Below are 65,145 nucleotides of genomic sequence, written 5' to 3'. Positions count from 1 at the left end.
GTGTAATCGTGTTCGTGCCTGAGTGTCTCCATGTGTCTCTGTGTCTCTGTACCTCTGTGTCTGCGTGTAAGTGTATTCGTCTCCGTGTGTGTCTCCGTGTCCGTGAGTGCGTCTGTGTGTATTCGTGTCTGTCTCTCTATGCCACTGTGTATGTGTGTCTCTGTGTTTGTCCGTGTCTGTGTGTGTGTCTTTGTATGCCTCTGTGTGTGGGGAGCGATTGTGTGGCTGTTAGCGCATTGTGATACGAACCTGGCCACCCGAGTTAGCTTCCCGCTCAGGGCCAAAACCGGTGACGATTATCTGAACCGGTTCGGGACATCCCCTAGGTCGACTCAGCCTCAAATGAGTGCCTGGTGCAGTGTGTAAACATCGCCACTGGGGAGACAAAGGCGGCCGGGCGTGGTGCTGGCCACTCACCCCCTCGTGCGCCGTGCCGGCCTTCATAGTTGCTCACCAACAGCACTTGCCCCAACAGTCTATTAAGACTATAGGGTGGATCTTTTTGTTGTCTCTGTCTGTGCCTATGCACGTCTCTCCGTTTGTTTGCCCAATCGCCGCTTTCCCGACCGAGTAAGTTGTGAGCGCCGGGGGCTGACGGTTAGTGCGGTGTGGAGAGGCTTCAGCTTAGTTTAACACGTAGGCTTTCGCGACCAATATCATTCATAACACAGATTTTTTTTGGGGGGGGGTTAGATCGCGATCTAACGCCAAAAAGACCCTGTATTATGGAGTCTTCAGGTTATTTCCTCTCCGCGATTCCGAAAATATCGCAACGCACCTGGAACTGTTGCGCGACTCACCCCCCGGTTGCGAAAGCACTGGCAACTTTTGACCAGGTAATGCCCACTGAGCCATATTGCTGTTTTTCAGATGCGACCTGGCTACAAATGATAGCCGAACGAAGTGGCGTATTGTGCGGAAATTGACAGCAACCGAATAATCTAACCGCGTGATGTTGATTAAACATGTGGAGGGAAAAAACCGAAGGACCCGGAGAAAAATCCACGCTAACCACGAGGAGAGAGTCACGCAAACTCCAAATACACAGCAGGCGTTAAGGGCTGGGATCGAAACCACGACCTCCTGTACACCAGGCGATGTAGTCAATGTCTAGCGGTGTAATGCTGTGGCCAAGATGGTTAAGAGGACTCCCACTGGCCATGTCAGAGCCTCAGGGCAACACGACTGAGAATCTGAGTTTCAACCGGTGACGCAACCTCAAATGAAACCAAGGCATAGAATGTAGCTACTGTAGCGTAGGACTCCCAGGTAGAAATCTAATGCTGGATGGTAAGGGTTGTTTGACAATACTTCACTACCCTGGTCAGTGTAAGTCGGTGAAGGCGGAGATCACATATGTGTAAGTAAAGTAGAGTACAAACATGGATTTTGTCGCACGGCCATCTGCTACTGACCCCATTCAAGCTCTAACCAGACTCAGCACTGCTTAGCTCTCGAGATTTGACAAGACGGGGTGTATTTCTGCTTATTTGGTCATCAGAAATTAATTAATCAAGTCATGAAGTTAGCTTCCAACTGAACGCCACATTTCTCTGGCTCTGATCGCTTATTTCACAAAATGCATTCAAAATTAAGCCCTTTATTTATCCAGCATTGGGCTAAGCAAACTGATCGACTTCATAGCATGTGTCCAGCCTGAAGGCTTTGATAGAAGGATCAATGAAAGATGAATCCTTAAAAACGGGAATATCATGCATCGAATTTTTCGATTTAAAGCTTTCGTGACTGCAGGGATTTATCTTCTTGGTTCTTTCGGTAAAGTCATCACGTAGAAGGGAAATAATAAAATAATAATAAAACATAATAAAATACAATTCTCACGACGTTTCGGCCACAACGCAAGCAGCCGTCCTCAGGTGAAGAACAGGGCTGTCGGAAAGACAGCGTCATTCAGACAGGTCTGTCGGAAAGACAGCGTCATTCAGACGGTGTCTTTCCAACAGGCTTGTTCTTCACCTGAGGACGGCTGCTTGCGTTGTGGCCGAAACGTCGTGAGAATTGTATTTTATTATGTTTCATTTTTATTATTTTATTATTTCCCTTCTACGTGATGACTTCACCGAAAGAACCAAGAATATCATGCATCGAGTCTAGTACTTGGCACACGCTTGAACGCAGTGGCCATAAAACGAAAGCCAACGACTCTCCATCGTTTTAAATAACCGAGTTTAACAATGCTGCCATCTACAGCTCAGTGTGGCAACAGTCAATGCCCTAACTTGGAACACAACATTAATTTGTTGACGCCGCGTTTGCAAGGTTGGCTACGTACGGTGCGAACGAAGTTCAACATACATAATACATACAGTGATGCGCAAGGATAACTAATAAAACAACTCAGCACCACACTAACACTGCCCTCCTAAAAGGAATAATATATAATAGGCGAGGACGTGAACATTTACCAGTCTGATATCTCGTGTTTTTTTTTCTTTTTTGGCGGACGTGTTATTGATGAATGTGTTCATTTATTTACAGCATTTGCTGTAATACGGCAGTGCACCGAGGAAGACGATAGGAATGAGCTATTTGCGTATAAAATAATTACTGTTCACTGATATTTTGGGGGCTGCGGGATTGCGTGCCCCCCACGCCAACAATAACTCAGCGTGGACTAGGTGTTTGACTGCTTTAGTTAGGTAGACTAAGACTGCCAAAATGAAATCCAGAGTCGTATGTCTTGGCTAAACAAAAATACTCAAATAAAAATGCTGACTGAAATGAACACTGAATACAAGATGTAATGACGACTTGACACACTTCTCTTGAGATGGCATTTTATTGAAGACACGTCCACTTGACATCAGGCGAAGACCCCCACTGCGACAGCCCCGAGTCTCCCGCGCGTCTCCCCCTTTTATACCAACACCAGGCCACGCCCCCCTTCTCGAACCTTCTCACTGACTCTGGACGTTCGCTCCACCGGCAGACTCCACCGTCCCCTTCCGTCGCCTGACCACGCTCCCTTCTCGAACATTCCCGTAGCCACCAGTCCCTTCGCACTCACAGCTGACTCCCCTGACATTACCTCCCGTGGCCACTAGTGCATTTGCACTGCAGGCTGACTCCCGTCATTACCTCCCGTGGCCACTAGTCCACTCACACCGCATGCAGGCTCTATTGCCATTACACAAGGAAGCTCATGTCAAACCCTTCCGCATGCATCGCAAAGTTTTCTTAAGACTGCAGGTTATACCTCGCCACCAGCCACGAGCGTACCACGTTTGACCACTCCGAAAATTTGTCTCCAGTCGAACGTTTCATAAAGTGTCCGTAGGTTTAGCCGCGATGCGAATGAGCAAAGATTGAATTTCTCCTTAACCGGTGGCTCACTTCATACACGACACCCACGTTGCCACTTTTACCATTCCGATCTTAATGCCAACACGCACCATCAATGGTGTATCGTCAAGAGGACTGAGCGTTGTCTTTGGCATCAAAGTCGATCACAAACAACACCAGCAGTGTGTTCAGGCCCGCCCGGAGGGGACGTGTTGTGCAAACCTTCTGCGGTGAACCGAGTGACACAGCGATGATGAGCAGTCAGGCCGTTGTGCAAACCTTTATCAATCTTGCAGTCCACAAGTCGGTGGGCGTGCGTGCGTTGATACAGTTTGGCAACTTAAGGAATTGCACATGCACATTTAAAATTATAACTCTCGATAACACTGCAATCGTGTTTCAATAAAGTGGAGCTTGTATAAAAGCTTACCCCCGACCACTGCAGCGAAACAGATCGAAAGTCTTCTTCTGCATCTGTAACTTGATAATAAAAAAACACCCCTCTGGTCTCGTGTCCTCGTGGGCGTGCCGATTTGTCAACCAGCACCATTTGTTTAGACCAGTCTGGAAGGCCGACAGGCTGATTACCTGCAGTATATTATTTTTGATGTGCACATGGAAATGAAGGTTATTACCCAGAACAATCAACTGCAGTGCGCTGGTGGTTTTACACACGTTATATTATCATGCAGATGGACCTTGGTGTATAGGACAATTAACATCGGATAAACCATCAGTGGGTATTTTGCATGCGGGACTCTGCTGATGAGCCCTAGAGGGAAAAACTGATCCATCGTTTACACAATTAAATAAAAGCTGCTTAACACGTGCGAAAGGCCAAAAGTATTAAGACTAAATCATATTTTTATGTGGCGATACAGGTTGACTTGCAGAGCATATGCTGTATAAAAAGCACTCGCACTAAACACGAGTGATGTGAAGCCAGTTATGACTTCCTCCTAATGTTGAAATCAGTTATTCCATTCAATGCACTTACCGTAAGCATTTAACAATGGGGTTTCCCTGATACTGCATAAAACAACGTCGACATTTCCAGCTGCCTTACTACGTCGGTTGAAGATCTCTGCCAAGGATTTCCTTGCCGTTTCCCATCTCACAACAGTGTTTGTTCTCAGAACGAACTTAATTTAAAACGAGGAAATGTTTGTTTTTATACATTTGTATCAAAAGTACACCGTGTGAAAGGAAAATAATTTGCAACGGATTTTATTGTATTGTAAATCAACCCAACAAAACCTCTTTGTGAAAATAAAACACTCTTCGACAAAGCAAAACAGCAGACCAAGCCCGAATGGCACAATGCAGGGCGAGAGGAAATGCTTTAGTTCCCCACCAACACCCAACACTGGCACACTTTCATATCACAATTCAAGAATTGACACCCTACCCTTCACAAATTAAGTTGTAAATGCCAACATTGGTGGTTTGCCAATAGCGATTCGATCAACTACAGATGAGAACAAGAACGATATCTTTCGGTGCATTATGCAACAAACAACCTCTTTAACGCGCTAAATATAAGTGCCTTTTCAGTTCAGCCAAGTGCTACATTCGTTTACATGAGCATGTTCAGATACTTTATTTCAATGCCCAAGCAGTTTTAGAGTGCGCAAACTATGCACACTATTATATCTTTTATTATGACTCACAATTGATATATTGGGTGATGGCACAACGATCTGGCCAAACCATGTGTCATTAGGGGATCCTCCTTTGTTTGGCTGTGACAGGTGGTGGAGGGTATTAATGACAAATGTGGCCCAACCCAAAAATCAAATACGAGCAACAAATCTGTCAGATAAATAATTCATATGCATGCCACTCTATCTGGCTACGACATGTGTTTGCATGTGGCTCAAGGGATCTAGTCAGAATGAGTAGCAAAGCAAGAATCCCATTATACATCAAAATTCCAAATCACAATGAGCACAACACATAAGGATACATGTGTAATTCATAAGTTCAATGAAATCGGCAGTCAAAACCCATATTTTCTGTACTTAAAGATAACTTTCAGTCAAACAAGCTAAGATGTCCTAAACATGAGCTAATGATATTTGGTTGTAAGCCAAAGAACGGACTGATTAATTATTGAATGCCAAAACTACACCATTTGGAAAGTCCATATCTCAATGTGTGGGCAACACGATTGCACCACAGCTTTTGAGATGAATTCTGGCCTTGCTACCATCCTACTTTGTAGTCGAGGAGTAAGGAAAGGGTGCAGCCACAGTTGTGCTGTGCTCATTTTTTAGCTGCGGCCAGCCTCTCGGCCACATTTGTCCAGTTGACCACGTTCCAGATGGCCTTGAGGTAGTCGGGCCGCACATTCTTATACTGCAGGTAGTAGGCATGCTCCCACACATCAATGCCCAGCAGTGGGATTAAACCTGCACAAGAAAGATGAAACGAGGAATAGTTTTCAAAAAGGTATATGTTTTTGCCCTGATTATATTCTTCGACTGCCCAGTGCAATGTCATGAAACAAAGAAATTGACATTTTGAATCCTTCGAGCAAGCAGTGCACCACCGTATCAAAGGGCTCCCTTGGAAGATATCGTCAGAGAGCTAATATATTGGTCATTTGAGTAGGTCTATTAATCCACACGCGAAATGCGCCTTTTATATTACCTGCATAGAGTGTTCGTCCCATGTGTTCAACCTGAATGTGTTATCCCTGAAGGTAGAATAATCAAAATCTAGTGGAAAAACCAAAATTAATTAAGATATTCATTTTGCTTGAATACCAATTTGCAACTTATGATTAACAGTGCAATGCCAAGACGGAGTGATGAGTTCAGTTCGTGGGCTGGAGCCAGATGATTTATTGGATTGTAAGTCCAAGAGATGGAGACGAAATGGGGAGGCACTAAACACATTCCTGCGGAGGGAGCTGGTAGGAACGTTGGGTTGCTTGGTCAATGGCCAGGGTCAACGGCGGCGTGGTGTATTCCGCAAATATGGCCGACTGTGAGGGCGGGCACAAGCCGGCGTGAGTAGGTTAAACGTTGAGTTGTATAAGGGCACCACGGGGTGACCAGCCCCTCCCCACCCAGCTCCACCCCTCCCACCTCCCACCCAGCCCCTCCCCACCCAGCCCCTCCCCACCCAGCCCCTCCCCACCCTCCCCTCTCCACCCAGCCCGTCCCATTTTTTGGATGCACGACGGACAGACGGACACAATAATCCCCTGTGGGCTGGTGTAACCAGGAGGTTCCTACCAGTATCAATTCATAGTTGACAATGTGCTTCCTGCCAATCTTCAGCGTGAACAAGCACATCAATACCTGTTGTGGCCTGCAGAGGGTCTTGGTTGGCACACGCAGCGATTCGAAGCCTCCCGGTTTCCTTATCGTAGCCCAGCCAGCCCCATCCAGAGCCCTGCGCGAGACGAAGGAAATCAAGCTGCTCCCTAAAAACCTACGTTGAGAGCCACCTACTATGCTCACTTAATGTTATGATGCAAAGATGATTGTGTGTTTTAGTTTATGGTTTTGCGTAGATGCTCGTGCAGCGACTCCCTGGCCCACCTGCACTGCGACAGACGCCGCGCTCATCTTCTCCTGAAGTTTCGTGAATGACCCAAAATCCGCCTCAATTGCCTTCTGCAAATCACCTGAGAAAAAAAGCAGGTTATTACAAGAGTAGGCTCGCAGATGTGAGCGTCTCGTCATAATTTCAAAATTACCCTTTAAATTACCTACCTTAAACACAGCATGGACCATCTGCACATAACTTTACTTTCAAAATGCTTTCTGGAGATCAACAATGCTGCAATATAGCAGACAAGACTACGTGTCTGCTCAATGTATGACTAAAGCACCAGTTAGTTGCGATGTGGATAAAGATTATTCTTTTCAACGAAGATAAAATGAAGTAACTGAAACAAGTACCATACCAGTGGGTGCTCCACCACCATTGGGCGAGAGGTTGGTCCAGAAGATGGAGTGGTTAATGTGGCCACCACCATTGAACTTGATGGCAGGCTGGAGTGCAATCTCTGCAGTGACATCACCTGGAGCCGGAGACCCACAAAATGTCTGTTTTTAGAGCAACTCAACACAACCAACCAATCAAGCTTCCCAATATGCAACAATTAGACAATCGGCAGGTAACATGGGGCGAGGTAAAGTGTGGGAAGTCCTACCACTTCTTAGACATATGGCCAGGGTAGAAGAGTGGGTCAAAATTACCTCTTGAGTGGAGAACCTTCCACCAACAGTGGAGTGAGCAAGCAATTGCAGGACTACACCTTCACCACTGTAGTCAATATTTTAGAGGCAATACGGTTTGCTACAATCGGACGTGCAACAAGCTGCGGATACCTTTTGCCGCGGCCTCTGCTAGCTTCTGTTCGGCCACGTTGAGGTTGTTGACGTACGTGGCGTGATGCTTGCTGTGATGCAGCTGCATTATGTTGGCGTTGATGTGGGGCTCCAGCGCCCCGTAGTCATAGGGGAGGTCCGGCAGCGTGTGCAGGGCAGCTCGGCTCTTGTGGGTGGCCACCGGGGCCAGAAGCGCAGGCCTGAGGGCAACCCTAAGGCCCTCTGACCTGCATTCGCAATGAGTGGCATTTCAGGGAATGCGCCGGTGGTGGTGCAACATCACAGCTCAAAGTATTTTACACCACTGTTATCACTCACTATGGTTTTCATAATACGAGAAAATAACCGATTTATTAAAATTAAATGAATAGCTTTATTCTAATTAAAATGTCTCTCCAATAGGTAACCCTGCTGCTTGGCATGGGCAGGTTGCTGGCAACAACAACGGTGGCTAAAGGCCACCACCACCACCACCCGTGTGCAATTCCACTTCAACTTGCAATACCAATTCCACTTCAACTTGCAATACCAATCCCACTTCAACTTGCAATACCAATCCAAGCACTGCGCCGACTATCCACTCCTCGCCGACCGCACACAAACAAGAGCCGCCATTTCATGAAGAGTTCAGGCGACATCCCCATGGCATTTGCACGAGGCCAGGTGCAGCTTTGAGGCCATGTGAAGTGCCGAAGACCCATGTGGCCTGTCATGAGACAAATCATCATTCCGATTTCTGGCAGCGCAGTGCGGAGAGCCCGCGCAAGCGGCTAGGGCAAGATAATTATATCAATAATAACCAGTGCACCAACAACACATACCCTTCACAGACACATGGCACACACACATGGCACACACACACACAGCACTTGGGCAACTAGCGCCACTGCTCATGTACAATGCCGTCGTCAATCCACATCTTGACTACGTTGGGGCGAGTCGTGGCAGTCAACCGTACTTCACCTCGCTGGTCCAATGAAGGCAATCATTGACGTGGGAGCACAGCACGCACAATACAACAACCGATGTTGATGCACTTGCCTTTCCGCTGTTCAACTATGTACCACCCAATGACAACTACTGTATACTGGCGCAACATCTGCTCAGCATCCGAGCGCTGGTATATCCCACGCGGTTCGATCTATTAACCATCGCCTACATTACAATGTCATTTTGATTTAAAGGTCTAAACGCCATGAAAAGCAATTTAAAAACGCACGCAAACAAGGCACTGTCTTTCCTAACGACGAGAAACTAAAAACCTAATCGCGCTCAATGTACTCTAAAAGTTTGTGTTTGTGCCATTAGTCTCAATAGCGGCCTGTGACTATCACCACCACAGCACGCAGCAAAATAACAACTTTCTCCTGTGACGACGCCAAAACCGAGAGACTTTGCAAGGAAAGGACCAACCTGCACACGGACAGAACCCTCACGAACATGTTCCTCGGGATTTACGACGAAAAACCTGCACAAATGTTTAAGTTTTAAGCGAAAATTAACGCTGCTACGCAAAAAACAAACACGGAGCGTCAAACGCCCTTGAGTTAGACGAGTCCAACGCTGCACGCTGGATGGGGGGGGGGTAATTTATTTATACTCTTGAAGCGATATTATAACGTGTTACATTACAATTGAAAGCGTGCGATTTGTTCTCAAGAACTAATCCCTATTCGTGAAATTTGCCAGCAAGTTGTACTTCGACTAACGTTTGACGATTAAATAAGTTTAAATAATTGGCTCTGGTGGCGTTACGCACGTTTTGGAATGTTCCAAGTGGACGCTCGTCTGGGGGGTGGAGTGGAGATTTGGATCCTTCACATTTGGTTCTGTTCTGGTTCTAGATTTGAAGCTTTTGTGACTGCAAGGATTCATACTCTTAAGTTTTTTCGGTAAAGTCACGTAGGTAAAATAATAATAATAAAATAATAATAAATGAAAATAACTAAATAATATCACAAATACAGTAAATTTGGCTGTGACGGTCCCACCTGAAGACGGAGACTTGTGTTGCCTCCGAAACGTCGTGATTTAATTTAGTTATTTTCATTTATTTTATTATTATTATTATTATTATTTTAACCTACGTGACTTTACCGAAAAAACCTAAGAGCACGTGTTCTGGTTTAAAGACCTCCCCATTTACTACGATAATGAGCAAAGAATGTCTGTGTGTCCCGCGCGTGACGTCACTCCACGTCGGCCAGCCCCCCTCATTAATAATCATGAACAGGCGACGTCCTCCACATGGACCCCCCCCCCCCTCATTAATAATCATGAGCGGGTGACGTCACTCCACATCGAGCAGCCCCCCAGATCAATACTCATGAAGAGGTGACGTCTTCCAAATGGACACGCCGCCCACCATTAATATTAATTAGCGGCTGACGTCACTCCACATGGGGGGGGGAGGCGCCTCCTCCCCCCCTCCTCGGCGTCAACTTACAACCCTCACACGTCACGTGATCTCCGTCACGCTGTTGAGACATCGAAGTAAAAAGGACGGCATGATGAACAAGGGATTATAACCTTAAAATGAAATAGGTCTGTGTCACCGCGGCCTTACAAATTGCACGCGAATTGATGCAATGAATATCTCACGTCGCGGTCTGCTTTTCGCTTGCAAGTTTCAGATTTACTGACACACACCCGTCCTTGGACGGGCAAAAGGCGAGCACTGTGTTTAATTAAGGGCACTGTATGATTGCGTCTCTAGTGGGAAATAAACCAAGGAAACGAGACGACCGTCAACTCAGAACCCCCGTAGAGAAGTGCATCGTGCAGTTCGGGGCCGTCCATAAATGACGTCACGCGATTGTGGACGATTTTTGCCCCATCCCCCTCGTCACACATTGTCACAAATGTCTGACCCCCCCCGCCCCCTAGGTGCGTGAAGTCATTTATGGACGGCCCCTTAGACAAATCTCAACACATCCGTCCATAACTGGTAGGAACCTCCTGGTGACACCAGCCCACAGGGGATTATTGTGTCCGTCGTGCAAGGAGGGGCTGGGTGGGGAGGGTGGGGCTGGGTGGGGAGGGGCTGGGTGGGGAGGGATGGGGCTGGGTGGGGAGGGGCTGGTCACCCCGTGGTGCCCTTATAAAACTCAACGTTTAACCTACTCACGCCGGCTTGTGCCCGCCCTCACAGTCGGCCATATTTGCGGAATACACCACGCCGCCGTTGACCCTGGCCATTGACCGTGCAACCCAACGTTCCTACCAGCTCCCTCCGCAGGAATGTGTAATATACAACTTCAACTTGTAACGCGCGCAGTCTTCTCTCGCTCTCATCGAGAGAGAACGATTCAGGGGCACGAGGAGGAACCAGAGACGAGCGGGAAAAGGCAGCAGCAGCAGCCGCCACGCGTGATGAGCCGGCGCCAACAATTTCCCAAGCTCTGCGATCCTCTACAAATGAAGGCGTTACATCCGTCAATTAATGAACGAGTGTTTACATGTGGGAGGAAACCGTAGCACCCTGAGAAAAAAAAACACGCGTGCGAGAGGGGGGGGATTAACGCTCGTATCCCAGACATACGGAGCAGGTGAAGGCCACATTTGTTGATGTACCGCCTTCTTCTGGCGAGCCAGGGTACGACACCTCAGTTTCAGTTTTCAGTTTAATTTATTAGGTATAGCCCTGTGAGCCATTCGGCTCTTGAATCGGGTGCAACCGCAACAAACAAAAAACTAAAACATGAACAAGAAAACATCTTACAGTGACTATGTGACTATGTGCAAACAGAAAATCCAAGAAAAGACAGCATAATATTTCAGAAAAAGCACCGTACACCAACGCTGTGTGCAAAAATCCCAGTGGGATGCAAGTCAAACAACAACCATTATGTTGACAACTTAGATTAAGGCCATCAGTCGAACTCCGTACTACAACAAACAAACATGGCCAAACTATGTTTGCTTACAGGATGGTTTCACAACACGTGGACGATTCACTGATCCGGTGCGTGGATTACCACCGCCCGCCTAAACATATCTGTTGGATGACGTTTCGAGAAATGGCCCTTCTTTGAAAGCCACATAAAACCCTAATTTCTTAACTGGGTTGGCAACTCAAACGGCCACGCACTGGCTGCCTAGAATCACAGAAGGCAGTGCAGCAAGTTAATTTGTGACATGTGGTGTGTTAATTTCATTATACACAAAGTTTTGGTGATCTGTACCTAACGCCTGACACCATAGGCTGTGTAACGTTGGGTAGGTTACGTGGATTTTACATTTTTTTAGATTTTCATGAAAGGCTTATTCAAATTGACTAATACGTGTTACAAGAATAATACACTTTTGGGAGATGATCGCCAATTTACACCAAATGTGATAGATTTTTTTATTAAATAAATTCAATGCAATTTTAAAATTGTCTTTTTTATTCAATTGTATGAACCCGTCATGATGCAAAATAACACTCGTCATGAATACTAGATTTGAAGCTTTCGTGACTGCAAGGATTCATACTCTTAGGGTTTTTCGGTAAAGTCACGTAGATAAAAATATAATAGAATAATAATAGATAAAAATAACTAGAAGCAACACAAGCCTCCGTCATCAGGTGTAACTGCTCCAGTAAAATTACTGCAGCGTGTGAAGAGAGCTATTCAAGACATGTTTTTTTTATATTAATTAAATTACTGGAGCAGTTACACCTGATGACGGAGGCTTGTGTTGCTTCCGATACGTCGTGATTTAATTTAGTTATTTTCATTTATTATTTTATTATTATTTTTACCTACGTGACTTTACCGAAAGAAACAAAGAGTATCGTCATGAATAGTTTACACGGCCCCTGTAAATCCACTGCTGGATGAAGGCCTCTCTCCACGCCAAGTTGTTTGTCCACACCTCACCAGGCTGCCGAGTGCAGTTTGGTGACAAACGAGGGCCCAGAACACGTCACACTTCACTCGCCACGGACGCGAGCCTTGCCCAGAATCGAACCTCAGGTGGCCAAGTTCTAAGCTGAAGCGTGCAAACCACTGCTGCACCCTACTTGGGACCACACGCACCATTATTACTGGATATATCTGGGGTTTTCTTTGAGCACGCCTGTTTTCACCCACGTAGCAAAATTAGTCACAGATAGTCACAGTAATGGCCACCACACTTTTCATAGCAGGATCCTCCTGAAGTGTTTTTTTCTCACAAATTTTCAGAGCGGTGCCACTTTCGCCGAGAAGACATCAATCATCATTGTGAAGGCCGACACACATTTGATACCATTGGGGTTGACAGCAGCACGATGATGGGGGGAGGGGAGGGTGTCCACATTTATGGATTGTCGGGGGCCCGCACGTCAGGGGCCACACTAAAGGCCACCAGTGGCTACCAGCGGCCCGTGGGGCCTTGCAATGAAGAACACGGATCCTGAAAAAAGTCTTGAGACTCGGAGACTTTCTTGGGTGTTTTGAGACCGAGAACAGCTGCCCACAACGCTGGGTTGGTTCTCAAGTGTACCGAGTTTTCGCCGGGTCGTTCTGGTCAGCGATGATGATTGCATACAAATAATCATACCAATTATTTTTGCAATTTGGTACAATTCCGGCTCTGATAATTATGATTAAACACATTGGTTTGACCGTCACGTGATGGTTGCAAGGTCGGTCGGGAAATCGTGAAGCCTCGTGATAATCACGAGGCCATTTTAAGAAATATCAGAAGTAGTTCTGTGAAGTTGGGGGGAACGGCAAGTAAGTGTATAAATGTACCACAAAGACAAATAATTTCATTTAATTGCATCATTTATTAACACTTACATTAGCATCACATATTTCTAAGTTTCCCTACAAAATACCCTACAAATACAGCATTCATTAATCCTTCAGCATCATTGACATATCACGCTGATGCAATTCAAGTGATTATTCAGTGCCATTTCTTTTATATGTACATATTATGGCACACACACATCAATATCTAATTGAATCAAGAGTGCTTCTAAAACGTGTCTATTTATATTTACCTTTACAGCAATCTGAAGCGAGTTAATTTTAAATAATTTTCAATACTAATATCAATATCGGACGTGCGTTTTCAGAGATATACGTTTGTGAAATAATAAAATTTGGCACTGCTCTGAAGCATCGCTGCCTTGATGCTTAATTGGAAATAATGCTGTCACAACCATACAGTGGGACTTTAATTCTGGACGAGTACTGACATCTGTGGACTCAATGCCAAACGCGATACATGCCACCGGTTTTATACACCGTACACATTTTTTTTTTATTAACGAACGTAACACATCCACCACAATCCCCGGTGATTCAAGCCGTGATGTGGTCGTGACGAAAGAAAAAAACCTTTTTTTAATCTCATTGTTACCATGTCGCACGTATTATTTCCTTGTTTTAATTGTCCAACGTGTACGATTATATTGTATACATTACCATACATGCAATATCGGTATGTAGATTGCATGTATCAAGAGCACAATCATCGAATAAAATCTGCGAATCGGAACATTGTTTGCTTATGGAATACACAAACGCAGCACTTGGGAGCTCCAAAGTTTAAATTACTGGTTGTGTCGCTGTTGACAGTGACATGGGACAGGGATCAATCGCGGGAATATCATATCACCTGCCTCATACTTACTCACGAGACGGCACAACAGAATCTAGTCACATTTAAATGGATTTCAGACCGAAACATCCCAATGGTATCTATCATCCCCTTTCAGCCACCGGCAGTGTGGACCATAACCCAAGAGGGATGCTGCCGTTGTTGCAATGTTTAGTACAATGGTCTTGCAAATCCAGACTCCATCAGTTCGATATCCCAGCACGGCACTGGAAGCTACACGAGTTTATTAAATTCCACCCCTACCGCCTCTATCCATCCAGCAGTCGATCGATGGTTATACCACAGTCGATCGATGGTTATACCACAGTCGATCGATGGTTATACCACAGTCGATCGATGGTTATACCACAGTCGATCGATGGTTATACCACAGTCGATCGGCAAGCTGCACACAGTGAGGTGAAGTGTGGGTAATTCCACCTCTTCAAAGGGCCCCAGTAAACTCGAGTGGAGGGCCCTTATGACAGCAGTGGCGTGATAAACAATTGCAGGGCTGTACCTTTTCCTAAACGACGTTCAAGCGCAGACTCCACTTGCAGGTGTTGTAGCTTACCGTTGTCAGGTGTGGCCAATACGATGAATAATGTAATTGAAAGAATAGGGAAATATACCTCGAGCGTGAATTGCACTGGGTTGCTTCGGCCACACCGGATATGGAATCGCGAGAAAACCCAGCTTAGCCATCGGGGCGCATATTGGGAGTGAACAAAAACAAAAGCAACCGGTGCACGCAACCTTGCATCTGAACCAGGGCTAAATTTAAGTCGGGGCTTGCCCCCACCACCATCACTGCCCTCCCCATGGAAAATATTCCATGAGAATAGAAGCCCTGATCTGGAGTCCAGTGAATGCAAGTCAAACAGGCACCCTTCCAACATACCCTCGCATCGTGGTGAATCGAGACTCCTTAAGCAGGAGCAACACACGGTTACTGGCAGCAAGACGCAATGTGCATTGTGCAAAAACACTGTATTAGAGACATTGCCAGATCATTGAGCTATGACAAAAACAGGACTGTGATTAGCTCACACGCACGGTGCGAAAGAAGTTCAACGTACATACACGACCGCACACCGCTGTACCAAGCTGCACAAGGCTTGGCGCATAAGCGTAACATTTGCGGTGGTGGATTAAGGAACTGTGGTACAATTGATGCAGACCAAGGTGGTACAACGAATGGCAACAATTAATTATCCATACATTTCGATGGCACCCCTCTTAAGGAATACTTCTGTCCGCTTTCAAGAGATGTGCTTATTTCGCCGCCACAGAAAACAGCATCACACTTTTACCCCCTTTATATATTTGTTCTAGAGACACTTGTTCGGAACGCGATTATCTGGATGGCGCAAAAGGGCAACGATGGCTGGAACACACGGCGTCAAAACCACGCCCGTCTATATTTACATCAATCACCGAGGGTAGGGGGTCGGCAATCGACATACCAGGAGCCATTTTATTTTAAGAATTCGGTAAAAAACGAAAATATTTCAAGAGCCTCAAAACGAGTGAATAATGTCACGAAGCAGCAGTCCTTCAAGAGCCACCGCATGTGGCTACGGCGCCGCAAGTTGCCGACCCCTGACCTCGGTAAACATATTTCAAATCACACAACAGTCTCATCTACCTTCCATTCCAGAACAGACGTCCATCCATTTAATCACACCCGTGTGTAACGGGTTGTGCAAAGGTCTGTGAAAAAGAATTACCGCTCGCAGCAAGGAAATGTTGGAGTCACAGTGAAAAGCAAGCGTGTCGATTTAAAAGTTCAAAGCGGACTCCATTTGCGATATAAAGTGTGTGGGCACCATGCCTAAACCGTGGCAATTGCGCAACTTTGGCAGAAAACCGATTCGGACAACTTTGTGGAATGAGAGAAATTACGGATTTTTTCAGCGATGCTGTCATGTCCACAAGCAGTCCTCGCCTCAGATCGACAGTGATGATGGAGGGTCACAACTTCGGTATAAATTAATGGGCTGCCAAAGTAATAGTAGACTTTACAAAACGTTTAAATAACAAGAGCTAAAATAACTTTTTTTTAAGCAAGACAAACCGTGTCGATGAGCTAGTTTTTAAATGACGTGTCAAAAAAGGAAGGCTCGAATACTGAAATTTCTGTGAAAACATTTGACACTTTCACGGCCAATTCCAATTTCGTTCCGAGGCCCACAATGCACGTTTACACATTGTTGTGTTTAGTTTGTTGTCCTTTCCCCGCACCTCCGATTAGCACGGTTGGCTACGTACGGTGAGAAAGACGTTCAACATGCATACGTCTCCCGAGACTGAATTTTCAATTTAAACAATGCAGTTCAGTTCCACATGAGAGGAGTGCATCGGTAGAATTTGACAGTTGGTGAAATGTGATCGATACTGTGACTGCAACACCGCCACCTCAGAAAGTAAGGTGTACAGTACAGTACTTAAAGTAGCATTTTCAAGACTTCAGGATTGCTAACATGATCAATATAATTTGTTATATCCTTATTAATTCAAATTTTCTTGTCGTTACCAGCCATTAGACTTCACAATCTTCTTTCCTCAGTTGCGTAAGCCTGTACAAACACACACAAACACACACACGCACAAACACACACACACAAACACACACACACGCACATGATTCAGCTGTTGCCGTCACGGTGGAGCCATCTTGTGTCATGGCGCTTAGTGTTTTAGGAAGTTACATTTTCTGACAAGGTTCGGAGACATCACCACACGTGTAGGAAATTATTATTTCAACATACAAGTGCGTAGCAATTGCACAAGAGGAACTCGTGTTTCAGAACTGTATTCCGTTCGTAACGGCAGTAAAATGTCCAAGATGTATATGGGTTTAAATATATTACTTAACAAAGTATTGGAACACCGGCACAATCCTACACTATTTACATCACAGGCACAATCGTGGCCAATTACTCAAAATGTAACCCTTAGTGTAGCACCCTCGATTCAAGACGCCAGTGTGCAGCTCATGACGCACGGTGTCGCGAAAACTTTAAGCAACTCAAAAACCCAAGTTCCTCTTTGCCGTGCCCCGGGACAGTCAATGGTTACAAGGAAATGTGTCTGCCTAAAGTGAGTAACAGAGGAGACAACACACAGCAGAGACAGAGGAGCGAAGACGACAGACGTAAGGGGCTGTTGTTGTGTGTAGCGTTGTGTGTAGCGTTGTGTGTGTAAATCATTTCCCCCGTGCGTGACACATACCCATACAAGGCTTTGGAGAGAGGGCGACACTTTGTACCCAGTACAAGGCATGTTACCCAGCAAACGTGCAACGTTGAGTCAACGTTGCACGTTTGCTGGCCAAGCGGACGCAACAGTGGCAAGGGGCGTAGGGGTTAGAGGCAAGAGCGGGATAGAACGCACGCTCGCAGCAAGCGATAGCAGCCGGAGGCCAAGCCAGCGGGCGACCGTTTCCTTATTTGTATTTATACAAACATCGCAGACAGGGTCATCATCCATACATGTATCATCCACAATGAAAGAATTATAATGAGACACCACTCTGGGACGGTTATCATAAGCGACATCTTCAATGAGGAACCGAGCTGGCAATTCACTGCAATTTGCGGCCTGTAGTTGTTTCGGGGACAATCAATGTTGTGCTGCATATACGCCGGTTTTAATCACTTTCGGATTGGTCAATAAAACGAGAACAATACCGCCCTCATAGCTGCTCTGTAGACTGTTGGGACAAGTGCAGTTAGCGAGCGCCTATGGAGACCGGCACGTGGCTCGATTGGGTGGTGCGTGGCCAGCACCACGGCCAGACAGCCTTCGTCATCCCCAGTAGCGATGTTTACCCACTGCCGTCGGCACTGCTCATTTATGGCCGAGCTGACATAGGAGAGACCCAGGCCGGGTTCTGATATCACTCGCCACGCCGCTGGGCTTCTTAGCGCAGCTGCCCACTATTACACTACACACGCTCGGTCGTGTGATGACGTTACCCCCTCTAAACCTCCACGTGCCCTCCAGGGGGTTGGCGACACGCGTCGAGATGTGAGGGTCCTACGTGTCCTCCGACAACTCTGGCAAAATTAATTCAAACGCTTCTGTTTCCGCGCTGTTGAAATTAAACTAAAAAAAATCGCTGAAGATTTTTTGAATTCAGTTTTTTGGCACACCCTACCAATCAAACATGCAGTTCAAACTGCAGCCCAACCGTAAATCTTTAACAGCGGATGATAACCGTACAGATATCCTGTATGTCAATTTGCGCATGTGCATATTGTACGCGTGCGTGCATGTTCGCATACAATGCTCATATCACACAGACATATAGAGGTACGTGCACATATATTGAGCGAAAGGGAAGGAAATGTATTATAGGAAGTGTTTATTGTGCTAAATCCACCGTTGGCCTGCTCTATTTATCACACGGGCTGCTGCCACCTCGCCGCTGCAGTCTGTTCCACCCCGCCATGCCGTCGTGGACAGGGTGCGAGTTGTACTGTGCCCAAAGCACACCCACAATGCACGGCAAGAATTAAAAAGTTAATATCTCCCGCAAATCGTTCCAATTGGGAAAATACGAAGGGGCCGGCGAATCGACCGAACGCAGGACCCTCCCAAGAAAGTGAGGCTTTCTTGGGTAAAGGAATTTACATTTTCAAACAGTTATTAAAATATCTACCACTAGAGCACTATAAAGGACTCCTCACGTCCACGCAGGGACCTGCCACTATCTCACTGCAGAATAATGTAGATTATTTTTTACTACTAATACGCTAGAAATCTAATAACCGTATTCTCTAGATTATAACACTTTTCCCACTGTACAGGCGTCAAGTCTTAGTTTGGTCGTATTTATTTATTAGGTGGGCCCCGTGCATCTTCACACTCCCAGGTGGGGTCAATGCACACATCCTTCCTTCTGGGTGCAAGAGAATGCAGACCTCGGCATCATCGCGCAACACAAGACGCGCAAGGTTAGGGGTGGCTCATGCAAAGGGGATTGGGTTAATGAAGACACCCCCCCCTCCCTCCGTTCGAAGCAGCACGCTGCGGCAAGCCCGGGAGAAAACTAACCTGAGATGTAGCGTGCTCCAATAAGCATTATCATACTGCCCAGAATATAAGACCCCAGGGGGATGCTCGTAAACATGTTAAGCTCTTCTGTGTGGCCGAGCCGGCGTATTGGGAGCAGGGGTTGGTACGACAGAGAGAGGGAGGGGGAGGAGGGGGGGAAAATTGCGCGGATCAACGTCAGGAAATCGACGTGTTAGCAAAATCAAGCTCATCGACGGCACGCTAGCGCCGTCCCGTCGTGCACCGCACGGGAGGTGTCCCCTTCGCACGCGCGCGTGGGATTCGGTGAAATCCGCCAGATTGAGATTTGAGGTTCCCACCCCGCCCCCCCCGGCCGTATTTGCAGGGTCAGCGCGACGGCAACGTTTACGGCCGTAGCTCTCCAACGTGCTCTCGGGTCACGCCCGGATGTCGGTGGGCGCGATGTGCCCGCTCGTCGCTTTTATTCAAGTAGCCTCCCGGCTTCCCTGCACGTGCAGCGAAACGCGCCGTGCCGAACTACACGCGCGGTTAGAACCGGGCAACGCATCGGAGAAAGCCGCCGCAAGCACGGCCGCCAACGCCGGCGAAGGTCGCCAACCTTGACAAGGCCTCGGGGGAGGGGACTCGGCTGGCCATGGTGCTTCAGCCAATCGCGTTCAATCAGAGCGGGAAAGCACATGCGGAGTAGTTGGCCATCGCCTGCCACCCACAGGCGCAATACGCCTTTACGCGAGGTTAGTAGCGATTCCGATGCTCATTGGTTAACATCACTAAACCGCCTGCTTAACCCGATTCTGATTCTGTTCCGATGACGCACGTGTACGTACCGAGCCTCCCCCGGAGGGCGTGTGGCACAGTCTGGCACCAGCCTATCAGAATGCGGTCGTGTCGCTACGGTTCTCTGCGGCGAGTACAATGTCGACGGTGCTACGCCACTCTCTCAATAAAATTAGCGTCGTCTCCAATTTCACTCCGCATTGTGGTAATGGCGCCATGTGATGAGACCAGATGTGCTCACAGAAAAACGGTGCATCGCCTGGGAAGGTGATAATGTAGAACTAGTTCTGAGAGCACTTCTAAGTGTGGCCTCTTATACAAACACAACAAATATTTTTTTTCTATTTTCCCTTGTGGATAGATGTCCATTACATGGCAGCCAAAATGAAAAAAAAATTGTTCAAAGCTCAGAGCTGTAATTTTTGCAAATGTAAGTGAACCACCAAGTCTGTTGTTTTGTTTAGGCAAAAGTGCCCATCACCTGGATTCGAATCCAGGGCCTTAGTGGCAGCAGCTCAGCACTGCGACTTTAAATGACCCGGTCACCTCCAATTTTAGGCAATCAGTTTAACCCAAGACTCTGATATCGCATTCGGGCACACGCCTATACACTGCACATATATCTGCATTCACAAACGCATAAACTTGTAGAGTCAACTCTCTGCTATCGTGGGCAGATTAACCGTACGTGTGAATATTAAGGAATAAAAAACGTGGTGTTGTTTCACGATCATCGGCGCCCTGTGTGCGGCGTGCCGGTCTTGGCCAAGCCGCTCCTCACTCGCGATCGATAACTTTAACCAACGATGAAACGGACGACGCATTCTACACGTTCACATGCCCTTTCTACGTCGCTAAATCAATAAATACATTTTTTGTTCCTATCCCATGTGTTGTGCTGTATCCATGCCACCCCTCCACACACCGCGCCCCCCCCTACAGAAACACTCGAGTGCTCAGTGCGTAGGCGTTACACACACATACGGACGGAGAGACACGCGTCGCGGCTCGAGAAGGGCAGGGATGTCAGCCTCACCGTTGCTGTTCATCGGAGGATCCCCGATCTCCCAGCCCATGGAGCACTGCACCGCTTTCTTCCAGCGCATGTATCGCACTTGGCTCTCTGCGAGAGGTGCAAAAGCTCATGACTACGTATCGCAAACAGATTCACGCCAGCGGATCCATGTTGTGAAGACAGCGTCCTTGGCCTTTAACATCCGGCAGTTCGGCAAAGCATTAATTCAAGCGAAACCTGACTCCGCTGATGAGACAATTAATGTAGAAACCGGTCCTGAGTCCAGAATTTTCCTGTACTGAAACCCTGAGGCCCAGAAGGCCGCGGGGCCAATGGGTTTTGTAAAGAATATTTCTCTTTTATGGGAACACACTTTGACTTGGCACCCTTGCAAAAGAAACCTGGCATCTCAATGTGCCCTCACCTACTTCTAAATAACAGACATGAATCAACAAAGTGACATGGGGTTTCTTTGTCTCCCCAGTGCTGATGTTTGCACACCACACCAGGTACTCATTTAAGGCCGAGTCAAACTAGGGGAGATCCAGGACCAGTTCAGTTATTATCACCGACGTTGGCCATTAACAGGAATGAAACTCGGGTTGCCGAATTAGTAGCGCAGGCCACCAACCACTACCGCTCCGCCCGCACAGAGAGGCAAAGATCTCCAATATAGCCTTTAACAGACTGTTGGGGCAAGTACTGTTTGCAAGAGCGTTTGTCTCCCCAGTGGTGATGTTTACACACCGCACCAGGTGCTCATTTCAGGCCGAGTCGACCTAGGGGAGGGATCAGGACCACTTCAGATATTCGATGTTGGCCACGAGCGGGGATCGCACTCGGGTCGCCGGCTTCGTAGCGCAGCGTGCTAACTCGCTACACCACCGCTCCCTCCTAGACACGCTCGCTCACACGCTCGCTCACCCTCGGTGTTGATCTGCGGCTCGAAGCGCTCCACAGTGACGGCCGTGAGGTCATCTGCCTCCAGGCTCCACACCCCCACGCCCTCCGCTGAGCCGGCCGCCATCGCCGCGCCCAGCGCCGTCGTCTCCGGCATCGTCGGGCGAACTGCACCGGTGATGATAATAGTAGGAAGCCACTGGAGCTATGCACTTTTAAATCCAGAATGAAAACGAATTTCTTTAGAACTGTTCATCGTGTTTAGTTTGTTGTCCTTCCCCCGCATGTCCGATTATCGTAGTTGGCTAAAGTGCGAAAGAAGTTCAATGTACATATATACATGACGATAATGATGGGAAAAATAACAATAACAGAAAATCACGTGCACGTCTGCGTTCTGGAAAGCGCCCTCCAACAGGCATTTCTCCTCGGAAGTCCTAAATTAGCGACGACACCGGCGGCACTTGCGCCGGCCGTGCAGCGAGCGGGATGTCCGCACGCCGCCGTGAGACAATGGGGCTCGGGAAAGTGGCTCTCTATGCATGTTGAGTCGAGGGGTTGTGGGATTGTGGGGAGGGGGTGGAGTTGCGTAACCGCACCGACAGGGATGCTCAGGATGTCGGCCTGCAGCTGCATGAGCACGCGGTTCACCGTCATCCCACCGTCCACCTGCAGCGCTGTCAGAACGTAGCCGCTGTCCTGGTTCATGGCGTCTATGAGCTGCGGGGGGGGGGGGGGGCAAGCGGGCGGGGGGTGGTGAGACGGCGTCGAGACCGTACGGCGCGAGCGGCCGTGTTGGCTGTACGTACGTACGTTGAACATTTTCTTACATCTCGATTGAAAACTCATTTCTTTAGGAGCTCGCTGCTGTTTGGGATTAGTTTGTTGTCCTTCTCCCACACCTCAGATTATGAGCACGGTTGGCTATGTACGGTGCAAAACAAGTTCAACATACACACACAACTACATACGCATTTTCCTCGTTTGTGAACCGCACAGGCCTCGCTGGAGAAACGATCCGTGGGCAGGACTATTCCTCACGACATTTATTTACACTCTACTATGTTTCATCGACTGTCGCTCTCTCCAATCGAGGAGACGCTGCGCTCTCTCACCTCTCGCGTCTGGAAGCAGATGGCCTCGAGGGCGGCGAAGGCGATGTGGGACTTGTTCGTGAACTGCGTGAGGCCGCAGATGATTCTGCGAAGATAACGGCAGCAAGGGATCCACGACGGGGTCACGCGGCGACCAGCATCGCGGAAGCATGGTCAACAAAACCCCGTGATCTACGTGGCATAGGGAGGCCTTCATCTGGCAGTGGATTGACAAAGGACTGTAAATTATGACACGTGGCCAAAGTAAGACAAATGTTGCACATAGAAGAACACAAGACGACGATGATGATGATGCAGGCAGTGATGAGAAAGAAACTGGCACTATTTGGACACATGTGAAGTAGGATGGACAATAACAGAAACATTTTAAGTGTGTTGTTGTTGTTCGGGGAAAAAAGGAAGGAACCGGAAAGAGAGGAAGACCTAAAAGAGAATGGCTTGCTGACGACATTGTAAGAGATTGGTGCCAGAGCGATGTGGCCACTACTTGAGCCATATTGGCACAACAGAGGAAAGTGGAAACAAATGACGAAATGTGCAGTAGACACCTACTAGGGGCTATCTGCCCGTGGAGCGTGACGACTCTCCTGTCGCTACTCCTATCTGTTAGAGGTACCGAGCCAGAGGTGGGTGTATAACTATGGTTAATGGATGCAAATGACACATTACTAATGTTGAATTTTACATGGCCAACGGAGCGACCAAAATGGGACCAACGAAACCCAAGAAAAAAACAGAGTACCAACACCCTAGTTAAAAACAATCATACAAAAAGCTACATCTTGAATAAATTAGCGCGCTAAATCTTGGTACGTTCATCGAATCGGTGGGGCGTGGTGGACTGGGGTGGCGAGGGGGGTGAGGCTGGGGAGGGGGGTGCAGAGTGACGTGCGCAGCGCTCACCCGCGAGCGCTGGGTTCCCAGTAGGGCGCGTACAGCCCGGAGAACGCCGGAACAAAATAGCATCCGTACGACGTCCCCGCGAGCTGCGCCATCTTCTCTGTTTGGGGCGAGAGACAAGAGGAGCGGCAGGGCGCGGTGAGAGCCGTCGCCAAACCACGCACATAGCGCATCATCGCCTTGGTTACGCGCCAATGGTTTTCAAGTTGTTGTTGTTGTTGCGTACAAACTGTGCTCGTTCATCAGTCGATCAAAAGTTGAAATCAAGTCAAACTGCCTCATTACGAGCACGCGGGGCGACACTCGTCTCCAAAGGTGGCTAGGAGACAACAGTGGAAATTCCACATTCCTATGACAGGGACAGGCATAACAAACAGAGACACGACAAATTTTATATACGTACATAAAAATTAGCACTACGATCGGTAACCGTTATATATCTTTTTTTTATTGGTGTTCATTTCATGGGACAACTGCTCATTATCTCTTTCATCATTGAAATTTATTGGGTTTCATTTTACTGGCCTCAGGTTTGGATTGGCCGATCCAATCCTCCAATAAATATTTGACCTCCCGACCTTCCCAATGGCCAAGCCTTGTGCTTGGGACACCACCCACCACCTTGACGAGATTATATCATTTCTATTTTTAACCCCCCCCCCCATAAATCCTTTCGTTTTACAGTTACGGCAGGTCAGAGGTCAAAGGTTCAGGGTCCAGTCCCTCACCGATGTCTGCGGCGGTCTGTATGATGCCCAGGTTGTCTCGCAGCCACGAAACCATCGCTCCGGCGATCGCCACCGATCCCTGGGCGGAAATAAACGCACGCACGCGCGCGTCAAGGCACTGTGCAGCATCAGGCTCACACAGGGTTGCCGCCACCTTATCCTGGCGAGCCGTTCCTGGGAAATCTTCAAGTCTTCCGGAAATAAATTCAAAAGGTATCGATTTAGTTTGTCAGTTGCGTAATAACAAAACACGCCACTCGTGGCAATTGCAGCCATGGTACGGGCGGAGAGCTCCCTGCTTCTCAACCGGACTGCGGCGGTAATCCGTCTCGGCCGCTGAATCGTCGCGAATGTCGGTGTTTTGCACAAATACACTTTCTTTTCAAATCTCTATTTCATACAAAATATAATTCTGACGGCTGACGCCCATTGCCTTGGTATATTTGTAGTTTTTACTTCGGTTCTGAAGACGATGCCTTTACAGGCAGTTCTCCCCTCTCTGTAACTGCGCGCAATCCTTCTTCCCCCTGATAAGTTTCCTGTTTATTTTTATATTCGCGAGGACACGGAGAAACTGAGGTTGCAGAGGGAGAAAGTGCGGATTTTTTCATGACCAGGTAAGGGCCACCAAGCTATATACAGCTCAGAAGCGACCTGGCCACCACGAATGACAGCCCAACCACGTGGCTTAGCACGTGGAAAATTGATGGCAGTCAACTGCTCTAAAGCAGTGTTCTTCACTTATTTCAGAGGGGGCGGGGGGGGGGTCCACTTTCGACGACAAGACATCATCTGTGCGAGGACCGCCACACATTTTGAAAGCGTCGGGGTTTGACGGCACGCCAGGGTGCGTCGGGGGCCGCCAGATGACAGAGAGCCGTGCGAGGGGGGGGTGGAACTGCGTGCGTTACCTCCAGAGCGTAGTACGTGGGCTTGTCCCGTCCCAGCTTGTAGGCCACGGTCGTCAACAGGCCGTGTTCCGAGAGCACCGGCTGGCCAAGGGGAATTGCAGACGACGCGGTGAGCCTTCCGCAGTGAATCGCGGGGACCCGTGACATTGTCGCAGTAACGCAAGGCTAATACGTTGCTTTTTCAGTCCTTTGCAGTTGTGTTTCCTTGCCTCAATCATAAGGTCTGCATAGGATTTTTTAAGCGGAGTGTCGTTTAATTTGGCTCGCAGCAACGAGTAAACTTACATTTAAACGTGGCCCATCATAGATTTTAATAAAGGTTCATTTATTTTAGCTTAAGGTGTACGAAACAATCAAGGGTAGTCTCAGGCATGTGCTTTATCACTTTACTGTACATCCCTCTGCTCTTCTGATTAGATGCCCATCTCTTATAGCTCTTCTCTATATATCGTCCTCCCTCCATTCTTTCTAGATTTGAAGCTTTCGTGACTGCAAGGATTCATACGCTTAGGTTTTATCGGTAAAGTTTTTAAAAGTTTTTTACCTACGTGACTTTACCGAAAAAACCTAAGAGTATCCCTCCATTCTCTTTCATTCACGGCACGCTTTAGGCGACGTCGCTGCCGGCGGAATTTTAAAACAAAAATAAAAGCCCAAAGCAGAGTGTGCGCATCTCACCTTTGTCCCCGTGTTATGCAAAAGGAAACAGCCCGTTCCGTACCTAAAGGCAAAACAACAATCATCCATTACGCACATCAGTAGAATGCCCTCATCATTCATAACATTCTTCCTTTTATCACAGCGACACTGAAGATGCATCGAGATAAACACGAGTGGGCTCGTGATGATCTCCAGGCACTGTGAAACACGCCTTTGAATTTGTACCGAGTTTAATTCTCGAGTTTGGCTGCAAGAATCGTATTTGAACGTGTTCAAAGAGAATAGGCTTAACCCCTTCCACCAAATTGATTGATGTGATTGGCCTACACCAGAGACAGCCTCCTTAATGGCCTTGTCTCAACGGTATTAGACCAGAGAATGTCAAAAGGAAAAGAGCACAAAGGCATTGCAAATTTGAAAAATTAATAGCCCCATTTAAAGCTTTCGTGACTGCAGGGATTCATCTTCTTGGTTCTTTCGGTAAAGTCACGTAGAAGGGAAATAATAAAAGAATACAAATAAAACATAATAAAATACAATTCTCACGACGTTCGGCCACAACGCAAGCAGCTGTCTTTCCGACAGACCTGTTCTTCACCCGAGGACGGCTGCTTGCGTTGTGGCCGGAACGTCGTGAGAATTGTATTTTATTATGTTTTATTTTTATTATTTTATTATTTCCCTTTACATGACTTTACCGAAAGAACCAAGAAGATTAATAGCCCGTTTAATATATATATTTAGACAACGATTCCCCATGTAGTCTTTAACAGACTGTTGGGGCAAGTTCTGTAAATGAGCACCTATTGAAGGCCAGCACGGCACACGAGGGGATGGGTGGCCAGCACCACGCCCAGCGGCCTTAGTCTCCACGGTGGCGATTTTTACACACTGCACCAGGTACTCATTTGAGGCCGAGTCGACCTAGGGGAGGCCCAGGAGCAGTTCAGATAATCGTCACTGGTGTTGGTGGCTGTGAGTGGGAATCGAACTCATGTCACATGGGTTCGTAGCCCAGGGCATGAGCCGCTGCACCATCGCTCCTACATATTGTACTTAGGTAGAAATTATTGTACACCGTACGTGGCCAACCGTGGCTAACCGTACATATACAGAAGTACATTTCTGCTTCTGTTTAATCAGTATATAAGTTTGGTTTCAAAAATATTTCTTCGCAACAGCATGATCTAATGGGGCAGCCGTCTAAGCTAAGTGAGAGTAGTTTTCCACAATCACTGACCATCACGGCTCATCCGCTTCAGTCCCCCCCGCGCGCGCCCCAAGGGAGGGGCACTTCAGGAGGCGACCGGAGACCTCCGACGGACGAGCGCTCGCCGCACGCGCGTCGTCCGAGACGGAGGAGCGCACGCACACACACACACACACACTCGCACGCACGCACACACACACACACACGCACACGCTCACGTGTTTTTGGCTTGTCCGTCGCTCAGGCACATCTGTCCAACCAGCGCTGCGGATTGGTCACCCAGGCACTGCGCACGCAAAAAAAAAAAAACGCAGAAAAATATTTAAAATCGCCCAATTTAAAACGAAGGCCAACGGGCGTGGTGGTGGCCACCCACCCCGCTCATGTGCCGTGCTAGTTCTACATACGCAAGTTGAACTTCTTCCACGCCGTACGTCGCCAACCGTGCTACGAACGATGCCACATCAGCACCCACTGCCGACGCGGCACCGCCACGCAATTGTGTCGCGTCGAAGGACGTTGGACGAGAACACGAGGCTTACAACACAACGCCGTTCCAGTGCAGGATGCTCACCCCAGATATGGGCAGTCCGCTGAGAGGGCCAGATTTCTGAAACACAAATTAATCGCCGCATTAGGGAACGATTTAACAATCAATTTGCCGTCCAGCAAAAGCGAACGGATGCGGTGCACAAATGTGATTGTGAAACACAAATCACGGAGCAACAGCACTTTTACAAATGCAAACTTACTGTGGTCGGATCGAGTTTCTAGAGCCAAATTTGTGCATGCGTGCCGCAGAGGGAAATAAATGGACAAAAAAGCTTGCTTATCCAAGAGATCATCATCATCATCGACATCATCATCACGAACCAGCATCACCTCTCATCAACGTAGCTGCATTTTCAAAACTATCCGAAAAGCTCCCCCCGTGTTTTGTTAACTTCAGCCAATAACTCAAATCGCAATTGGTCACGACGGTTTTACGGAGCAAGCAACCGCTTCACTGGGTTGGTGAATCGTCGCCACTCATGGCCGAGTTTGTTCACAGTGCAAGGCACGTTTGAAAAAACTGGGCCACACAACAATGCTGACACGCAAAACAAAGCAATATGCGTTACTGTGTTTGTGTATATATCCATGAAAATTTTATAGCGTTTTCCCATTTGCTGGCGCGCACACACGCACACAGTGAATGTTTTGACACGGTGCCAGCAATATTATTGGGCCAAGAAAAAGGGGGCTTCAGAACTAGTTAACCCGACGACCTTTAAAAGACTTCACACCAGCGCCGTAACCAAAAGTTGTAAACGTAAAAAAAATACCTGCGCTTATCGCCCTCGAAAGCCATTAAAGGGTCGCAAAACAAAAGCGCTCCGTTGTTATCTGCGAGTTCTACGCGAGAGGGCAAAGCAACACGGGGGGGGGGGGGGGGGGGGCTAGGAGGAGGGGGCAAGGAGAGGAAAGGGAGACGGAGACGGAGAAGACGAGACCGGTGGCGGCGTTCGTACCAGGAGGCCGTAGATTTCGGAGGAGCTGCGAACCTTGGGCAGGATGTCGCTGGGAATTTCAAAGAACCTGTGACACGGACGGAGGGGCGGAGGGGGACGACACCCAGCCAGTGAAGTGACACACACACATTCACACTGGCCAGATCGATGGCGGCCGGTGATGTCCGACAGACCCTCGTGTATACGCAACTCAATAGCCAAGAGAGCAGCAACCTCCATCGCTGTTTTGCACTCCGCCACCTCCCCTCCCCCCGCCCCTCACCTTCACAGACCCGCACTGACCAGCGTAGTGAAGTATGGTCAAATATCCCTCATGGCCCATAAGGCGTGGAGGGGGGGCGGGACCCCTCATTCGGCAGTGGATTTGTAAACAGGTTGCAGTTGTACGTGACTCGAGTGAAAACATCTTGCTTGCCGAGATGAGTGCCGTGACAGAAAAAAGGCGAAGCTCCCCCGTATAGCCTTAACAGATTGTTGGGCCAAGTGCTGTTAGCGAACACCTACAAAGGCCGGAACGGTACACGATGGGGTGGGTGACCAGCATTACGCCCGACCGCCTTCGCCTCCCCAGTACCTATGTTTACACACTGCACCAGGTACTTATTTTAGTCCGAGTCGACCTAGGGGAGGCCCAGAACCGGTTCAGATAATCATCACTGGTGTGCGACCGTGAGCGGGAATCGAACTCGGGTCGCCAGGTTTGTAGCGCAGTGCGCTAACCGCTACACCACCGCTCCCCTCGCACACACACACAGACAGACACACGTCCACCAACAGATCTGAGCCAGGGGTGGAAATGCCGCATCCGCCAAATCTCTCCTCACGGAACAACTGCTGTGGACCACTCACCAAGTGGCATTTCTGCACCTAGAGGGATGATGGGCTTGGGAGGACCATCGAGAACAAGATTTCAACACCCGTCAATTTCAATACCCACCGATTACGCTCTGGCCTTAAAATGAAAATATAAGAGGCGACGTTTCGGGCAATGGCCCTTGTCGTGGCCTATGAATCATGACCTGTACGAAGAGCTCGCTGCCACTTTGTGGGAAGCCAACAGTGGGACATAACGAGAATGGACTTTGTCCCAGAAACGAGGATTTTTATTGATACCGCTGCGAAATGGAAATCTGCACAACGCTTATTTCGCTTTGATTTCTTCGTTTCTCACTTAAATAAAAAAAAGACTTGGCAGTAAAAAAAAATATAACAATTAAAAAGTTGAAGCATTAACAGAATCATCATCATCATCATCATCCATTCAGCCTATGACCTACATCCCTTCCACTGCACACAAGTGCGTGGCTGAAGGGTGAACAAAGGTGAGTGTGTGGGGAGCAGGGCACTGGGGGTTCACGGGGCTGACGAGACGATTGTCATCATACTCTTAGTTCTTTTGGTAAAGTCACGTAGGCAAAAAAATGAAATAAAAAATAATAAAATAAAACAATGAAAATCACGACGTTTCGGAGGCAACACAAGTCTCCGTCATCAGGTGGGACCGTCACAGCCAGATTAGCTGCATCAAGTGAGGGAGAGATTCAAGATGTAGGCTCTTAAGTACCCCTGGCAAACTGCCCGGCGGGGCTCCCCCGCCCGTCCCTTCACGTCAAAACTAACGGCGAGTCGCATTCACGACGCGCGCTCAACGTACAAAACAACCCGCCACATCATTTGAAGGAGGACACAAAACCCACATTTGTTTTGTTTTATTTTGTGGACGGTTACCTACACATACCTAGCTAGACATTATAAAAAAAAGTTGGAAGAATGAACACGACGAGAAAAAACTGAGAAAAATGGACCGCTATGGTATGGTTATCAGATTAAGAGTATGTATCTATACTGGGGGAATCCGATTAGCTATGAAGCTCCTTTTTTTACGATGTCAAGTACAGGAAAAGAGGCACCGTCAGAAGAACGCCGCCAAACAGCAATGCAGCAAAAGCAATGGCAACGCGAGTGGAAAGTGAGAGGCCATGGACGCCGAGAGATAATTGGACTGACGGAGCTGAGATAGGAGGCACTGTGAAGGAGAGGAATGAGTGGACTGACGGAGCTGAGATAGGAGGCACTGTGAAGGAGAGGAATGAGTGGATTGACGGAGCTGAGATAGGAGGCACTGTGAAGGAGAGGATTGAGGTGACTGACGGAGCTGAGAGAGGAGGCACTGTGAAGGACAGGAATGAGTGGACTGACGGAGCTGAGAGAGGAGGCACTGTGAAGGAGAGGAATGAGTGAACTGACGGAGCTGAGATAGGAGGCACTGTGAAGGAGAGGAATGAGGTGACTGACGGAGCTGAGAGAGGAGGCACTGTGAAGGAGAGGAATGAGTGGATTGACGGAGCTGAGAGAGGAGGCACTGTGAAGGAGAGGAATGAGGTGACTGACGGAGCTGAGAGAGGAGGCACTGTGAAGGACAGGAATGAGTGGACTGACGGAGCTGAGAGAGGAGGCACTGTGAAGGAGAGGAATGAGTGGATTGACGGAGCTGAGATAGGAGGCACTGTGAAGGAGAGGAATGAGGTGACTGACGGAGCTGAGAGAGGAGGCACTGTGAAGGAGAGGAATGAGTGGACTGACGGAGCTGAGATAGGAGGCACTGTGAAGGAGAGGAATGAGTGGACTGACGGAGCTGAGATAGGAGGCACTGTGAAGGACAGGAATGAGTGGACTGATGGGAGCCGAGACGGAGAGCAATGACATGGAACGATGGTGTGGACCACACTCCTCCTCCGTATTCGTCAAATTAAGTCCCTTCCTCCAGTCAAGTCCAATTTACAAACCGGGTTGCCGACTACAGCCTTCAATTAAATCGACCTGGCTCTGGTTGTGCTATGTTTGTTTCATTGCGAGGGACAATACATTAGTTTTTTTCTACTGTCTTGTACAGGGTTGCTGAATGAAGTTTTGCACGAATGATGCGATATAACATTTAATTATTATGATGATTATTATTATTAAACATCCGCAACAGATGGGAAGCGACAATTGGCAGCTGTTGCTGCTGCTGCCAGATGTTTGTGGACCCAGCGGCCTTCGTAGAGAGGCTGGAAGAGACCTACGCTTTGCTGAGGTACAAACTTAGTTTATTAAGACTCTGAAGACTGATGTCGGCAGCACTAGGAGCAGCAGCACTTGCAGCACCTGCACTATCAATATCACGAACAGCATCAGCACTAGCAGCAGCACCAGCACTTACAGCAGCAAGAGCAGCAGCACGAGCCCAAGCAGCACTAGTACAAGCAGCAGCACTATCAGTAGGGGCATGAGCAACAGCACTTGCAACACGAACAGCAGCAGCAGTAGCACAAGTAGCAGCACATGTCGCAGCACTAGGCCTCGCGGCAGCACTAGCACCAGCACTAGGCCTAGCGGCGGCACTAGCACCAGCAGCACAAGTAGCGGCACTAGGCCTCGCGGCAGCACTAGCACCAGCAGCACCACGGGCACAAGCAGAAAGCGGCTCCACGAGCAGCAGCTCACCTGCACAGCTCGGGGTCCCACTCCTGCGTGTGGATGTTGAAGAGCATCGTGCGGCTGGCGTTGGTCACGTCGGTACAGTGCACCCCGCCGTGCTTGCCTCCCGTCAGATTCTGCCCAAGCGGAAGAGAGGTCAGCGGCAGGTCGGGGCGTCGCTCGACACGGGGCCCCCCTCGTGGCCCACCGCGCCGTGTGAGCTGCGTACTCGGTGGCTAGTCGCGTCTCACACTCGCTTGCGACGCGGGTCCCCAATCTACTGGTGGTGGACCGCATCCGTACTCTAAACTGTGAACTAAACTATTTTTTATTTTACCAGGTAAGGCCCACCTGAGCTGTATAACTCTTCATCAGAAGTGACCTGGCCACCAATGATAGCTTATCATCACGTAGAAACAGCAGTCAAAAACACTTAAAACGCGCAATGTTGATTCTAAATGTGGAGGGAAAAACCGGAGAAAATGTCACGCGACCATTGGGAGAGAGCCATGCAAACTACAAATGTACATGCTTCAGGGTCGGTATCGAACCCACGACCTCCTGCATACCAGGCAAGGTAGTTAACATCTCGTCACCACCGTGCCCAGGTAGCCAACCATCAGACTTGAATACACGGTGACATCTCGTGGGGAATAAACATGCAATGCATATCACGCAAACCCCAGGCATCCTCGCAGCAGCTTATGGATTAGCCATCGAACAAAGACTGTCGCTGCATCACGCGCTTTTAGATGCACTTTTGCGGCCATCTGGAACGTTCTTCTTTCCTATACGAGCAAGCAACTGAAGCTATGCACTCTTAAATCTAGATTAAAAAAAATTACGTATTTATAAGTGCTTTTTGTATTTAGTTTGTTGTCCTTCCCCGCACCTCCGGTGAGCCCAGCTAGCTACATACTGTACGAAAGAAGTTCACCATACATACGTATGTGCGTGTGCAGTATATAACTATGGATGATTTGCACCGGGCTCGAACCGCAAACCTCCGCACCGCACGGCCGCCGGGCCACCCGGCCGCGTCGACGTACCCAAATGAGCCACGAATCAACGGTGCCGAAAAGGGCTCGCCCCTCCGCCACGGCCAGCTTCACGGCGTCCGAGTTGTCGAGCAGCCAGCGCATCTTCACCGCGCTGAAGTATGTGCTGATCGGGAGGCCTGTTTTTTTCTGCACGACACAGGAGGCGTGGGGGCGCGTGCGAACCTCTCCATTAGCACGGCTGACAACGTACGGTGCGCAAAGAATTCAAGCACACGTGTGTGTACGTGCGCGAGTGAGTGCGTGCGTGCGCCCTCACCTTGTAAAAGTTTTTGTTTTGGCCGGGCGTGCATTTGATGAGCCTCTCCACTGTGGTCTGAGTGCGAAGGTCCAGCCATACTGTGCGTGCGACGGATCGTAAAGGGACAATTAACACAACGCCACTGGCAGATTAGGCAGCGGCAACACCAAATAAACAAGGCAGAACTCTCTGTAACCTGGGGCACAGATAAACAGATTTCTCCGAAACCTAACAGGCATGGTGTGGGCATTAATGTCTTTTTGTCCAAGTTTCAGAGGCTTAATGCTTCCACTTGCAAGACAAATGCAGGTAAATGCAAAACGGGAATGCGAGGAATTCACGATCCCCTCCCGATAGCCCATAAGAGTTAACAAATCAGTGGATTGGGTAAAAAAATATAAATATGTGCCGACATCGTAAGGGCTACGAGTCTGTAACAACCTCGGTGGTGGCGCACCGATTCGCACAATGTTCTGCAAAAACCCATGACCCAAGTTCACGTGCGGGCCGAGGGTAACATCAGTGGGAGAGTGATATCCGAACCTGGTCCGTTGGCCTGTCGTTCACTACGCCACAGCAAATAGTCGGGCGATGTACGGTCAAACAGCCCCCCCTTGACAGACGCGAGCTTGAAACAAATTGACGGGGGAAAATAAGCGGGCCCATCGCTAGCGGGGACGATGGACTGTGGCCGAAATAAAGCCGTCGAGTGGCAGCGCAAGGATGGAAACGAGCCCGAGAGAACACGTCCGCCGCGGAGATGGACCCACGAAATCAACTCGTGCGCAACACAGGTGGCTACACTGCAGGAGCGTGAGAGACGGTGACGGCTTGGGGAGGCCTTCATCCAGCAGTGAATAGACCACGGCGGACGAGGATGACGACGATGATGGAATAGTGCGCCACGTGTTACGATGGGCGATGATGGAGATGGTGACGGTGCCGGAGGAGTTGGCTGGGTTGTGAGAGCTTTATATAGGAAGTAAACCGATTGTTCCAATTGCAGAACAGCATATTTCATTAAATTGTGTGATCCATTTGGGTTCAGACACATACGATTGTCAGTCTTCTATTACTGTTGTAGAGTCATATTACATTTGATCTTCAGACGATTTAAAACACGCCTTCAAATTTGTTCCTCGTTGAATTCTTGAGTTTGGCCGGTTCGGAGTCGTATGTAAACTTGTTCAGACACCGAATAGAGTGTATTATAAAAAATATATTATTTGAACTTGTTCAAAATACGATGCCGGAGGAGCGGTGGGTGGTGGGGGACGCGTGCGGGGGAGGGGGGGACAGCGGCCGTACCGATGGCGTTGTGCAGCGGCTCTCCCGAGAGGCGGTCCCACACGATGGTCGTCTCCCGCTGGTTGCAGATCCCGATCGCTGCACAATTCACAAACACGGAGTTTCACAAACACGAAAGCGTTGCCAACACCTCTCCGAAGCGACGTTTTGGTTTTTTTTATTCTTCCATACTCAACTGTGCTTGTGTAACCGATTTAATTCCTGGATTTCCACCCTCCTCACCGCCCCCCGATTCTATCCTCGTTGTGGTATCGGCGTCGGCGACAAACACGCTCTGCGACATGACAACGTCACGCTCTTTGGCTCGAGCGATTACGCCCGGGTTGTATTTCTTTTTTCACCCAAAACGTCAAGCCGGTCGTGCTATCGGTGAACGTTTGTCAGCAGACGGCGAAGCCGCTCGGGGATCTCCCGCAGAGCACTTGTTGACCTTTCGTGTTGAAGAACGGCACACCAAAGCAAAGAATACGGCACACACAGTCAAATCCCTTCAAAATTACCTCTGCTGCATGCACAGTAAGGGGGCCAGAACTTTAAAAAAGGGAGCCAGAATTTTAACGAATGGCTTTTAATCAATGTCAGATTTGCATTGATGTAGAATTGCCCTAAAACACCAAGAAAGTTGTTTGCATGTGCTGTGCACAAACGAGCATTTGACGGCACTCATATCTCCATTGGTGCCTCCAAGACAGCAGTGGAATTTCAAACGTTTCTACTGAAGGCGCCAGTCAGTCTCTCGATAACACAGTACCACAGAGCTGTTTCTCATTTGTATCAATCCCCGATGGGCAACGGGCGAAAAAAGAACTCGTAACTTTCTAATCGTGGGTTTTGTAATCTAACCGCAACGTCAACCGGCCCAGATCGTGAACAGCTGTCCGAGCAGAAAACGGGGGGAACAATCACAATAGGGATTTACGGTTATTGAAACAGCGATGACATGGATGGGACGCGTAGACACCAAAGCCAAAACTTTTTATTCATTCACATTTCTGACGCGTTGTACGTCCCAACGACAACACACACACACACACGGGCCCCGCGGTACAGGACACACGCGTTCTTATTTACAGAGTTCATTGTTGGGATGTGACAGCGTTTGGCCGAGCTTGCCCGGAAGGGTTGGGAAAATAGAAGGCAGAGTGGGGAGGGCTAAGAGCTCCGCCACGTGCATTTAGATTATTTGGCAACGATACATTTTCACATGATAAGCTACTTTGTTGCGCTATCATTTGTGGCCAGGTGGCTTCTAAAAACAATAAGTTAATACCTCAGTGGGCTTTGCCCGTTAAGATAAAAAAAAATCTTAGTTTTACTTGCATATTTTTTTAAAGTGATTTGTGTACCTTTCCTGTACTTGCCACTGCTATTGTGTTTTTGCACTGTTTGTTCTCACGTTCTGACCCCGTGCCCCTATTGGAGACATCTGTGAAAAGGAGCTTCACAACGGCTCATTGGATTCCTCCTCCAGTCCAAATAAAGACCCTGGGGTTCTGATTCTGGCTGGGGCTGGGTTGACCCCACCGCGAGTATCAAGGTGAGCATCCTGGCGACACCAGACCCGGCAGGGGGGGGGGCGGTCTCTAACGTGTGACGGGCAGCATTCAAACCAGACTCGTCACGAATGGGGGCCCCCCCCCCCCCCGCCCCCCCGCCACGTCACGGAGACGAACCTTTGAGCAGGGAGATGTCGATGTCGAGCTGTCCCAGCTTTCTGCACGTCTGCTCGATGCACTCGTGCACCGAGGAGAGGAGCTGGTGAGGGTCCTGCTCCACCCACCTGTCACACACGGGCACACAAAGACAAAGATCCCCCCCCTCCCGTGTAGCCTTACACAGACTGTTGGGGCAAGTGCTAGTAGCGAGCAACACCTATGAAGGCCGGCACGGCACACGAGGGGGTGGGTGGCCAGCACCACGCCCGGCCGCTTTTGTATCCCCAGTGGTGATGTTTACTACACACCGCACCAGGTACTCGTTTAAAGCGGAGTCAACCTAGGCGAGACCCAGGACTGATTTCAGATAATCGTCACCGGTGTTGATCGTGAGCGGGAATCGAACTCGGATCGCCCAACATTGGAATGGTTGGCTACGTATAGTGCAAAAAACCGAAAGCACACGGGAGTTGTTAAGAGCGCATCGCAAAAAACAAAACCCCCACGCAAGTTGTAAAAGCGTTCCTGGCCGTGTGGTCCACGTATCAAAAGTAACAGCGGTTCATCCCACGAGCAAATGTTTGCATCCTATGCGGGGAGCTCCGGTTTCGTACTTGCAAAGATACACATTCAAAAAGGGCTTTAGGCAAACAAACCATGCACGATCCTATTTAATGCTGACATTATCCTTGGCAAGCCGATGATCACCCCCAACGTTACACTACGTATACACACAAGGGGTATAGAGGGAGGGAGACAAACAGCTCGCGTGCACAGCCTATGCGTTGCTCACTCACCCCTCTTTCGGGAAGATCTGCGTTATCTCCACTTGGTGGTGGCTCAAAAGCTCAGCAGTCTTCGCATTGAAAACCTGCAGAGACAGGAGAGAACACGAGTGCATCGTCATTCAAAGTGGATCCTCCAGTTCAAATTGTGACCTCGGCGATGGACTGACTAAATGGTACAAAAATGTTACTCGATGGAGTTGATGGGTCAAGTAGACTCCCAGCGTGGATTGATATTTGAAACCCTCCTGGCTGCAAGTTGCACGGTCTCGCTAATGCAGCCTCTGGATGAAATTCCAAATGTTAATCCATCCATTACCGCCTCCAATAACCAAGATAGTGTGTGTGTGTATGTATAGACAAAGCGTCTTTTGACAGAGGATGTTGCAAGTATTCTTTATGAAGGGAAATTGGATATATATTGGCATTGAAACGTAAAACCCAACAAACCAGACAAAAACATCGATGTTTTCCACTCGAGCTAAAACAACGCACTGCTGGATGAGGCCATGCCCACGCCGTTCGGAGGGGTGGGGGGGTTAATTGACCACATGGCCAGTGTCGGTCAGTAAGGAGGTGGGGCACATTAAATGTTTGGGAGTGCTTTTATGCTTTCAATCTGAGAAACAACTTTTGCCCACTATAAAAGGCAAATGTAAATGTGAATTATTAATCCGTGACCTAATTATTCCAGGAATGCTTCTGCCTCTGGGGAATAACTATGCAAATAAATCCACCATCTATATCAGTGTGCGCGCGTGCAAATGAACATGCGAGCCAATTTCACAACGGTCGCCTGCCCTGCCCTGCGCAGCATTACAAACAACAGTCTGCTGCTCTTAACAACACTACGTTTACACACAGCATTTGACACATCTGGCATGAACCCAAACGGCGAGGACAAAGTCCAAACAGGGTGGAACCTTTGCAGGGGTCAAACAACAATCCGGCCAAAGTCAGTTCATAATAATAAATGGGACGAGCTGGTAAGTGCGTACGTACATTGGACTTCTTTCGCACCGCAGTACGTAGCCAACCGTGCTAAAATCGGAGGTGCGGAGGAAGGACAAACTAAATACAAAAAGTAGTTCTAAAGAAGCGAGCTTGCAAAAGGATGGACGATGTCGATGTTCGCAACGACCCCACGACATTCACGTGACCCTCGTTTTCCACAGAGCCTGCCCACTCGGTGTAGATGCTCCAGTTCTAAATGTGACCTCGGCTATGGACTTGGCAGACACGCACGCACGCGCCGAACGATAAAGCTCTACCTCGTATCCACAATCGGAATCTTTATTTATACTGGAGGAATCCGAGGAGCTATAAAGCTCTTTTTTTCAAAAGATATCCACAGATCGGTGAAGGTCAGAAAGTAACAAGAACAACCAAGACAAAAACACGACAGGAATTTCATGGGACCTCCTTTGCCAGTACCAAAATAAACTAATAGGGTTTTTCCCCTTTTCTGGCAACAAAACTGACACCTTTTGCAAGGAATCATGTTTACATTAACCACAATACTTGCAGTCAAATGCAAACAAAAAACAATACTCTGATAATTTATGCATTGTCTTTGAAACTGATTGGTCCAATCAGTTTCAAAGACAATGCATAAATTATGCATAGTACGACAGGAATTGTTTTTGTTTTGCCATGGCACTTTGCTTATTTTTACACCTTGGCTGTGCGGCTCCCATAACGGCGAAGCCCCGAGACTGCTCGCTCGCACCTCCGGTGAAGGAAGGGCCTCCAACACAGAGCGGATCTTGCGAGCCCCCTCTAAAAAGCCAGTTTCTGCCTACTCCTCGGCGCGGACCAGACGTGTTGGAAGCAGTGGCAGACCCGCACTTTACCCCACCAGACCCGACTTGTGCAGCTGGGTGGACGACAAGAGGCTGGGGCATTAAAACATTTTGTTACCATTGCTTCAACTGCCGCGCCAGGAGATCGAACCGGTGGACATCTCTGTTGCAAGTGCGGTGTTTGCTAATCATTATACCCGTGGCAGCATTTTTGTACAAGTGAAAACTGCCTTCATTAAGGTCCCTTCGTGTCACTGTAAACATGGCCTGTACAACTTGCAAAGGGATTTCACAATCATCTACTGAGGCGTGTGTGTGTTTTTTTTCCTCTATTAAGTACTTCTTGCAAACACGAACGGTGCGAGTGGAATAATCCGTGAAAATGTGCCGATGATCCGTTGGCATGCGTGAGCACCTGCACAAATAACAAAAGCTCCACGCATTTGTCGAGAACACTGCCCCATAAAGGAATAAGTATAGGGTGCCCCCTTTCTTCCTAGCAGCGAGGTAGAGGCTGGAGAGACGAGTAAATGATAGCGGGAAGGACTGCACTACAATATACCATGTGGGGGGGGGGGGGGGGAGCACAACGATGGAAAATTAATTTTTTTCCGAAAAAAAACTCTTAAAATCACAATGTTATCAGGGCCCCACTGTACTGTGCAGTCTCCAACTATGGATAATTCTACCTCCATGGCCTCTCTCGGTATCTGATATGAAGGGGTATTGCCTAAAACGTCATCTATTATATATTGTTCTATTTAGCTCGGCGTTATTAACTGAATGTTCGTATTGTGAATGCTTACAAAAATAAACTCGACAGTCAGGAATGAGTCATTTATGTTACACAAGCACACGTGCTTTTGGGATGACACATTAATGTCAAGATTAAGGGGAAAGTTCGAACAAAATACACTGTTTGCACAGCGTGGGTAAAACATTACACACATCTTTAACATGTAATGGGTAAGCTGACCCTGCCTAAATTGCTGTGGCAAAGTCTAAAGTTGCCTAATCGAATGAGCGCTTTCAAAGCCTCGCTCAACAAGTTTGAGATGAGTCGTCTTTTTTTCTATGCACAGTATTACACAACAGCTTTTTTTAAAGCCCTTTATAATTATTGTTGTGTGGAGGCCAAAAACGCAATCGAAACAACACAAAAAACAATGCAGAATAGACAACGGTCCAGGCTGTTCATGTCATCATCAGTCATGGGCAATCCCCTGCTGCATGATGAGTGGGTCTCTCTAAAATCTATTGCCATGAGTGTCCTCTGACTTGACCTCGGCCTGAATCAATGCCTCGTGCCCGTCTCTATCACCAATCAGTTAGTGCATGAGATGAGCTCATTATAGAACAGTGGGATGATGGCTCATAAATGGGACCAGTCTGGACTGTAGAAAGAGGAAACTAACTCTTGTCAATCCATTCCCATGACACAATTGTGCCATCCCAGGGTTGTTCTTTGTGTGACCGTGTTTGCTGCTGCTAATTGTACGTCAGAGGTGGTGAACAGACTTCATTGTGCACGACACAAGAGCAAAAAATAAACCACACGCGACAATTCCACTGCACAGGCTGCGCTTGGCAAACTTCTACATCTATTTGGATGAATACAGAGTCGCACAAATGACGCGCAATGCAATACTTGCACGCGCAATAAAGTGAGCAATGCAATATTTGCATGCATAATACAAATTGTGCAACGCACTACTTGCATGCGCAATACAAAGTTTGTGCAATACACTCGCTGTTGCATACACAGGTGATTGGCAACTGGCTGACTGTATTTTTCAACAAACAAATCATGGCAATGCGTCGTTGGCTCATCAAAGTCCCAATAAGTTAACGACAGCCACACAAATTCACGCAACATACATTTGTGTTTGTGCTGCAGTAGTTAATGATCAGCAACATTGACACGGGGGAGGGAGATGAATAAGTGTGCATACCTCTAAACCCCTTATCAGTGCCCTTGATTATTAGACCAATTCAGACCTTATTGGTCACCCCGTGCCCCTTATAAACCTCAACGTTCGTCCTACAAAGTCCCATCACAGGGCAGAAGAAACACACACAGACTAAACACATGTTTTGTGCCCCTATTGAAACGGCCGTGCCCCGTATGGACCTGCAAACTCACGTTCCCTGTACAATGCTACGAGGTAGAACCCGTGTGGGTTGACACGCGTGGATGTGCAAACGAATCGTGTTGGACAGATACGCGTGGCACGTTCGTCATACACGAGCACACAGTCACCTTGGCCTGGCTTTTACTACATTTGTTTTCCCACGTTACTGACTGGGCACAAGAGATTTGCCGATCAGATTGATGGTTCTGTTTAAAAAAAGAAAATCACGCGTCTTCAATTCAATTGACCTGCACACGGTAGAGGCCCGGGGAAACTTATTTCAGTGATTGTATTACACTTCTTATGCTTTGCACTCGTTCGTTTGTATCGCTTTGTTGTGGTAACGGTCTTTACCCACCCCTACCTGGACATCCATGAAAGAGCTTCATAGCTCATCGGATTTCTCCAGGATAAATCAAGACATTGATCCAATTCTGAATTCACGTTAATAAGCGAGCTCAATTCCTGCGCTCATCTGACAGCAACTGCGTCGTGCGCAATCGCTCCTCTCCACTCGCGACTACCATGCCCCTGTTTGCTTGCTTTCTTTTACGAATCTTTGTCAATCCACTGCTGGATGAACGTCTCCCCACGCCGTCTTGGTAGCGGGGAAGGCGGGGGAGGGGGGGTTAGAGATCAGACCATACTTCACCGCAGGAAGGAATGCGTTGCTCTGGCAAGGCATGCGTTGCACTGGACCCGGTACAGATCGTCAACTCGGCCACTCAAGTCAGGATGTGTCCGGGAAATCAATGCGGGAGCAGGCGGCGTGGGTTCAGAGCCCAGCGCCCTAACCGCTGCGCCACCGCTCCACCACCACCCTCTCTCTCGGGTTGTGTCAATGAAATGCCCTCTCTAGCCCACGTGTGGACAACCATCATCCGTCGCTGTCCAATCGACGCGGTACCAACGGAATAACGCATTGGCGGACACATGAACCGAGACATACCCCACATGCATACGCACACAAAGACAAAGATCCCCCGTGTAGCCTCTAACAGACCATTGGGGCAAGTGCTATGTTGGCCGGCAATGGCGCACGCGGGGTTTTGGTGGCCAACACGACGCCCGGCCGCCTTTGTCTCCCCAGTGCGGATGTTTTACACACGGCGCCGCACCGGGCACTCAACCAAGGCGGAGCCAACAACCTCCCAGAGCCCCGGCACAGATTCAGATGTTGGCCGTGAGCGGGAACCGTATCGAGCCCGCCGGGTTTGCCCACGCAGCGCGCCAACCAATACGCCACCGCTCCCCCCACACACACACAACACCCCCGGCATTAGCAGGATAGAGCAACCAACCGGTTTGGCCGTCAATCCATTGCCCCACGCCCGATCCCACGACGCGCGTAACGTGCGGCATGCCGCCGCCGCCGCCGTGTGTACAGTGCTAAGGTCATGAGGCCGCGTTTTACTCGGAAGCACAACGGAGGCCGCCACCCTCGCCGCATGCCCCGACCGCGCACCCGGACGGGGTCAATCCACTGCTGGGACGGAGGCCTCCACCCCGAGCCGTGTCCACATCAATGCGTGTGCACATCGCGCGCACAACACGTGGCGACCAGAGGGCTCCATCACCCTTCCGTCATATCAGCAAAGCACCTTGGTGCAATGCTTTCAGAAAACAACACTTCATGATGATAACCGGTAGCTGGGGGAGCTTGCGGCTTGGTAGTCGTGGCCTGCAACAAAACAATCGCAATTACCAGAAATCGAGTCGAACTCGTTCCTTGATCCACGGCTCCCACCAGCGGACCCAGCTGCAGTCTGTCCGTCGCTGCCATTGTAATCAATCTGCGGAGCTGAAGGCCCACCCACCCAGCAGTTCCCGTAAGCTGCCCGCTCGGCGACCACCCAGCAACCCCCTCGACACCGGCGGCGAAGAGCGAGCAAAGTGGAGGCCGCCCGGGTCTCCGGCAGCCGCTTAATAGCGCAGGGCGCGGGGTGACATCAGCACTGGACGTAGCCACGTGGAGGAGGAGGGGGAAGGGGGCAATGGGGCGTGACGTCACCGAGCGCGTGCTCCCCCCTCGGTGGGCGTGGTTAGAGTTGAAGGTGGGGGTTGAGAGCGGCGGGCGGTGATTGGCTCGCTTGGGGGCGTCGCCCAAACGTAGCGATGTGATTGGTGGGAAACTCGCGGGAAAAACTTCGCCACGTGTTTGAAAGGCCCGGGGCGGAAATTGCCCGTGTTGTGAATATTTGTGACGACGGTGGGGCGGGGAGCGGTGGTGCAATGGTTGCGATATGAACCCGATGACCCGTTGGGTCCGATCGCAGGCCACGGTTAATGTCAGATCCTGCCCCCCCTCGCACTCACCCACCTCCTTCAACTCGTAATGACCAGATTAGTGAAGTATGGTCAACGGCAAACGCCGTTCGCCGCTTGTGCCATGCTCGGTGCACTTTGGTCAAAAAACCGCAATGAGCGACACGACGTGAGAGGATGCACGTGTCCAGCAGTGGATTGATGCTGGCTGCTGCTGCTGCTGCTGATGAACTGAATCGCGATGGGGCGACCAGTGAATGATTACACCCGTAATAATCAGCTCTGCAATAAAGACATATCTAGCCAGTGTTTTTTTTTCTTCCAAAGAACGTTGAATTAAGATGCTCATATTCGTGGTTATTTCGGTAAAGTCACGTAGAAGGGAAATAATAAAATAATATAAATATCAAACAACATTCTCACGACGTTTCGACTGCAACACAAGCAATGATCATCAGGTGTGAAATCCACAGCAAGAAAATGTTCTTGCTGTATAAAAAATTATTGCTGTGGATTTCACACCTGATGATGATTGCTTGTGTTGCAGTCGAAACGTCGTGATAATTTAATCGGTTGATCTTTTTATTATTTTATTAATTCCCTTCTACGTGACTTTACCGAAAGAACCATGAATCCCTGCAGTCACGAAATCTTTAGATCAAAATTTAAGATGCTCAAGTTTGTTTTAGTCCTGCTTTGACAGTGGTGTATAAGTTCCCAAAAAAACTCGACGCATTCGTCAATAACATTGCCCTAGAGAAGGGGTCGGTAAGTAACCTGCGGCTCCAGAGCCGAATGCGGCACTTTGGGCTTCCCCCTTTCGGGCAGCAGACGTTTTTTGTATTAAGTCTGAAACATAATTGAACGTCAAGGTACAGTAATTGATTAAATATGGCAGGGAATGGGTCACTATGGAATTGGCTTGGTGACAGAAAAATGTACAACAATCAAACTGCATTGTTAAAGAATAACTAAGGGGGGGGGAGGGAGTTGAACTAAATAGACGCAATTTATACCATCGCCTATTTTGTGTATTCAATTCAGAATGTTTGTCATCTGCTGCGTACCTGCTGCTGTGTTTGTGTAGCTCCGCGTGTGATGCGGCTATCGAACTATTTTGATCAAAGACAAAATGGCTCTTCTTCTTTGAAAGGTTCAGTTCATTGATGAGGTATAGCCCTGAGAGCCATTCGGCTCTTGAATCGGGTGCAACCGCAACAAACAAAAACATGAACAAGGAACATCTTAAAGTGACTGCGCGCAAAAGAAGAATCCAGGAAAAAGCAGCAAAGTCTTCCAGACAAAGCACCGTATATCAATGCTGTGTGCAAAATCCCAGTGGGATGCAAGTCAAACAATAACAACCATAAGACAATATAAATTAAAGTTATCAGTCTAATTCTGTACAACAATTGGAACCTCCTTTGCCAGTAGCAAAATATGATAATTGTTGTTTTACCCTTTTATCTGGCAACAAAACTGACACCTTTTTTAATGGTGTAAATGCTTACCCCGGGCTCTCATACTCTGATGGTGCATTGTCTTTGAGTTGTGCGCCTTTTGGCGTCATCTGGTCCAACACCATGTGAGACTAGGCTCTAAGGAAAGCTGTCTCGGGTGTGGACCAATCAACTTCAAGGACAGTGCATACATTATCAGAGTTGTGTTTTTTGTTTGCATTCCGACCGCAGGTATTGTGGTCAATGCAAACATGACTCCTTGTTAAAAAAGGTGTCAGTTTTGTTGACAGATAAAAGGGTAAAAAAACAATTATCTGTACAACAACAAACACATATGGCTAATCCATATTTGTTTGTTGTCGTACAGAGTTAGACTGATAACTTGAATCTAAATTAATCGAAATTGTCTTGTGTTTGTTATTGTTTCCGACCCCTGCCCTAGAGGAAACATATTTAAAATAAGCGACGTTCACACATGACTAGGCGTGCTCCTTGGGCTCTCACCGATCTCGTGGTACCGGGCCATGGGATGTGATCTCTTGGGAAACATGACCTGGCCCATGTGTCCTCATCACCTAAATTTCCACATCACCAGCGACTCTGCCACCACGTGCTATCTATCTCATTGCCGTCTGAAGGTCGCCCGTATTCCGATGCGGGCCCGTAAATCTGTTCGGTCGCACCGGCAGTGTTCGGTTCACCGCTCTTTTAATTGTGCCGTTCTCAGCAGCACACGTGTACTGAACTTTCCACGCAAAGCCACGGGGGTCCTGGGCACGCACGCACGCGTCCACTGGCAGCTAAAGCGGTCGGTCACGTGGCGTTGTGCCACCCGCTGGTGTCAGGATGCCCGACGCGGTTGGCAACGCACGGTGTGTGGAAGCAAGCTCGGCATTGCATCTTAAGGGTTGAATTGCGGCGCCGTCTTTGTTAAGGGATGTTACGCTCGTTGCAGATGACGTACAGAATCAGAATTTTTATTTATCCTTAAATTGTTGTCCTGGCAAAAATGAATAGATAAAATACAGCACAGTAAGTACTGTTACTATAAAAGCTTCAGCGGTCACGAAACAGATCCAGGTGCCGTGGGTTGACTTACTGAGATGACGGGCAGTTGCTCGCAGCACTGCCGTAGACAGCCATCACTCGATTGTATTGTGGCCCACTCACCCACGTCGGCCAGGCGTCTAGGAAGAGGTGGCAGTACCCCACATTTTACCCCTCGTGACTTTACCGAAAGAACCAAAGAGTATAGATTCCTGCAGTCACGAAAGCTTCAAATCAAGAAAGAAGCCCATTGTTTCAACTGCCGCTCTGAGAGATCAAACCGGCGACACCTGTGTATTGCAAGCCCAGCGTGCTAGCAATTACACCGTGCGGAGAATATGACCACCCCCCCCCCCGGCACACTCCATCCGGCATACCTCTTGCAATGGCTGTGGCTACCGGTAACGGGCCAACTCCAGTCTCAAAGCGACCGGGACATTTCTGAGTGAAAATGTCAGGCTCCAGTCACCGTCTGTGCATTCGACTGGAAACCACAGTGGAAGGGAGTCATTCCCACGCAGTTGCCTTTCGCGTCATAATCTACTAGCGAGGCGGATCGCTTTTTTCACTGATGAAGGGGGTTGTGTAACCCGTGCTTGTATGTGTTTTGGCACGAGATTTAAAGCAATTTAGAGCAACTGGGCTGCCCTTACCAAATGAGTAAGACCAATCTGTCTGCAGGTCCTGATTGTTGGAGGCCCGAATTCATAGTTTGTAAAAGAAAATTTATTTGGATTCGACAGACTTCAGATCCTACAGATGCTAACATTGCGGCAGGCTTCGGTTAAAAAAATATTAAATCGTTCAAATATATTTTGATAACACCAATTTGAGGGACCCACAAACAAATATTTAGGATTTTCTAAGCATACGCTTCGTTCCTAACCCTTTAGATCATTATAATCTACACTAGCCGGTCACGATTCCCTGTAGCATGCATTAGATATTCACATACTCGTTCGTTGTGGTGGGGCATGATGTATCAAATGGAATTATCAGCCAGACCTTGTTGTGTTTCCACAAGAAAAACGTGTTTTTTCTCCATCGGGTTTATTGACGTTCCAGCAGCATGTGTTTAAGGGAGCGAACTTTGGTCTGGGTCCGATGGGTCGGCACAGTGAGTGGAGGAGTTGTTGAACAAACACTTGATGGGTTACCAGCTGAGATCACTGAAAATAAATTACGAGCTCCCGTTAAACGGGGGAAAAAAATCAACGCAGTACACAGCATCAATGATGAGTTTCCATCTTGCATTATACGGTAGACTTGTCGAGGAATAACGCATAGTGCATAAGCAGAACTCCGTACTGTACAGAACGTTGTAAGCTTTTCTGGCTGTGACAAAGATGTTCTTTGTTGTTATTATGATGCTGAATAAAGAGCGCCTGTTATCCAGTGTTTCGAGATGGAGATTGGCGGACCGCACCGTGGTTATGATGTATAGCGAGACTCTCTAACTGGCACGGATGCGAGGTGGCCAGCAGATGGTAGTACAGCACAAGCATTTTTTAATCTGAAGACGTCGATGGTTTAAGGTCCATCGTGGTACGATAACAATAAAAACATTGCTACTCGCTTCATCACTTCACTCCTCAATGCAGGCCTCCCCCACGCTGTATCGGCCGTGGGGGGTTGATTGACCATACTTCATCTATGGACGGCCCCAAACCCCAAAACAAGATCTGCTGTATTCTCTCGTCTCTGAAGGCGAGCTTCCCCTCGCCGCCACGAGGTGGCGCGCTTCTACAACCAGGACACCGCCACTTTTAAAACAAGAACACATTGTCCTGCGGAGGGAGCCGGTAGGAACGTTGGGTTGCTCGGTCAATGGCCAGGATCAACGGCGGCGTGGTGTATTCCGCAAATATGGCCGACTGTGAGGGCGGGCACAAGCCGGCGTGAGTAGGTTAAACGTTGAGTTTTATAAGGGCACCACGGGGTGACCAGCCCCTCCCCAACCAGCCCCACCCCTCCCAGCCCCCACCCAGCCACACCCTCCCCACCCAGCCCCTCCCCACCCTCCCCACACAGCCCCTCCCCACCCAGCCCCTCCCCACCCAGCCCCACCCCTCCCACCCCCCACCCAGCCCCTCCCCAACCTCCCCACCCAGCCCCTCCCCACCCTCCCCTCCTCACCCAGCCCCTCCCTCCCAACCCAGCCCCTCCCTGCACTACGGACGGACGGATGGACACAATAATCCCCTTTGGGCTGGTGGAACCAGTGGGTTCCTACCGGTATCATGATTTTGTACACCAGTGCATGCCACTACAATGCCGCATTATGCCCAGTCAGGCCTACATAACGTAAGACACACCACCTGACTCTCACTACTGTGCTCCTGTGTACACTAATTGTGTCGTATGCCTGGCACGTAACAATGAACAGACATGATCTACCCACTGCTGGATTAGAGGCTTTTGCCTCTCTCAGGGCCTCGCTGCTGCACAAGAACTGGTTTCTTTGACCCATCTCTGTGTGGTTGGTGTAAGCTCCTCTGGCTTGCAACGCCATCGTTAGTCTCAGCAGCAGCAGCAGCCATCGACTGATGCCTCCTGCTCAAGCCCACTTTAGAACCTGAATCTTTACTGAGGCTGCAGGAGGAGGAATCCGATGAGCTATGCTCCAGAGGTGAGAGTGGTGATCGCTAAGCATGTCACGTCGACATGCTGGGCCATCCCGAAGGTCTCCATCTTGTACGCTGAACGTCCTTCGCACCGTACGTAGCCACCGGTGCTCATCGGAGGTGTCCATCCCCGAACGCGGCTCATCCGCACGCTTGTGTGATGCTGGTGCTGGTGGTCAAGGGGCCTTGCTGCAGCTGCAGCTGCTGATAACGCCACACAGCAGTAGCCATGCAATTCTAATTGTTATCACAGCTGTAATTATTGTTATCACGGCTGTAATCCCTGTGTCCAGTCATTGCCAATCAAGCCACTGATCGAGTAATTACCATTGGTTAGTATAGCGGCATGTGAAAGGCCCCCATTAGATTGGCTAATATCAGCATGATCTGCGGCAGAGTGATTTACACGTTTTTCCCTTCGCCCCATTTGGCCGATGCATGACTGTGTTGAAATATTTGTTGATTTATTTTGTGGTTCACAACATCTTGAAAAGGTGCCGTATAAATATAATTCTGTATCGTTCTGAAGACAGGCCCTCTGCATGACACCAATACATCCAAACGTGTGCCAATCGTTCTCAAAATCTTTTGACTGTCGTCACTCAACCTCCCGACAGTAGCACACACACACACCCTTCCATCTCCATCGAGATGTACTCTGCTGGTAACACGATGTAACACAATTTTTGTCCCTGGGTAGTAAGTGTTATTTTCTAATTGCTTATGCCTCATAAGCAATTATTCCTAACAAACTTTGCTTTTGTGACCAGGACTTTAGGTGAAGGTGTGATACAAATGCACACCACGTTTTCTCATTTAAAATAGTTAAATTTCTAAATATCAATGTCCTGGTAACAAAAGCAAAGTTTGTTGGGAATAATTGCTTATGAGGCATAAGCAATTAGTAAATAACACTTACTACCCAGGAACACATTTTCTTTTACACAATGTAATCAAAGAATTAAACGTGTAAAGGTGCGTGGTCACGCCTCCACTCGAGGGAGCTCTAGAGCACTCCGCTTGGAGGGTATTTGCCAGAGGTGGGACAAAGTCATTGTTATGCAAGTCCAAGTCGAGTCGCAAGTCATCAAATTCATGACTCGAGTCTGACTCGAGTCCAAGTCACATGACTCGAGTCTGACTCGAGTCCAAGTCACATGACTCGAGTCCACATCTCATAGGTGGGACAAAGTCATTGTTATGCAAGTCCAAGTCGAGTCGCAAGTCATCAAATTCATGACTCGAGTCTGACTCGAGTCCAAGTCACATGACTCGAGTCCACACCTCTGGTATTTGCCCTACTCTTCCGCGCAGGCGAGACACACTTCGCATTATCTACCCCACCACACGCTGCCTGCATACCGATTCTTCGACGTAACTGCGGCGGTGACCATTTACCGTGCGGCGTACCGCTGGGGTGGACAGAGGCGGACGTATTTCAGAAATCTGCGGGTCGTTGCACGTGGGTTTCTTGAACCTCGGTGCGATGATCACGCAACGCGGCAGCATCCGCGCGTCGCCTTGCGGTGGTGCCGTGGAGTCGGGAGGGGCCACGTGGTTCGGTGTCGTGCCCGGCTGAAGGCAGCCTCCGTTGCTAATTCGAGCCAGCCCGTGTCTGCTGACTTTGACCGCATGCTGCCACGCGTGTCTAAAGGAATCCCTCCCTCGCCTGCCTCCGCCCGTTAAATGTGAAGCCTGACGTTCTGGTCACACGCCACAATGAGGGCGCTTGAACTTGAGACTCCCGCTCGGGCTGAAGCAATCACTCGGACACAGATCCAGAAGGTTCTTTTTGGTGGTTCAATGGCTGGAAAAAACAGTGTTGAATCAGTGCATATGCCTGCTATGACAAGGGTCAGACGCATGGACACATAACATGAGAGAAGGCAAAACATTACACAAGCATGGAGAGATGCATGCTGGTGGCGAAATGTTAACTACTTCGCCTGGTATACAGGAGGTCGTGGGTTCCATCCCGACGCCTGCTGCTGTCTATTTGAAGCTTGCTTGTCTCTCTCCCCGTGGTCACGTGGATTTTTCTCCGGGTCCTCCGTGCTTTTCCCTTTACATTTAGAATCAACATCACGCGTTAAGGGTACATATTTGGCTGCTGCTATGAATGTCCACATGATAAGCCCACTTCATTGAGTTGTCATTTGTGACCACGTCTGAAAAAGAGCTACATAGCTCAGTGGGCCTTACCTGGTCAAAGAAACAGTTCCTTTTACTTTAATTATACTGAGAGAAACAAAGAGGAACACATGGATCACGAGAACAAATACAAATTAGAGACAAGTGAGTGAGCCTTGCAGAAGCCATCACTAGCAGAGATGAAGGTCTATGGGCGAGACTGGTGACAGAATGGTAGTCAAAGGAGGGGAATACGCCTCGGAGGACACTCACCGTTCAGATGGGCCAATGGCATAAGCTCGCCTGCATGGTGTGTATGTTGAACTTCTTTCACACCGTACGTAGCCAACCGTGGGGAAGGACAGCAAACTTAACACAAAACGCAGTTATAAAGCAACGAGTTTGTCAATGCAGATGATTTAAAAGTGCGTAGCTCCAGTGGCTTCCTAATATCGGAAGGGAGAGCGTTCCAGACGGCCGCAGAAGCACATCTGAAAGCGCCGCGCGATGCGGTGACCACCTTTGTTCTACGGCCGCCCAAAAGCCGCTGAAATGGGTTGTAGCTTCGCAAGATCGGGAGCGATGGCGATGGTGTAGGAAGGCCTTAATTTCCTCCAGCAGGGGATAGATCATGGCTGAAGATGATGATAATGGTTAAAGGCCAGAACCTATCTGCCTGTGTAGTTCAAATCGCGAGTTGTCACAGAGTGTTTGCATCATCCGTTTAGGTGCCTCGTAGGCTTCATATTTGTTCTTGCGTGCCAGCCCAAGCCAACTCGCTGTTATGTCACAGCACACATTTGGTAAGATAGCCCCGTTCCGATTACACAACTACCGCAATAGAGGGAAATGGACACAGGATATCCAAATGACCGTGGACGTGCTATCGAGTTATGTGTATTTCGGGCCTCAAAATGGTGAGCGCATCGATTCGTGGGCATGTGTCTGATGCCAGCGACACCACAGAGAGACCCTTTGGCAAATGCATACAGGTCCCGTACGCACCATGAGGCTTTATCCTCAATAAAGACCACATTCTCCGGGTTACAAATTACATTTTTTTACGTAATTTTGAAGGTTAAGAGCCTGTCTTATGTTCCGGTAAGTGTGCGCCTTTGTATTTTTGATCAACGTCGCCACTAAGGAGACAAAGGCGGCCCGGCGTAGTGCTGGAAAAATCCCTGCCTCGTGTGCCGGGATAACCTTCATAGGTGCTCGTTAAAAGCACTTGCTCCAAAAGTCTGTTCAGGCGATGGGATCTTTATCTTTGTTTTGTTTGCGTCTGATTATATTTGTGTAACTTTCGTGACATTGGGCACAACGCTTTGGGTGCTTCTTACTTTCGAGAAAGAATTGTAAAGTAATCACATCGCTATTCAAACATATAGTGTACAAACGAACTGCAATTACATATAGTAATTGTCAATGCATAGTTTCGCATGGTATTTGTTTTTATTATGTTAATCCATGGTAGGTTCTTAAAATCAAGATTGCATCTATATGCATATTTCATCATAATAAGTAATCATGTGCATTCTATCCTAGGATCCCAAAGTGCAATGCATGAAGAGCAGGAAACAATAACAGAGCCAGGGGCAACCGACCGAACTAAAGAGGCAATGCCACTTTAAAGAGATGGGTTTTCAAAGCAGACTTAAATCTATCTACCGACTCCGATTGCCTGATTGCAAGTGGCAAGGCGTTCCATCGCTTGGGCGCCTCGCTAACAAAAGCACCGATCACCAAAAGAGCGCAGCCTGTAGACCTGGGAGTGCTGAGCAGTTGAAGATCAGAAGATGTTAAGGACCTTGATGGAATATACACATTAACAGCTTCTGCAAGTAATGTGGGGTGAGGCCCTTTTAATATACAAGTGCAATACAGCATAGGGGAATTATTATACAACGTTGCTTTCTCACAGGCTGCGATGGGAATTATTTTTTAAATAATGCCCATTGTGATTTGTATCTCGCGAGTCCCTGCTTTTTTTCTTACGAGCTACATTATTTATTTTATTGTTCAGCCCCACGTCAATCCACTGCTGGATTAAGGCTTCGCCACAATATGCCACGCATGATGGCAGTCGTTTGATCATACTTCACCCCGCTGGTCAATGTGGCTTGGTGAAGGGGGAGGGGCTAGGGGGAGGAGGTTGGGGCACCCATGAATGGTGCAGATATCACTCACAACTGATGTTAGGGTTTCCAGGGGTCAAACTCAGGTCTCTGACATCAATTGTAATGTGCAGACCACCGCGTCTCGGCTCCAGCAAAGAGATGCACACAACAACAAAGACACGTGGCACTACCGACGTTATTCTAAGACAAGTGAAAATCGAAATCCGAAACGTTGTAATCTGTAAGTGATGTAGCCTACAGCAATAATGCATTAACTCGCTTGCTAAACTGCTGTCTTGAGTACAAAATCACATTGTTCCAGGGACATTTAAAGGGGTCCATTATTTTATGTTCAAAGCAGAACTCCAAACTAAACGCGCATTGCAATATTCATTGATTCTTTAACTGTCCTGTTCAACAGCTAAAACAACTGTTGAACAGGACAGGCTTTTCCTGAACGTGCCTGGCAAGGTGAAGTTGAATGATCCTTGCAAGGACGTTTCCCGAAATACTGAGGAGGAAGATGCCCCTGGAGTTGTTACAGTCTGTGCGCTCCCCCTTCTTCAAGAGGGGGACCACCTGGGCATCCTTCCAATCCTGCAGAACCCAACGGGTTGTCCATGTCAAAGCAATGAGCCAAAAACATTGAGAATCTGCATTCAAATCCAGGCAATACAGGCAACATGTGTAGAATCCAGGCAATACTTTATTTAGAAAACGAAAACAATCCAACTCAGACATTTCTTTGCGATGGACGTAGAATTGTAATGTATTACTTGCTGTTAGTAACTCAGCTTATTGTAGAGTATAGTAAGTATACTGATGGTGCTATGCAGTTTATACTTTAGTTTTTTTTATGTAGTTTATACTTTAGTTTTCTACGTGGTTGTTTAGTAACTGCAGCTACATATCATTAACATTCCTTTCCTTTGTTAATGCTACTCCCTGCACCCCCCCTTGGTGCTGCTGATCCTGCATAATGCATGGGCATAATATGCCTTTGAAACCCCCCCCGCCCACCTCCTACGCATTTGCCATGAATATGCTAAATTCCTCTTTATATGCACATTCTTTTTGTTAAGGCGCTCTTCCACCTCCAACCCAGCTTATATATAAGCTCCTAGCTTGGTAGTGTCTCATTCTTCACCTGAAGACGGCTGCTTGCGTTGTAGCCGAAACGTCGTGAGAATTATTTTATTTTATTATGTTTTATTTTTATTATTTTATTACTTCCCTTCTACGTGACTTTACCGAAAGAACCAAGAAGACGTTCTCATTCAATTTGGCTTTTAATCTCATTCGGCACACTTCAGTTGTTGAGGACTGTAAGATATACAGTGCAATTGCCAGCCAAATGAATAATCCTCCATAAGAGGGCATGCGAGAAGATGCAGCATGGCCTCATGTGGATCAATGGCAATTGAAGGGACCTCAAAGATTCATTTTTTTCTGTAACGTCATCCTCTACTGGACATCTGTGAAAAAGAGCTTTATAGCTCACCGTATTTTGCCGGTATAAATCAATATTCTGATTCTGATCGCACAGAGCGTTGGCTGACCGAGGGGTGGTAATGTTGTGACGCTGCTTCCAGCGAGAGTTTCAAGTGGAAAATGCCGCCTATCTCTGGGCAAGACACCCACTCCTCAATGGGATTTTAATTGGCAAGAACAAACTACAAACCTCACCCAGAAAAGGACCCCATGCAAGGATAATGCGTAAATTGTGGTGGAATGCCAGATGAACGTGTGGACCGAATTATCCAACATAATTGCTTTAACCAATCTGATTTGGAACGCCCTTATAATTGTCCTGGGAATAATCGAACGCATTCAAAGTTACAATACAACACATCTGTTTTACAGAATACCAAAGCACTCAAATGTATCGCATTAACATGCATTTTAGATCATTCAAAATAGTTCAAGGTCAAAAAGGCAGCTTTAAAATCCTCGGCAGGCAGGATATCACATCTTTGACATGCATAGACTCAGCACCACTGTCACAAGTGAAATGCCGCGCGTCAGCGAGCATTCGGAATTTTTAAAAAGACCACCGACAGCAAAGGGCAGCCGCTGGCCATCCGAGTGACCCCGCAGAGGCAATTCATTCGGCGGCAGACGCACAGAGGCAACACCGTAGGCAAGACTTAGCGAGCAACCAAAGGAACGCACGCACTTAAGAATAAGTAGAAGCCGGTTAAGTTTTATCTTCCGTGACATTTTATTTATTAACGGGCGAAGGTCACTGGCGTGCGTAGCATCAGCTTCCCGGTGGGGTTGACCACGCCGCCACGCTGACGGCTGGAGGTGTCTGTTCTCGAATTCATTCGTCGCGGGCGGAGGTTTGCGGCAAGCCGCTCGCGACGCACCGTGATCGTGTGCGGCGCAACGGAGCGAGCGGTGGTTTCGCTTCGAACGAGAGGAGGCGCTGGAGAAAAGACGACAGCAAAAAATCGTGCAAAACGGCCGTACGGTGATCGTCCATGCTTGGTCAGAGAGTGGCAGGCTGATAAACAATAAAACAAGGACAGCGGTCAGGGCTGAAGTTCAGCAGGTCATCTCCTTCCCTCCTGCCGGTGGGGGCGAGCGCTTGAGGGATGTGAATCCCTGGAAAACATTCCACCAGAAATAAAGCCCTTGACCCACGACTATTTTGTACAAACTGTGTGTATGTTGAACTTCTTTTGCACCGCTGTACGTAGCCAATCGGAGGGGCGAGGGAAGGACAACAAACGCAGACAACGTCCCAGTAAAAAGGCGTCACCTTCTTGTGGGTCGGTGGGCACTGTGCGCATGCTCGCACTGCTAGCTAGGTGGGCCCTGAACACGTGTAGCCATTCGTTTTTGAGCTACAACAACAACCACAACCACTCGTTGGCACAATATCACAACCTGAGCTCAATTGCTTTTTTAAAAAGGCATCAAAATCATCAAGGTATCTTTATAACGCCACAAGGTCGGCGATGGTCACGACCCCACGATGGTCAAACGACCCCCCCCCCCTCCCTTGCGATGCTTTAAATATCCACGTGGAAAGGGCTGAACTAATATTGTAGGGCTCATTTTAAAGGTTCGTGATTTTGAAATCGTTTTACTTTCAGCACCCTCCACACGGCGAGGAATCTGCTCATGTTCTGCTCGGCGCCATCATCTCTAGCGGCGGCACCACCACCGCCGCTGTCATCAGCAACGCCACCTCCGGCGCTTTCACCGCCACCTCCACCACCACCACCTCCACCGCCGCCGTCCACTTTGTCACCACTCGGCCACTCCATGGCCACCCCGGCCTGTCCCTCGGTAACATGTTTGCCACCGCCGCCACTGCCACCGCTCCCGTCCTCCTCTTGCCCTCCTCCCCCTCCTCCTCCTCCTCCCTGCGGCGACAGCGCCATCGACAGCGGCGCCTCCTCCAGCTCGTCGTAGTCCCTGCGCTCGCGCGTCTCCCAGTACTTGGCGACGCAGTAGAAGATCGAGCCGACCGTGTTGAGCGCCAGCCCCGAGAGGAAGAGCACCGACGGGGGCTCGGCGGCCGGGTCGCGCAGCACCAGCATCCCCACCGAGATGGTGAGCACGCTCTTCACCACCCCGACAAAGCTCGTGGTGACGGCCGAGTTGAACGCCGTGCAGGCCACGGTGGTGAGGCCGAGAAGGGCGGCCAGGACCGCGCTGCCGAGGAAGGCCGCCACGACGGCGCCGTCGTGCCACCCGGGGAAGGCCCACACGTGGATGGCTTCCTGGCTGGCCAGCGAGTAGGCCAGCAAGAGCGGCGAGGCGCTGATGGATATGGCGTACTGGGCGGCGAGCGGGCCGCCCGAGTTGTCGGTGCACGTGCGCTGGATGAGCACCAGGAAGATGCCGTGGACGAGCACCGCGAGCACGCCCGTCGCGTAGGCCACGGGGTCGCTCGTCACGTCCCCGATGCCTGCGATGGCGGCGGGGGCAGCAGACGCAGCGGAGTGTTAGTGTTGCGTTGTGTCGGGTTTGCCAGCATGTGTGGGATGGACGACGACGTGCGGAAGACCTAACAGAGGATGGGCTTCACGACGACACCAAGAGAGATGTGGCACTACTTGAGCATGTTGGCACCAGACAGGGGAAAGTGGGAAAAAAATGACGAAATGTGCAGTGGGCACCTACTAGGGGCTATCTGCCCATTGATCGTCATGAGGGTTGCCAACTCTGACTGAAGCAATTCAGATAAATTTTTACTGTCATAATAATAATAAAATTTATGTAAATATCCTGCTTTCAAGAGTCGCCACCAGTCGATCAACCGTGGTATGGTTACGGTGATCATCGTCCCCATGATCAAGCGTGGAAGCTTTGCGGGTGCACAATTCCCAACAGCGGCCCCGAAGCCGGCGGGCAACTTTTGAACTATTTTGCTGAGACCGTGAAAAAAATGTTTGGCAATGCAATTACTAATGGCGGTACATGCGTGGAAACATTCGCCGTAAATTCACGCCGTCGATATCCGAGTGTGGCATTCTGGGGGCTTTTGCCACCGACCACCACCACCGTGTATTCACGTGCCGAGGATTCTTACGAATTGGCTCGCGAGCCACATAAATTAGTCCATTCGCAGTCTCCATCGAGCACGGAGCGCACTATCGGCACAGCTGTCCTCAATCATTCGGCCGCATTTCACCGAAGCGACAGGAAATGAAACGGCATTAAAAGGCGCCATCAAATATTGACGGAGCCATTGTGGGACCACAATTGGCAGCTGCCGGCGAACGAATGCCGAGCGGAGCGTGAAGAGATCCGGGACTCGACTCGCCCATGCCTGACACTTTCAATTAACCCCCTATTACCCACAATTCCTCGCACGGAGGGTGGTGCAAATGAGACGGTGAATCAGGGGACACCCTTTTCACTCCTGGCCGCGTCGACGATTTCTCCACCCCACCTCCTCGACCGCTCGGCGATCACGTGTGGTGAAACGGCGGCACCGCGCGACGGTTTTATGAAACCGGGGAAGGAGCGATGAGTTGGGCAGGTGATTCTTCACGTTGTTGCAGGTGCATGCAAAAAAGTGTTTGTGTTGCCGGTATTTAACACCGAGTGCCAACAGAGGCAATATGAATACGGGGTAAAGAGTGCTGCCCTGAAATTGCTCACCCACACCACTGGAGGGAGCGCTTGAGTAGCCCCTCTAAGAGAGTATTTGGCCGACTCTTGCGTGCTGGCCTGAGATCTTGGAAGAGATGGGAGTACCCACACTTTATCCCACCACGTGCGATCTGCAGATCGACTCACTGTGGCAGACCCATTTATACCATAATGGGTGGACAGAGGCACGAACTATTTAACTTTTGTGTTGACCAGGTAAGGTCCACTGAGCTATGTAGCTCTTTTTCAGACCTGGCCACAATGATAGCTCAACGAAGTGGCTTATCACGTGGAAATGTAAAGCAGCCAAATACTCTAAATGCACGTTGATTCGAAATGTGAAGGGAAAAACCGGAGGATCCGGAGAAAAATATATGCGATCATGGGGAGAACATGCAAACTCCAGGGTCGGAATCTAACCCACGACCTCCTGTATACCAGGCGAGGGAGTTAACATCTCGTAGCCACCGCGGCACCCCAGATGGTGGTGAGGGGGTGGGGCATCTCAGAAACTCTCCCATTGTTTCAGCCGCTATGCCCGGAGGTCAAACTGAACCGGTGACCTCTGCATGACAATTGCAGCGTGCTGCTAACCATTACACCACTGTGGTAGCATCCATATACATTCGGGGGGAAAGGGGAGGGGGGGAGATGCCAAAATTGATTCATCATCATCGTAATCATCATATTCACCGTAATCATCGCATCATTAAAAAAAAAACCTCTCATGGGCCGGTATTATATAATGTAATAAAATTCAAAGGAGTGTGCTGAAGAATCGAGTGTGAAAGGCACAGTCAACAGCGGCGAAATTGAAAAACCCAATTACCCATGAAGGCACTGGCAGCCCGTGCTCTGTTTCCCATCTCCCTCATCTCCCCGCCTTCATTCCTTGGTGCTCACGGCGCAGAGTCATCCACCCGCCTGTCACCTTTTGTTTATTCGGCGCCGGCCTTCCCTTCAGCGATATCCACACGTGGTGTGACGCGGGCACTTTTCACTGAACTCTTATTAAATGAACAGAAGTGTCCCTTTGGCTGCGCAGATGAGCCACCTTTTGGCATTGCTCATTTGTCTTTAACAGCCGACGCTTTCTGCAAAGACGATAAAGCCCGTCGCGACGTGATCAATGCGCTCAGGAGTGCCGCTCGCAAACGGCACGAAGGCGCACGACTCCCATCACACCTTGCGCCCGTGCAATGTGGTCACCGCATTGCATGCATGTGCAAAATCACGCCAAATGCTCTTAACTCGTTGATGACCGTGCTGTTACTGTACTATCGTGTCTCTTTAATGTACCGCTGTCTATTGGGTCGAATTTTAAACTGTTTCATTTGGCAGCCTAATTAATAATCTGGCCACATGTTCAGCTCTTCCGCGTTGGTGGCTTAGGCAAGGCTGGGAGCATTGCGCATGCAATGTGGTGGTCACATGGCATGCGTGCTACTAGGCATGATTGGAGTGTGTGTCTTCCTGCTGTTTGTGAACATCACTTGCGTGATGTGAAATATGAATACTAATATCTGATGGCACGGATCTGCTTCTGCTATTTGGTGGAAATTCCACGCTTCTACGACAGGGACAAGTATTTTCATAGGACAAAAGAAGTGTATTGTCCATGGTGATTGTTAGACAGTGCTTCGGCACCGGCTGGTCAGTGCGGGTTGGTGAAAGGATTATCCCAAAATTCAATTGCGTGGCCCCCGATACCTTTTACACGGTAGGTGTTTACACACTTATCCATTCCCTTTGATATGAGATTATTTGCCACATGACAGTGAAAGAGACATTGCCAAATACCAAATTCAACATGTGTATCCGTCAGTGAGCAGACAGGGGCCGTCAACCCCGCTCCCCCTTGTGGATCTGGCTCAATCCAGGATGGTTGCCCAGATTCGAACTCAGAATGTCCGCTGGTGATTGCTGAGCGCTCTGATCACTGAGCTACTTCCAAATAACTATGCAGCGTGCATTAACCACTGCAGTCAATATTCATGTTGTGTTCCGTAGCGTGCATTGTGAGGCAAGTATTTATGCAAACAAACATCGCACTCAACGCACCGGCTAGCCATTTATTTTCCCCATATATGTCCATTATCTTAAAAAATGCGAATTGATGCAACACGCCAAAAATAGCGTCATTGTTGTCGTTGTGTTTTTAGATGCACAATTATTTTATTCTGAGTTTGTTTTTGTTTTGCCTCACCGTATAATTAAATTTCAAGTGTTTAGCATGTTTAATGTGTGAGATTAATAACGGGAGCACCTTTAAGCATCTGAATGGGCAACTAATCTTCTTTGAATGGTTTTGTGCTTCAGTAAAAAAACCCATGAAAATCCATAATGGTAAAAGTCAGAGCAATTGTGAGCGAGCTGTAAGAGTAATGAACTGTGAACAGAGACAGCCCTAGGTCCAAGCGATATTGCAGTGGGCCTTGCTTCATCGAAAGCAATCGCTGCCACGGAGTGCCCAGCCATCCTTGCAGTCAATCCAGCCCCATCTTTGGCAGCCTACAAGGGATAATGTCTACCAGCGTGCGGAGGAATAGAAGCATCACGCAGTGTTTGACATTATTTTGGTTTCACCAGATTGCGGATCATCGTCTAAGTGCTGTCTTCTTCCCCAAGGGTCGATCGGTGGTTGTGCAGCACCTCCATCTCCTCCAGCAATGTTGCTGTTTTGTAGGGATGCGTTCCCGAATTTCGGTTGAATCCAAAAGTTCATAAAAATTGGGCCTATATATGTAATGAACAATGCAGTTGGGATGAGTTCCAAATGTTTAGTTTTTAATCCAGATTTTCAAGGACAATTCCAGATCTTTTTGGAGGATTTTAGGATAATTTACATTTTGTCACAATGTAACGAGCCAACAAAAACGTTGTTTGAGGATTCATCCGAAAACGTGACGTCACGGGATCTCTCAGCGCCCGTCGACGACACGAGCCCCCCCCTCGCGCCCGCACGCTCCGCCAGCACCCGGCTCGGTGTGGACCCACCGCCACCGGCGTACCTGCGAGCACGGCGCCCGCCGTCGTGATGACGACCGACGCGATGATGCCCAGCGTGGGACGCCCGCCGCGCAGCAGCGCCGCGCCCAGCGCCAGCGTGACGAGCGGCAGGCAGCGCTTGAAGACGACGTACGTGGGCAGCGAGAGGCCGCGCAGCGACAGCAGCGTCAGCGTGGAGTGCAGCACGGAGAGCAGCGTGACGGGCGCGAAGACGCGCGCCGCCTCCGACCCGAACGGCGGCAGCGTCGCCAGGCCGCAGCGGCGCAACGACTCGAGCGTCACGGCGGAGAGGACGGAGCTGGACAGCTGCAGGAGGGTGAGGTACGGGAAGTGCAGGCTCGACAGCAGCACCTTGAGCAGCAGGTTGAGCGACGCCGAGGTGAGGCCGTGGGCCACGGCCGTGAGCACCCCGCGAGCGCGCCGCCCGCGGACGCACTCGAAGGCCATCCTGGCTCACGGAGGTCGCCGGAGGTCGCAGCCTGGGGTGGGCGCAGGGGAGGCGGGGCAGGTTGAAAGAGGTGCCGCTACGCGTAGAGAGAATATGTTGGTGTTGTGACCATTACGCACGTTGGGAAATGCCAGTTACATTCTATAACACGTGGGGGAATTCTTACTTAGATTAGCTCAGCAGTGCCATCCAACACGCTGGCACCTGGCTTCGAATCCAGGCAGCCACCTGGGATTAAATCACGTTCTCAAGTGTGCATTATCTGAGCCTGGTCGCCAATTCGTTTACACACACACAACACTATCATGTTAAATTTGGTTCTGCACTTAATTTGGCAACATTTCAACTCTAAGAATCAGTTTGGCCATCGCGAGACAACGTACTCTCGGTGGCAGAGTGGGTTGGAAAGTGCTGCCCCCTACTGCGAGGACCAGAGGGCACTTGAAGAAATCTCAGATGTAGTTTGGTCATATCCATCTCCGTGGGCCATATTCTCTCCCACGAAGGTTTGCACTGCTCTGCGAGAGATCTCAATGGAAACTGTGTCTCATGGCGCAACACCGAAAACACAACCGCGGTAGAATTGGGGGATTTTTTTTTATTCTTCATGAGTTTTACTTTTTATGGGAACTCAACAGTTTCCATCCTCTGGAGAGAATGGCTCCTGCCATGGGATTGTGGAATTTGCACCACTGGTTCAGGACCACATATTGACTTGATCACCACTCAGCAAATCATTGGGACTGGGATGCACTTTGGAATTACTTCGAAACAATAAACGTTCATCTCAGAAACTCAGCTGTCAATGAATCGATGTATTTTTTCATTTAGAAGTTGGGAAGAAAGCCATGTCGTATTTAAATCCATGTCCCATTTAAACCCATTACAAAAAATAATAATTTAAATGAGGCTTCACAAGCGAATATCAGCAACAACCATGGATAGTTGTGTTTCGCTATGAGCAAGGTTGCCATCAATGAGCTCGTGCATGGCGCTGGGGAAGACATTCATTCACCATATGACGTAAACACTTGAAACATCACCGGGCCTCTGTCTGCGGTGTCAAAAATGAATGGGCGGTGTTCATCTATCCCCCTTGAATGGAGAATGTAAATATTTGACCGTGAAGGTATCAAGATGAGATCATGATCCGTTATTAGTGCCGTGAAGAGTGATGTCGGGACGCATGCGTCGGGTGGTGGCAGGGGGGTCGGGCAGGGGGAGGGGGGGCTGCCGTTGAATGATCAATGGCTCGAGTGCAATTGGGTTCACATGAATAAAGGTCGACGAATGTGAATAATGACAATCACGCTGCGGTGAGCGATTGTGTGTGTGTGCGCGTGCGCAGTGGTATAATGGGGATGATAAATGGGGAGCAGTGGAGCAGCGGTTAGCGCGCTGCGCTACGAACCCGGCGACCCGAGTTGAATTCACGCTCACGGCCAACACCAGTGACGATTATCTGAACCCGTACTGCCCCCCCCCCGCCAATGGAGAGACAAAGGCGGCCGGGCGTGGTATTGGCCACCCACCTCCTTGTGTCGGCCTTTGCAGGCGCTCGCGAACAGCACTTGCCCCAACAGTCTGCTCAAGGCTATACGGGAGACCTTTGTCGTTTTCTTTGCGGTGGTGTAAACTCTCTGTGGCATCATTAATATGCATTAGCAGCTACGCTAAGCCGCTTCAGACTAACCGTCTAAATTCATTTTTAAAATTCTGACTTAATGAGGCTTTCCGGTGGCCCCTGAAATGCACATTCACGCTGAACAAACTTCAAACGAACTTTGGCATGTTGAAAATTGCTTGACGTATCGAGATTTGTGTTTTTATTTTGAACGTAGAGCAATATGAGTCACACCGTGAGTTGCCTGGAGCGTCCACGCTTCGTCTTGCACGCAGGCCGACGAGCCCAAGTGTTTTATTTCCGAATAAATCACCAACCCATCAGCTAATTGCAAGGCTTCCTTTTGAGCACACCTCGGGCAAATGGCACGGGCCGTATTTATCAATAGTGGCATAGTCGTAATTACATTAACCTACGTAAGGACATTCAAGTGCAATTTCTTAGCAGCAGCGTTGCCCCTTGTCACAAATAAACACAACGGTGTGAACAGGAATCGAATTTTCTGCAAAATATTTATAATAAAACTGTTTAAATCCACGGGTTTATTTGGAGAGAAAAAAATACAACTCACAAATGTCTTACTTCAACATAGCAAGATAACTTTGAAGCCAATTGTGAATCCCAATTACCCAGAATGTGCCAAATCTTATCAAGATGTAGAAGGCTAAGTAAGGTTGACCCTGGATTGTTCTTGGATGGGTCATCACCGGTTTAGTCAAAGGCGCCGTGAGCAGTGGAGGTAGGCCTCGGCAAGGTAAGGTAAAAGTGTAAAAACAACGAGCCTACCTTTACCCTACCTTTTACCTTACCACAATACAATCACTCTACCCTACCTTTCACCCTTTAGCAGGTAAGTTAAAAGGTAAAAAGCAACGAGCCTACCTTTGACCCTACCCTTTACCCTTACCCCTTGGCATGTCGACACCTTTACCCTTTACCTTTACCCTGTTACCCGGTAAAAAGGGTACAATTACCTTACCTTGCCGAGGCCTAAGTGGAGGAGAGGGCAGCAGCAACATCTTCTCCTGTCTCACCTTCACCAACCCGACCAGAGTGGTGAAGTATGGTCAAAATAACCCCCTACGCCCGTAGGGAGGCCCTCATTCGGCAGTGGAATGTGCGTGAACAACACGAACAATCACACTTGTCTCGAAGTCGATAAATCGTGCAGCTTGTTTTGAGCCGACAGGCAGTCAGGGATGGTTTGATTTAAGCAGCCGTGGAAACAGACGTCGCTTATAATATATGTTATGTGGGGTTAGGTCGCGTAAATAGAAATGTGTCGTTAAACCCGCCACCACCCATCACGTAAACAGAACACGCCAATTCGTCACCAGTACAGCACTAACCGGTGTGTTGGAGAGCAAATCCACAACATTGACAATCTGAGTACGACGTTTCGCCAGTAATTGCAACTAGCTTCAACAGGCGACAGCTACATCCGGCTGTATATATTATGGATGATATTAATCGCGAAAGCCGACGGGTTGAACAGACATCGCTTGTTTGCATCGCGATAGCATTTTCACGCGAATCCCACGTTTGCATGCCACGCACGGTCACCGCATCCTCGGTTCACAAACCTGGGACACATCACGGGAAGAAGGACATCATCTCACGACACCCGGAGAGGGGAGAACATCGTGTGGACGCATCACTGTGAGCGGCGTGTGATTGCGTAACTGACTATAACAATGTCTCTGTTGATATCACCCGGGGGAAGGCTTTGCAGATTTCCCAGAACATCAGCTTTAACTGAAGAGTAAATATACGAGCAGAACTCCATTCTAACTCGCCACGTGTAAATGGTGAATGTTTTTTGTCCATGGGCATATCGGCTTTCTGAATCAATATTACCAAGCAGAATGTCT

General features: G+C 48.8%; 3 protein-coding genes across 5 annotated transcripts; all 3 read right to left on the bottom strand.

The window, feature by feature from the left end:
* Window positions 1-4,514: 4,514 nt before the first annotated feature.
* SOD2 (superoxide dismutase 2) lies at window positions 4,515-9,224 on the bottom strand. Its single transcript, XM_078616161.1, has 6 exons — window positions 9,063-9,224; window positions 7,650-7,876; window positions 7,223-7,339; window positions 6,855-6,940; window positions 6,612-6,705; window positions 4,515-5,714 (listed from the first exon to the last, which is right to left on the bottom strand). Exons 1-6 carry the CDS (start codon window positions 9,089-9,091, stop codon window positions 5,569-5,571), a joined length of 699 nt encoding a protein of 232 aa, XP_078472287.1. The 5' UTR covers window positions 9,092-9,224; the 3' UTR covers window positions 4,515-5,568.
* Window positions 9,225-16,664: 7,440 nt separating this feature from the next.
* Window positions 16,665-43,395, bottom strand: LOC144734272 (glycerol kinase-like). 3 transcript variants are annotated; one of them, XM_078616405.1, is made up of 20 exons: window positions 43,144-43,395; window positions 37,517-37,590; window positions 36,738-36,844; window positions 35,065-35,142; window positions 33,775-33,854; window positions 33,507-33,644; window positions 32,485-32,594; window positions 28,999-29,065; window positions 28,062-28,097; window positions 27,706-27,773; window positions 26,296-26,338; window positions 25,618-25,698; window positions 24,707-24,785; window positions 23,982-24,078; window positions 23,079-23,163; window positions 22,563-22,683; window positions 21,988-22,131; window positions 21,085-21,171; window positions 19,290-19,376; window positions 16,665-16,807 (listed from the first exon to the last, which is right to left on the bottom strand). In XM_078616405.1, the coding sequence occupies exons 1-20, from the start codon at window positions 43,219-43,221 to the stop codon at window positions 16,794-16,796; spliced, it is 1,674 nt and encodes a 557-aa protein (XP_078472531.1). In that variant the 5' UTR covers window positions 43,222-43,395; the 3' UTR covers window positions 16,665-16,793. The 3 variants fall into 3 exon arrangements, with proteins under 3 accessions (XP_078472531.1, XP_078472533.1, XP_078472532.1); XM_078616406.1 differs by lacking the exon at window positions 19,290-19,376 and adding an exon at window positions 18,616-18,711 and having other exon boundaries at window positions 16,721-16,807; XM_078616407.1 differs by lacking the exon at window positions 19,290-19,376.
* A 12,720-nt stretch (window positions 43,396-56,115) lies between these two features.
* Window positions 56,116-61,649, bottom strand: SLC35D3 (solute carrier family 35 member D3). Its single transcript, XM_078616404.1, has 2 exons — window positions 61,205-61,649; window positions 56,116-57,003 (listed from the first exon to the last, which is right to left on the bottom strand). The coding sequence occupies exons 1-2, from the start codon at window positions 61,647-61,649 to the stop codon at window positions 56,141-56,143; spliced, it is 1,308 nt and encodes a 435-aa protein (XP_078472530.1). The 3' UTR covers window positions 56,116-56,140.
* Window positions 61,650-65,145: the final 3,496 nt, after the last annotated feature.

The sequence above is a fragment of the Lampetra planeri genome, chromosome 50 (genome assembly GCF_965212315.1).
Source record: "Lampetra planeri chromosome 50, kcLamPlan1.2.h2, whole genome shotgun sequence".
In the NCBI taxonomy this organism is placed as follows: domain Eukaryota; kingdom Metazoa; phylum Chordata; class Hyperoartia; order Petromyzontiformes; family Petromyzontidae; genus Lampetra; species Lampetra planeri.
This window is presented reverse-complemented; position numbering and strand designations above follow the sequence as displayed.

Excerpts from the sequence above, each read along its gene's own strand:
- LOC144734272 (XM_078616405.1), bottom strand. The coding sequence starts at position 43,221 with ATGGCAGCGACGGACAGACTGCAGCTGGGTCCGCTGGTGGGAGCCGTG. Across the intron at positions 25,699-26,295 it reads TGCATAACACGGGGACAAAG|CCGGTGCTCTCGGAACACGG; the intron begins GTGAGATGCGCA and ends CCCCTTGGCCAG. Across the intron at positions 24,079-24,706 it reads ACAGACCGCCGCAGACATCG|AGAAGATGGCGCAGCTCGCG; the intron begins GTGAGGGACTGG and ends CGCCCCAAACAG.
- SLC35D3 (XM_078616404.1), bottom strand. The coding sequence starts at position 61,649 with ATGGCCTTCGAGTGCGTCCGCGGGCGGCGCGCTCGCGGGGTGCTCACG. Across the intron at positions 57,004-61,204 it reads GGCGGGCGCCGTGCTCGCAG|GCATCGGGGACGTGACGAGC; the intron begins GTACGCCGGTGG and ends CCGCCATCGCAG.
- SOD2 (XM_078616161.1), bottom strand. The coding sequence starts at position 9,091 with ATGTTCGTGAGGGTTCTGTCCGTGTGCAG. Across the intron at positions 6,706-6,854 it reads CGGCGTCTGTCGCAGTGCAG|GGCTCTGGATGGGGCTGGCT; the intron begins GTGGGCCAGGGA and ends CGTCTCGCGCAG. Across the intron at positions 5,715-6,611 it reads CCCTCTGCAGGCCACAACAG|GTTTAATCCCACTGCTGGGC; the intron begins GTATTGATGTGC and ends TTTCTTGTGCAG.